Source organism: Balaenoptera borealis (genome assembly GCF_965194805.1).
Source record: "Balaenoptera borealis genome assembly, chromosome: 4".
NCBI classification, from domain to species: Eukaryota; Metazoa; Chordata; class Mammalia; order Artiodactyla; family Balaenopteridae; genus Balaenoptera; species Balaenoptera borealis.
In genome coordinates, this window is record NC_138861.1 from 92,273,566 (window position 1) to 92,345,654 (window position 72,089).

A 72,089-nucleotide genomic window follows, 5' to 3' on the forward strand; every position below is an offset into this window, starting at 1 on the left:
TCTCTTCCCTCTTGCATCTCCCTCCCTCCCACCCTCCCTCTCCCACCCCTCTAGGTGGTCACAAAGCACCGAGCTGATCTCCCTGTGCTATGCGGCTGCTTCCCACTAGCTATCTATTTTACATTTGGTAGTGTATATATGTCCATGACACTCTCTTACCCTGTCACATCTCACCCCACCCCCTCCCCATATCCTCAAGTCCATTCTCTAGTAGGTCTGTGTCTTTATTCCCGTCTTGCCACTAGGTTCTTCATGGCCTTTTTTTTTTTTTTCCTTAGATTCTGTATATATGTGTTAGCATACTGTATTTGTTTTTCTCTTTCTGACTTACTTCACTCTGTATGACAGACTCTAACTCCATCCACCTCATTACAAATACCTCCATTTCATTTCTTTTTATGGCTGAGTAATATTCCATTGTATATATGTACCACGTCTTCTTTATCCATTCATCTGTCGATGGACATTTAGGTTGCTTCCAGGTCCTGGCTATTGTAAATAGAGCTGCAATGAACATTTTGGTACATGACTCTTTTTGAACTATGGTTTTCTCAGGGTATATGCCCAGTAGTGGGACTGCTGGGTCGTATGGTAGTTCTATTTGTAGTTTTTTAAGGAACCTCCATACTGTTCTCCATAGTGGCTGTATCAATTTACATTCCCACCAACAGTGCAAGAGGGTTCCCTTTTCTCCACACCCTCTCCAGCATTTATTGTTTCTAGATTTTTTGATGATGGCCATTCTGACCGGTGTGAGATGATATCTCATTGTAGTTTTGATTTGCATTTCTCTAATGATTAATGATGTTGAGAATTCTTTCATGTGTCTGTAGGCCATCTGTATATCTTCTTTGGAGAAATGTCTATTTAGGTCTTCTGCCCATTTTTGGATTGGGTTGTTCGTTTTTTGTTATTGAGCTGCATGAGCTGCTTGTAAATCTTGGAGATTAATCCTTTGTCAGTTGCTTCATTTGCAAATATTTTCTCCCATTCTGAGGATTCTCTTTTCATCTTGTTTATGGTTTCCTTTGCTGTGCAAAAGCTTTTAAGTTTCATTAGGTCCCATTTGTTTATTTGTGTTCTTATTTCCATTTCTCTGGGAGCTGGGTCAAAAAGAATCTTGCTGTGATGTATGTCATAGAGTGTTCTGCCTATGTTTTCCTCTAAGATTTTGATAGTGTCTGGCCTTACACTTAGGTCTTTAATCCATTTTGAGTTTATTTTTGTGCATGGTGTCAGGGAGTGTTCTAATTTCATACTTTTACATGTATCTGTCCAATTTTCCCAGCACCACTTATTGAAGAGGCTGTCTTTTCTCCACTGTATATGCTTGCCTCCTTTATCAAAGATAAGGTGACCATATGTGTGTGGGTTTATCTCTGGGCTTTCTATCCTGGTCCATTGATCTATATTTCTGTTTTTGTGCCAGTACCAAACTGTCTTGATTACTGTAGCTTTGTAATATAGTCTGAAGTCAGGGAGCCTGATTCCCCCAGCTCCATTTTTCGTTCTCAAGATTGCTTTGGCTATTCGGGGTCTTTTGTGTTTCCATACAAATTGTGAAAATTTTTGTTCTAGTTCTATGAAAAATGCCAGTGGTAGTTTGATAAGGATTGCATTGAATCTGTAGATTGCTTTGTGTAGTAGAGTCATTTTCACAATGTTGATTCTTCCAATCCAGGAACATGGTATATCTCTCCATCTATTTGTATCATCTTTAATTTCTTTCATCAGTGTCTTATAATTTTCTGCATACAGGTCTTTTGTCTCCTTAGGTAGGTTTATTCCTAGATATTTTATTCTTTTTGTTGCAATGGTAAATGGGAGTGTTTTCTTAATTTCACTTTCAGATTTTTCGTCATTAGTGTATAGAAATGCAAGAGATTTCTGTGCATTAATTTTGTATCCTGCTACTTTACCAAATTCATTGATTAGCTCTAGGAGTTTTCTGGTGGCATCTTTAGGATTCTCTATGTATAGTATCATGTCATCTGCAAATAGTGACAGCTTTACTTCTTCTTTTCCGATTTGGATTCCTTTTATTTCTTTGTCTTCTCTGATTGCTGTGGCTAACACTTCCAAAACTATGTTGAATAATAGTGGTGAGAGTGGGCAACCTTGTCTTGTTCCTGATCTTAGTGGAAATGGTTTCAGTTTTTCACCATTGAGGACAATGTTGGCTGTGGGTTTGTCATATATGGCCTTTATTATGTTGAGGAAAGTTCCCTCTATGCCTACTTTCTGCAGAGCTTTTATCATAAATGGGTGTTGAATTTTGTCGAAAGCTTTCTCTGCATCTATTGAGATGATCATTTGGTTTTTCTCCTTCAATTTGTTAATATGGTGTATCACATTGATTGATTTGCGTGTATTGAAGAATCCTTGCATTCCTGGGATAAACCCCACTTGATCATGGTGTATGATCCTTTTAATGTGCTGTTGGATTCTGTTTGCGAGTATTTTGTTGAGGATTTTTGCATCTATGTTCATTAGTGATATTGGCCTGTAGTTTTCTTTCTTTGTGACATCTATGTCTGGTTTTGGTATTAGGGTGATGGTGGCCTCGTAGAATGAGTTTGGGAGTGTTCCTCCCTCTGCAATTTTTTGGAAGAGTTTGAGAAGGATAGGTGTTAGCGCTTCTCTAAATGTTTGATAGAATTCACCTGTGAAGCCATCTGGTCCTGGGCTTTTGTTTGTTGGAAGGTTTTTAATCACAGTTTCAATTTCAGTGCTTGTGATTGGTCTGTTCATATTTTCTATTTCTTCCTGGTTCAGTCTTGGCAGTTTGTGCATTTCTAAGAATCTGTCCATTTCTTCCAGGTTGTCCATTTTATTGGCATAGAGTTGCTTGTAGTAATCTCTCATGATCTTTTGTATTTCTGCAGTGTCACTGGTTACTTCTCCTTTTTCATTTCTAATTCTATTGATTTGAGTCTTCTCCCTTTTTCTCTTGATGAGTCTGGCTAATGGTTTATCAATTTTGTTTATCTTCTCAAAGAACCAGCTTTTAGTTTCATTGATTTTTGCTATTGTTTCCTTCATTTCTTTTTCATTTATTTCTGACCTGATCTTTATGATTTCTTTCCTTCTGCTGGCTTTGGGGTTTTTTGTTCTTCTTTCTCTAATTGCTTTAGGTGCAAGGTTAGGTTGTTTTTTCGAGATGTTTCCTGTTTCTTGAGGTAGGCTTGTATTGCTATAAACTTCCCTCTTAGCACTGCTTTTGCTGCGTCCCATAGGTTTTGGGTCGTCGTATCTCCATTGTCATTTGTTTCTAGGTATTTTTTGATTTCCCCTTTGATTTCTTCAGTGATCACTTCGTTATTAAGTAGTGTATTGTGTAGCCTCCATGTGTTTGTATTTTTTACAGATCTTTTCCTGTAATTGATATCTAGTCTCATAGCGTTGTGGTCGGAAAAGATACTTGATACGATTTCAATTTTCTTAAATTTACCAAGGCTTGATTTGTGACCCAAGATATGATCTATCCTGGAGAATGTTCCATGAGCACTTGAGAAAAATGTGTATTCTGTTGTTTTTGGGTGGAATGTCCTATAAATATCAATTAAGTCCATCTTGTTTAATGTATCATTTAAAGCTTGTGTTTCCTTATTTATTTTCATTTTGGATGATCTGTCCATTGGTGAAAGTGGGGTGTTAAAGTCCCCCACTATGATTGTGTTACTGTCGATTTCCCCTTTTATGGCTGTTAGTATTTGCCTTATGTATTGAGGTGCTCCTATGTTGGGTGCATAAATATTTACAATTGTTATACCTTCCTCTTGGATCGATCCCTTGATCATTATATAGTGTCCTTTGTCTCTTGTAATAGACTTTATTTTAAAGTCTATTTTGTCTGATATGAGAATTGCTACTCCAGCTTTCTTTTGATTTCCATTTGCATGGAATATCTTTTTCCATCCCCTCACTTTCAGTCTGTATGTGTCTCTAGGTCTGAAGTAGGTCTCTTGTAGACAGCATATATATGGGTCTTGTTTTTGTATCCATTCAGCCAGCCTGTGTCTTTTGGTGGGAGCATTTAATCCATTTACATTCAAGGTAATTATCGTTTGTATGTTGTATAGGGTATGTTCCTATTCCCATTTTCTTAAATGTTTTGGGTTTGTTATTGTAGGTGTTTTTCTTCTCTTGTGTTTCTTGCCTAGAGAAGTTCCTTTAGCATTTGTTGTAAAGCTGGTTTGGTGGTGCTGAACTCTCTCAGCTTTTGCTTGTCTGTAAAGGTTTTAATTTCTCCATCGAATCTGAATGAGATCCTTGCTGGGTAGAGTAATCTTGGTTGTAGGTTCTTCTCCTTCATCACTTTAAGTATATCCTGCCACTCCCTTCTGGCTTGCAGAGTTTCTGCTGAAAGATCAGATGTTAACCTTATGGGGATCCCCTTGTGTGTTATTTGTTTTTTTTCCCTTGCTGCCTTTAATATGTTTTCCTTATATTTAATTTTTGACAGTTTGATTAATATGTGTCTTGGCGTGTTTCTCCTTGGGTTTATCCTGTATGGGACTCTCTGTGCTTCCAGGACTTGATTAACTATTTCCTTTCCCATATTAGGGAAGTTTTCAACTATAATCTCTTCAAATATTTTCTCAGTCCCTTTCTTTTTCTCTTCTTCTTCTGGGACCCCTATAATTCGAATGTTGGCGCATTTAATGTTGTCCCAGAGGTCTCTGAGACTGTCCTCAGTTCTTTTCATTCTTTTTTCTTTATTCTGCTCTGCAGTAGTTATTTCCACCATTTTATCTTCCAGGTCACTTATCCTTTCTTCTGCCTCAGTTATTCTGCTATTGATCCCATCTAGAGTATTTTTAATTTCATTTATTGTGTTTTTCATCGTTGCTTGGTTCCTCTTTGGTTCTTCTACGTCCTTGTTAAATGTTTCTTGCATTTTGTCTATTCTATTTCCAAGATTTTGGATCATCCTTACTATCATTATTCTGAATTCTTTTTCAGGTAGACTACCTATTTCCTCTTCATTTGTTAGGTCTGGTGTGTTTTGACCCTGCTCCTTCATCTGCTGTGTGTTTTTCTGTCGTCTCATTTTGCTTATCTTACTGTGTTTGGGGTCTCCTTTTCACAGGCTGCAGGTTCGTAGTTCCCGTTGTTTCTGGTATCTGTCCCCAGTGGCTAAAGTTGGTTCAGTGGGTTGTGTAGGCTTCCTGGTGGAGGGAACTAGTGCCTGAGTTCTGGTGGATGAGGCTGGATCTTGTCTTTCTGGTGGGCACGTCCACGTCTGGCGGTGTATTTTGGGGTGTCTGTGGCCTTATTATGATTTTAGGCAGCCTCTCTGCTAATGGATGAGGCTGTGTTCCTGTCTTGCTAGTTGTTTGGCATAGGGTGTCCAGCACTGTAGCTTGCTGGTCGTTGAGTGAAGCTGGGTCTTGATGTTGAGATGGAGATCTCTGAGAGATTTTTGCTGTTTGGTATTACGTGGAGCTGGGAGGTCTCTTGTGGACCAGTGTCCTGAAGTTGGCTCTCCCACCTCAGAGGCACAGCCCTGATGCCTGGCTGGAGCACCAAGAGCCTTTCGTCCACACGGCTCAGAGTAAAAGGGAGAAAAAATAGAAAGAAAGAAAGAAAGAGGCTATAATAAAGTGAAGTAAAATAAAGCTATTATAAAGCAAAGCTATAAAGACAAAATCTCACCCAGAAGCATATACATATGCACTCACAAAAAAAGGAAAAGGGGAAAAATTAATATATCCTGCTCCCAGAGTCCACCTCCTGAATTTGGGATGATTCGTTGTCTATTCAGGTATTCAACAGATGCAGGCACATCAAGTGGTTTGTGGAGTTTTAATCCGCTGCTTCTGAGGCTGCTGCGAGAGATTTCCCCTTCTCTTCTCTGTTCGCACAGCTCCTGGGGTTCAGCTTTGGATTTGGACCCGCCTCTGCGTGTAGGTCGCCTGAGGGCGTCTGTTCCCCGCCCAGACAGGGCTAGGTTAAAGGAGCAGCTGCTTCGGGGGCTGTGGCTCACCCAGGCCACGGGGAGGGAGGGGTACAGAGGAGGCGGGGCGAGCCTGCGGCGTCAGAGGCCGGCGTGACGTTGCACCAGCCTGAGGTGCGCAGTGCGTTCTCCCGGGGAAGTTGTCCCCGGATCATGGGAGCCTGGCAGTGGCGGGCTGCACAGGCTCCCGGGAGGGGCGGTGTGGAGAGTGTCCTGTGCTCACACACAGGCTTTTTGGAGGCAGCAGCAGCAGCCCCAGCGTCTCACACCCGTCTCTGGGGTCCGCGCTGAGCGCCGCGGCTCGCGCCCGTCTCTGGAGTTCGTTTAGGCGGTGCTCTGAATCCCCTCTCCTTGCACGCGGCGAAACAAAGGGGCAAGAAAAAGTCTCTTGCCTCTTCGGCAGCTGCAGACTTTTTCCCGGTCTCCCTCCCGGCTAGCTGTGGTGCGCTAACCCCTTCAGGCTGTGTTCACGCTGCCAACCCCAGTCCTCTCCCCGCGATCTGACCGAAGCTGAGCCTCAGCTCCCAGCCCCCACCCCGCCCCGGCGGGTGAGCAGACAAGCCTCTCGGGCTGGTGAGCGCTGCTCGGCGCCGAGCCTCTGTGCGGGAGTCTCTCCGGTTTTTCCTCTGTGCCCCTGTTGCTGTGGGGTCCGCGCTGATAGCCGCGGCTCTCACCCGCCTCTGGAGTTCGTTTAGGCGGTGCTCTGAATCCCCTCTCCTCGCACGCCGTGAGACAAAGAGGCAAGAAAAAGTCTCTTGCCTCTTCGGCAGCTGCAGACTTTTTCCCGGACTCCCTCCCGGCTAGCTGTGGTGCACTAACCCCTTCAGGCTGTGTTCACACCGCCAACCCCAGTCCTCTCCCTGCCATCTGACCAAAGCCCTAGCCTCAGCTCCCAGCCCCGCCCGCCCCGGCGGGGGAGCAGACAAGCCTCTCGGGCTGTTGAGTGCTGCTTGGTGCCGAGCCTCTGTGCGGGAATCTCTCCGCTTTGCCCTCTGCACCCCTGTTGCTGCGCTCTCCTCCGTGGCTCCGAAGCTTCCCCCCTCCGCCACCCGCAGTCTCTGCCCGCGAAGGGGCTTCCTAGTGCGCGGAAATCTTTCCTCCTTCACGGCTCCCTTCCACTGGTGCAGGTCCCGTCCCTATTCTTTTGTCTCTGTTATTTCTTTTTTCTTTTGCCCTACCCAGGTACGTGGGGAGTTTCTTGCCTTTTGGGAGGTCTGAGGTCTTCTGCCAGCGTTCAGTGGGTGTTCTGTAGGAGCAGTTCCACGTGTAGATGTATTTCTACTGTATCTGTGGGAAGGAAGGTGATCTCCGCGTCTTACTCTTCCGCCATCTTCTCTCCCCCTCTATAATTTTAAGACATTAAAAAAGTCACTTTTTATTTCAAAAATAACTGAAAGCTTAATAATCTTAAATAAAAATCTTGCTCATATATAATATTTCTTATCCATTACATAGTAATTCCCATAGAAGCCTACTTACACCCATAGAAAAATCAAACCTCAATAAAATGAGCATAAACTAGATGAAACATATGAAGATTTAGACTAAAGTACATAGGAAAATAGTCTGTATATTTAGACCCCAGTTTCTTACGTAATCGATTACATTTGTTAAGCTACTTTCTCTAAAAAAAAAGGGAATTAAAGAGTAAGTTTTACTTTAGGTTCCCTACCTTCTATCTGTGGACTTGAGAAAATCATACAGACAAAAAGTTTATCATTTCCCTAGTCCTCAGAGGACTTAAAATTCCTGCAGTTGAGAACCCAGATTACCTGAATAATGTATGCTTGTACAACCTGGTAAGGAAATATTTCCTTACCAGGTTGGGTAGATTTTTAAATGCCAAGACATTTTATTTCAGATGACTTTTAGACAAAGAAATGGTTAAGAGATCCCTGATTTTAATTTCAACAAGTCTACTGTGATCTAATTAAAACATTAAAAAAAAAAAAGCTAGAAACCACAGTGCATGAAATGTAGTTATTGCTCAGTAAATAAGAGTTGAAAGAATAATTTATGGTTCTCAAGATTAAGCATGATCTGAGCATATTTAGAATATAACAGGGCTATTCATTGTTGAATGTATTAATAAGTAAAAATCTTTTAATTAATAAGCCTTAAAATGAGGTAATTTCAAATAATGGCGCTTGGTTGGAGAAAAGTAATAGAGTTATAAGGTTTTCTGAAATATCATTAAGAATATGAAACTTAAAACAATGAACTACTTTAAGTATATGCTTTTGGCAGTGCAAACAGTGAGTATGAGGCCAAATGAGCTGCCCGTCAGACAGGATTAATTTAGATAACATGTGCATCAGGAGATTAAGTTGAAAGGTAATCAAATTGGACATATAATCTAGCTTAGTTATATCTTGATCCCTAAGGTGCATGTCTTGTCAATTCAATATCCATCTTCCCTAGAGTCCAGAGATAAAAAAGGATGAAAAAATTATACAACCTAGTTGGTTGTAAAAGATCCCTAAGAAAGTCTTTTTCTGAATCAGCTCAGGATGTTCTGCAGAGGAAATATAGTCTGTTGATAATGAACAGATAAAGAGATAGATGTAGAAGATAGAGAGACAGGCAGACAGATGGAGAAACAGATCACATAATCAAGTTATCCCTCATTTAGCATCCTCAACAGATTCAGGACATATCAGATACTGAAAATATAATTTTTGATGATGGTTGTCATACAAACAACATATATTCTCCTTTACAACACAGATAAGCTTAACAAGATTCAAAAGAATCATCAGTCCAATATGAGCAATAAGGAAAACAATTGAAATATATTTTGAGATAAAATTTAATAAAATGGAATCTCAGTCTTATGTTAGTGTTCATATCATTTTAATGTATGAAGTACATACATGTATAACATATTATACATGTATACATCTCCTTATAAGTGATACTTTTAGATCTGAGCAACAATTTAATGGTAAGACTATTTTTATCTGTTTTTATATGCATTTATTCATTAACATTTAAATTCAATTATTCATTTATACACTTTTTTGAGCATTTTTTTAACATAAGGCCACGTTATACATTGTTGTAGGAGGGAAAAATTAATTTAAACAGGCACAAATTATGATCCTCAGGTAGGATGCATATTTATGTTACTGAAGAGAAAACACATAGATTGATCCTGATGAAAAATAGAATAAGATTAAATACAACAAAGAACACAAATAACCATCAGCAACATTTATTTTAATATATTTTTATAATATTAAATTTAGGGAAGCTCTTTATTGCTCATCACAATTATAGTCACATTGCTAAGGGTGTCAGGCAGAATAGGGAGGGACACTGGTCTGAATGGAGAAAGGAAAGGAGAGGGGACACAGAACATAACAAAAGATCTGGAATCCAGGACAGATATGGCATCAGGAATTGTTAACTGGAGAAATCACCTCAACTAAGGAAATAACGAAGGATTATTTCCTAATAATAATCCTTCCTTCTAATAATAAGAAAGCATTCTAGTTTCCATGAATTTCTGACCATTGTCTAGATTACTGAATTTCTAAATATCTTCTTAAAACTTATTAAAATCTATTTAAAACCATTACCACATATTGGCTAAGAGATATTATGCATAAACATTATTTTTATTTAATGTTATTAAAATTTATTTTATTTTTAAGTAAAAACTTGTTTTTTTCTGTAATTGTCAATTGTATGTTAAAAAAATTGATTACTAGATTAGTTCTGTATGTCTCATACACTGCCGAGATTCTAGACGTCTGACAAAGATGTTACTAATTATCTCATCAAAAAGTAGCATTTAACCATTAAATAGAGGGCCTATGTGAATGATGTTTATGATTATACACACACAAAACATTTGAGAGAATAAAAGAACAATTTTAGGCGAGCATCCTGCTGATTATAGTTTAAAAAAACACTATTTACTGTTATCTTTTTCTCTAATTTAATACCAGTTTTAAACAGAATTCCAGACAAAGCCTCTATACATATTTCCTGCTTCCTACACCTTTCCTCTCCCCCAAGATGTTTAAATCACCACAGGCCAAACATAAAAGGCACATGTGCAAGCCAATTTGAAAAATTAAAAGAACAATTACTGCTGTTTAACTGGATTTAAAGAGAATGAATCTGGACATGCAGCATTATCCTAGGATGAACTGAACCTTTGGGGTCCAGCTAAAATGTTTGTGATACAGGCAGTGTTTTTGATGACATTGTAGTAATTAATATTCATTTAAGTTAGATTGCTGTCTTCTTAAGGCAGCAAACTGTTTGTACCAGCTCTTCCAAAAACAGACTACGTGTGTACATTCTTGATTAGTGACACATATTAAGATTTCATTTTATCCTTTTTTTAAAATTGGTCCTCACCAGAGGCAGGCATTTGAGAAAGAATTCTCTAAATGACATTATTCCATCAAAACTGTACATAGAAGAAAAAATAAAATACTTTTTGTAACTGAACAGACTTGAAGATAATCTGTTTTGAAAATTTTACTTTCTTGGAATATGAAAGGGTATATTTCATTTAAATTTAAATGAATTTGTAATTTTTAAACATAGTTTTAGGGATAAACTCAAGATGGTGAAATTAATTTGATGCCTATTTTTGCCCACATCATGAAAATTTTGATATAATAAATAAGCATTCACTATATTGGTTTTCTTGATGTTTTTCAACTTTAATTATATTATTTGCATTTACATGACTCTTTAATACATTTCTATTAGCCCATAAAACCCTGTTTCTTTTAATACAGAACATGCATAAAGATGTTTCTTATAACAGCAATAAAATGATTTTGCATAAGATATTTTCAACTTCAAGAAACCAAATGTTCTTGTGTCTCAACTCTCATCAAGTTTAAAAAGAGCGATGAAGATAACAGTAGATCAAAAATAGAAATGCTAGTAAAAGACAGAGACATTTTCATTTTCTTATCCACACTCTTTCCACCCTCTCATCCTCATAGATATCTGTACTATATAGAATATTTGAAATTACCTAATTCCCAGGAAATATAATTATGTATAGTGTAAGATAACACTACTGCACATTTCATAGGATGCAACATTTTAATATTAAGTGTTGTGTCTTTTAAAAATGGGCACATTAAAATTTTCCAGATGAAAGAAAAAGACCCATAGACCTATCACTGGTAAAACTAATGCATGTTGCACTGGTGTTATTGCTGTACTTAGAAGATGTGTTTGTAATCCAGCATAGAAAAGAAAATAATAGAATTTAAGCTTTTGGGTTTTTTTTAAACTATTAAGATGATTCAGCATTGAAATACATTTCTCAAACCCTATGAAACTTAATGGTTCAAAGCAATTTTAGTAGATGATATCACCTTGTTTACCTACTCACTTTATTCCACTAGAAAATATGCTCCATGAGGCCAGGGATCCTAGCTGTGTTGTTGCTACAGATCCCCTGTGCCTGGAATAGTGCCCAGAAGAGGGTGGAAGTCAATCAGTATATGTTGGATAAAACAGTAAATGAACAATTGAATTAACATGTTTTATTCATCAAAATTTATAATCTGCTATATTCACATGCTATGGTACTATCACTGTGTACTATTTCAGTTCATATTAAGTCCAATTATGCACATAACTTCAATAAAAATAACCTTTGAATGACAATATTAGTGAAATATCAATTTTGCATCTACATCCATGTGATTACCTGTTTTACTTCAAATCTCGTTTCTATTTATTCTTAGCAAGTTATTAGACCATTCTGTACATCCTATGTTTTCTAAGCATTTAGGCAAAATAAAGTTATTCATTTGTTCACTATTCTAATTCTTCAAGACACAACTCAAATCTAGGGTTTTATTTTCATGCTCTAAATATTAACATAATATGTTGTAATTTTGAAAAGAAATATAAATAGCTCATGAAACGAATTTCAAATCTTCTTGGCTCTTTGAATAACTAAATAAGTTAGCATATTCATAATTTTGTGTCTTTCAAAATGAGGTAAAATACTTGTACAATGATGTTAAAAATTAAAACTATGTATATATGAATTTGAAGCATTATAATTGAAAATTGTACATGAATTAGTAATAAATAGTAAGCATAAAATTAAAATAAGTATGAATTAATAATAAATATCAAGCAACAAGAGTTATGAATAAATGGCAAGTAGCCCAGCAAAACATGAATCAAACTCCCCAGCTGAGACAGCTTATATTTACTGATCCCATACTGACCTGGAGATTCATGAGTGAGAACGTGACTGGTGTTTTAAAGCAACGGAGATTTCAGAAATTAGTGCCAGGAGGTGTGTCTTCTTTTTGTTCCCTTTGAGACCAAAGTAGAAATAAACAAACAAAAAAATCATGATTAAAAACAAAATTGGGCTTCCCTGGTGGCGCAGTGGTTGAGAATCTGCCTGCTAATGCAGGGGACACGGGTTCAAGCCCTGGTCTGGGAAGATCCCACATGCCGCGGAGCAACTGGGCCTGTGAGCCACAACTGCTGAACCTGCGCGTCTGGAGCCTGTGCCCCGCAATGGGAGGGGCCGCGATAGTGAGAGGCCCGCGCACCACGATGAAGAGTGGCCCCCGCACCACGATGAAGAGTGGCCCCCGCTTGCCACAACTAGAGAAAGCCCTTGCACGAAACGAAGACCCAACACAGCTAAAAATAAATAAATAAATAAATAAATAAATAGAGTAGCTATTAAAAAACAAAAAACAAAAAACAAACAAAAAAACAAAATTAATGGGCCAAGGAAAATACTCTTCTCTGCAGGTGGGAAGGATGTGATATTTACCAATAATCTAACTGATCATATTTTGCTAATTCAGGAGTATATCTGGTTATTTCTAAGGAATATTTGGATATTCAGTGTCCATGAGAAATTAGGTCAAACTTGTTTTTTTCCAAGAGGTATCAAAGGAGAACAGAGAGGTTGGGGGAAAATAGTAGAGAGTAACTGTAGAGTAGACTGTGGAAAAGTATAAAACAGTGGAGAAAGGCTGTTTCAATATTCAGATATCTACTAATATTTCTTCTCTGAATATGGCAATTCAGTAAGAATAATTAGCTGTATATATATATTTCTCAGATGCAACTGGATGACTGAATGGGAAATAATGCAATGTTATGTTATGGCCAGATATATTATTTACTTAAGTTCATGGGAATACTTTAAGGGGTGTCAATTTTCCTCATCTGCTCATTAATGACTGAAATTACTTTTTTAAAAATGTCATTAGTCCCTGTATTAGTTTGCTAGGATTATTACATGGAGAAAGGTAGGAGAAGATGTCAAAGTCAAGGAAAACTTAGGATATAGTACATGTTCACACTCAGAAAGAAATAGACACGGGGTTAAACAATTAGTGGAAAAGGTCAAAAACTTGAACTTGAGTGAGGCAAAAAAAGAGGTAGGGCAGAGGTCTGGTGGGAGTTAAGAGGTAAAGGGAATTTGTAGTCATGGAGAATTTTTTAAGTAACAAACTCATTGGCATAGAATTCTTTAAAAAAAAGGAAAAAAAAGAAACTCTATAAATAAGTTTTATATTATCTATTTTACTTACAAGAGTACTAAATCTTAGAATAATTAATTTGCAAATATAGAAAAAAATAAGCAGTAAAGGAAGAATTCAAAATTCCGTCTAATTGATGCAAGAATCAACACCACCAAAGTAAATTTCTAGGCAGTAACCACTTCACTAAGGCTCCCTCTATCTTTTAGAACCAGTAAAATCTGACTAATCTGTTAGCAGTGATTTTAAGTAACATTTGAGTAATTTCTGAAAGGTCAAAAATCCTACTGCCTAAGTCTCTGAGCCACACACATTTCTCCAACCTTCTCCAACAGTCAAGATATATGAAGAGGGGAAATCAAAATCAACACATTTTCTGGGTGTTATTTCATAATATAAAACATGGTGATATAAAGTGAATTTTATAACAAAATTTTGGTGTACAGTGCATGTTCTTTTTCAAAATGTATTTTGCCTGTAAGGAGGGAACAGTGGGACTCAGTCATTTGTGGCTTTAAAAATAGTTTTTGGTGGAGTACTGTGGTCTGAGTAATGCTTGTAAATCTCACACAGCAAATGGCCTCATAGTATAAAAATAAACCTCACAGTGTAATTATTAAAAGTGAAACAAGTCTTACATATCATTTCTTGAGCACTGAATGCGTTACTCCACTTCACCTAGCAGTTGCTGAATCCCTTCTACAATGAACTGCAGTGGTGAAATCAGGGTATCATTAAGCAGAGTGTGTTTGTAATTCGTTGCTTTTGTTATATAAATTTGCATTAACAATTAATCCCACACCTAGATATATTGAAATGTAATATATTATTTTGTCTCATGGGTCTTTGTGTAGATTGAATTCAGATAGCTGTTCTTACTTCAAATATCTCATGTAGTTGCTATTAAATGGCAGTTGGGTCTGGAATGATCTGAAATTTGAATTGACTGGACTAAATCAAATGTCTGGAACCTCAGCTGGGAAGGCTGGAACAACTCAGGATTGGTTTATCATCTCTTGCTCTCAATACTTCATCACTTGTGCCATATTCTTTTGGGGTCACAGACACCACCCCCTAGCCCTGATACAAGAGGGTAGAGAAATGTTTCCCACCACTTGATGCAGGAGTAGTAAGTCACACTGCAGAAGAGCATGAGGGATGGGAGATATCATTGTGGCCATTTCTGGCTGGATAAAATCAGTGAAGGAGAAGCACCATAAGAATTACGGACTAAGGAATTTTTTAATGGAATTAGATATTATGTAAGTGTGGTAGGATTCATGGAAATAATGATCCAAAAATAAGAGTTGGAGAAATTAGAAAACAAATGTATAACATTTTCAGGGAAATAGTGAAACTAATTACACCCAGCTTCTAGATATAAAAGTGGCTGGTAGAGGAGTCTATGAAATGTTTTTAGCTCTTTGCTTTTTGTAGCTACATCCTCTCTGGGTTGTGCCCCAAAGCATCTGCAGGTGGGCTTGGGGTTGCCGTTGGCTGCTGTGGCTGAAGTCAGTCAGGAATCTGTGTTGGATGCAGAACAGACAAGAACAGGGACACACTGGAAAACACCTGTACCCTTTGTCTCTCCAAGACAATATGCATATCTCAAGCCTAATGTGTATTTCTTCACTCTGTCTCCCAAGTATTCCCCCATTCTAACTTGAAATTACACAGGAAACAGATTCTTGGGTTGTATACTTCCCAATATAACCAAATAGCCATAAAACAATACAGCATATACATATAGTGACTCTGATCAGGGTTTACAAACATGTCTATAAGAGCCAATTATTTAAAAAATCTTACCTAGTCAGGAAAAATTATTGAATAAGAATTGTTGTTGTTGTTATTTGTCTTTTGGGTTTTTTGTTTTTTTGGTTTTTTTTGAGATGGCTAAGCACATACAAGTAAAGTATCACAATAACTATGTAGATGCATTATGTCTAATTGGGTGTAGGGTCCACTACACTGGTATATTTTTATCAAGTGGCTTTGTGTTGGGTTAGTGTTACTCATCTAACTACCTCTTCATTCATTCTTTCAACACACATTTATTGAGTACTACTGAATGCCAGATATTGTGCACCTCTGATGGCTTTCTTTACAAAGGTGAAATATTTTCCTCCCTTATTTCGGGCAGATTTCATACTGTTGAAAGCTATTTTAAATCAGGAATTCATATATTTGCATTGAATCATAATTTGGGGAAAGACTGTGAAAGGTTATTCAGGCAAAACTACTCCTAAATCACTGGGTCTGCCCATATTTTCCTGGTGTAGCCTGCACAGTCAGTACCAGCACAGTGAACTGACCTGAATGATGACATGCCAACTCCCAATAATAGCTGAATTAATAAACAAAGGTTCTGGGGAGTGTCTACATTCATCCTGGAAGTGGAGTCAAATATGTTAGAAAGTTGTTTCCCATTTTGATCTGAGTTTTTTTTAAGTATATGATTTAACATTTTGTAGATGCATTAGCACTGTGAACAGTACCGAGAAAAAAAAGCACATTTGTAAAGATTTCCTTGCCTTACTTTGTCTTGATGTGTAAGTTGAAATTATTTTAGCTTTTAGGAACATAAATGGTTTGAAATTTTTGCTGTTTTTTTTTTACTTTTAATTTCCCACTAGGAACACCCCTCCGCGATCAAGATGAAAAGACCATGCCATCATCCTGTATAAATAATTTCAGCAATTATTTGGGCGCTTGCTTGGGAACCATATTAAGTCCTTCTTCTTCCATATCCTTGATGCTCCATAACACCCTCAATCAGACAACAGCCTATTTTAACTCAACACAAAAGAACTAATTTGAGTTAAAGAGTGAAACTGAAAGCAAGAGTGACAGAGAGAAAAAGGTTAAGAATACGTTTTTTTCAATAATTATCTGCCAATTAGACATTAAATTATTGGAATCTTAGATTTGATCTCAAAAGGTTGTCTTTTCCAGTTACTTTCTGAGTACAGTAGAGGCGACATTCTAAATTTGTGGTGTTTTTTTTGATACCTAGACAATAGATCAATGAAGAAAATACATATGCATTTGCTTTTTAATCTCAAAAATGCAATTTTTGAATTTTTTAAGCTATAGTATGACCATAAAATTAAATAAATTTCAGTTTTTGGGTAAGCAATTCTGACTTGATATAAACATGTCCTTAAATGCCTGTATTTTCAGGCCAACTTATTCCAAAACCTGCCTTACAGCCATTGAAATATTAACAAACTCTCTTTCTCATGAAGTATTTTCCTTATTTCTTGTTTGCAAATGATCAATGGGCCCAAACTCTTCTTTCCTTTAACCTTGTCATACTTTTTTATTCAAAAATTCAAAATTTGATCCCCCAAAATGACAGATACTATTTTGACTGTACACCTCACCAGCATTACTTCTTAATTTTCTTGTATTACCAGCTGATACATTTGAAAACTTCATTTCAGTCTACATATATCACACAACCTATATCACTTATACTTTGCCTCTTTTCTCCATGCCCCATGTCACAAAAATGTCCACTCTCTTAGTTTCGTTCATGAATTTTGTAATGTACATGATTTTCACATCAACCTCTTAACTGGTCTCATCACCAGTCTCTTTTAAGTTCAACTTTTCTAAGCACTTTAAGTACATTATCTTTCCTAACACACACACACACACACACACACACACACACACACACACACACACACACACACGTTCCAGATCATTTGGCAGGCATGTAGCAGAACTTGGACCTGGATCCAGGTCTTTTTGATTCCAGAGTCTACCTATTCTGTTAAACAGTGTGCTTTCCTCTTCCTCATTTTTGTCTTCCCACAAGACTGGATTTTTTGAGGAAAAGAACTATATCTTATCTACCTTCAAATTCCCAGGGCTTACCCTGGAACAAAAACAGAGCTGTAACTCAGTAAATATTTAATAAATAAATATACTTAAATAAGAAAATTATATTGGGTTTTTCTTGCCAGATTGAGAGTAATAAAATACTAGACTATTTAGTATTTGAGTATATTACACAAATGCATTTAGCAGTACAAGAGTGCTTTATTTAGTATTCCCAGGTGATATTAAGAATAAAACTACATATAGAATATTTGAGTAACTGTGGGAAATAGTCTGATGGTCAGAACTGTCCATGTTGACAGTGAATTCTTCATTAATGAAGTTATTTGAGCAAAATGTGACCTGATCACTGGACCTGACAAACAAACAAGAATGGAAAGAATTAGTAGACTATATACTAATTAAGGCCATCTCAACCTCAAATATTTTTTTCTATTTTGTTCTATAACTGAGTCTGTAAAATAAGTTCACGTCCTACTAGTTTTCTACAGAGAGAGGTGACAGCACAGGACATGTTTATTAGAGTGTACATCACAAATTCTTTCCCTTTCAAGCATTATTTTATATCCTTTTAAAACTGATTTTTAAAAAATGTTTAAAATGTTCAAGTGCAAATGACAAAACAGCAAACCTCTGGGGATGACTATGTATATTTGTGCCACAGCTGCCAATGTTAAGAAGTCCTGAAACATGGTCCAATAACATAACAAATCAAAAGTGACACAGTTAATTTAAGGAAAGGGGACAACATACACTAAGTAATCCCTTTTTTTGCTGACTTGCACAAGAGCAAACATCAGTATGTAATGATGCATTATGACACAAAATAGCAGGGGTTAGGGGCAAGCACAGACTGAAATCTTTTCTGCAGCATTTATGAAAGATTCAGAGCCACTTACTGCCCTTTTTTGCTGGTCTAAGCATGAATCAGTTTAACAGCTCAATTTACAATGTTATTGCTCATGGAGGGAATAAAAAATACACATCAGATGTTCTAAGAAATCTATGTAGTGAGAAATTAGTAATTTTCAATTGTGCACAGTGAGAATGTTTGTTTTTTCAAAAGCAGTTTGGTATCTGTAGAGAAAATGAATAAAACTTTATTCCTCACTAATAGGACAGAAGCACTAGTACGTGAATGTGTTTCAACATAAAAATGAGGTCATTTCTCATCGTCCTGAATTAGCTCCTGCAGAGATAGAGTCATTTTAGGCTTATTTTCCTTTTTGTAACAGAAAACTGCTTCTTTTTAATCTACTAGTTCAATGTGTTTTACATATATTTGGGCATTTTGAAACAATGAAATTGATGTCAAGTGGCAATAATTAAATATCAATTGCTTTAGTGGATAAGACTGAAATCAACTCAATTTTAGCCTGGTAAAAACAATAAGACTTCTATAATAATCAGGTTACTTTAACTGAGAAGTACACAAACACTCAGGTCCTACTTCAGTACTCCAGTTTAAATTCCCAAGTTAGAAACAAGCAAAATTTGGTTCATTATTATAAGGAGTGTTACAGCTTAATTAAATAGAGCAGATATCTTCAAACTTATACAAATATACAAAGAGATGGGTAAAATAACTCTTCAGTTTTAGGAGTACTCATAACGCAGTGGAAAAAACACAGAGGTAAGTGCTGGGAGACCTGGGTTTTTATTCTGGTTCTGATACTAATTAGCTCTGTGACTAGATTGAGAACTACTGTGAGGGAGTTATTTCTCCTCAGGGAGATTCAGCTTCCAATTTTCTCATATGTAAATGTAGAGTTTCAGAGCCACTGATCTCCGAGGTCTCTTTCAAATAGAACATTCTGGAATTTTGTGATACTACTTTTAGATACAGTATTATTCCGAAGATAGCAAACAACATTCATATTCCAGGTCATAGCCTCAAAATATGTGGAGGAAGAGACCAGGAGTTTTACATTCTGAGTCTGCAAACTCAAGATTTAAAACTTTAAGTAGAATGAAACAAAAGCCATGATGCTTCCTGTGTGAATTTTCACAAATTCAAGTCACTTGGAAAACATCTTAAAAATGCAGATATAGCAGGCAACAATTTACCTCTTATTAAGAGTAGAACTGGCAAGTTGGCACAGAAAGGACTGCTGAGTTAAGGTCTCTGTGGTTGGAAGGATAGTTTGGGTTCTAAAGTGGCCATTGGTCAGCTGGGTGACAGTGGACAAGCTACTTACATTTGGGGGGGGGCTTTATTTGCCTCATTTTAAAAGTAGAGATACTTGCATTTAACTTACACAGTCATTCTCAGATTTATAGAAATAGAAACTGGTAAGTGCCTGGCACTAAAAGATGGTGTCCAATGTTAATTCATTTTCCCTTTTGGGCAGTCTTTACGTAAGCCACTGCAGTCCTTTTCTCTTTGTTTGTTTTTGGATTTTTTGACCCATGTATTTAGGAACAGTTTGATGATACATTTCAATGTCCTAGAAATTAAAACAGCTTTTTCTCACTTCAACTCACCAGGATATTTAGTTCAAACTAGACTCAAACAAGCCTGCATTTAAAAACTGAAAGGTGAGTGCACTGTATACAGTACAGTATTTTGCAGAAAAAAAGAACATCTTCTCCTTCAGAGAGCTCCTAAAGCAATGCTTTAGTGCCTTCAGTGGAACTCAACTACGCATTGTTAGTATAAACAGTAAATATTAATCATACTGAGAATTTTTCTACATTGGAACAATAATGCATAATTTTGGAAGCTAGAGGCAGTTAATTCTGCTGCTCCTGTCAGGTATCATTACTAGAAAAACTGTAGAACTATTTTTTTCCTAGGCAGAGTAGAAAATAATGGTTACAGTTAAATAAACTGTATATTTTTATATAATTTTTAGTAAGTGCTAGTGTTCATATCGATGCATTGAAAAATGCTTCTGCCAAGATTTTCAACTTCTTTATCCCATCTTCCATTTCTATATTGAGTTTCTATTCTTCATTTCAAAGAATAGAAGAAATCTAATATACATCAAAGATACATGAGGGCATTAAAATACTTAATTACATAGAGAGCATTTATAACTTTATATGTTAAGTAATGTAATTTACTTTTTGCATCATTTTTTATATTTTTACATTTGATACTTTTGTTTATACATTTTGCATTTTACTTTTGATTTAACTTTCATCTGACAAAATGATTAGCCAGTTATGTTTATGGCTAAACAGTGTTCTGAAAGGAACATAGCTCAGCATTTTCATGGGATTGAAGCGAGCAAAGACAGTGATGAACCAAGGTCAGCATTATGATCATCTTAATTTGTGTCATGCTGCTATCTTCTATTCATTTGAGAGGACGTGTGTCAACACTGTTAAAAAAAATAAACTAAGAACAAAATAATCAATTAATCATAGGCCTTGTACACTCTCTAAAATGGTGGTTCTGTTGTGACCAGCTCTGTTAGCCCAACATCAACCTGAAAACACTGTCTCTGACCTCAAGAAAGTTTCTCTGTAGACATATATGACTTAACTAGAGAACATTCGAGAAAGCACAAAATAATAGACAATCAATTATTCTCAAGTGCCGAAGGAATGAAGAATTATGATATATGACAAATTGTAATGAGAAATCTACAGACTGAATTACAGTCCCTTAGTAGTGAATCAATACAGGAAGCAAAGTCAGGCAAAAAAATGCAGGCTGCTATGATCCACACTTTATTCAGATGACCAAGTTCAAAGTTATATATCATCTAAGGACTCAAGAGCAACATTTATAGGGTAGTTTCAGGCAGATGGCACCGAACACTGTTTCTATTAGGGACTTTTATGGAGAATGCAGCAGTGTCATCTAAAATTTTGATTCTAGAATGATTCTGCCCAGCACAGTCTGTTTCATGTTTTAAAGAGTGGCATTACATAATATACATATGGTCAACATTTTAAAATTTTATCTACATTAGCATTTAAAGGTCTATCCTCCCTCTAAATAATCAGCTGTTAATTTTTGCTTTTTGTTTTATTTGTATGCTTTGTATTTTTAATACAAAGATAATAAGGAAGGCTGATTGATAGTTGGGGAGGGGTGAGGAAAAACATAATATTCAGGAAGGAATGACAAAAAACAGCATAAATAATTTTTCAGAATACACCTCTGGAAAAAGTGATGCAAACACATGTTTACCTCGTTTATAAGCAGAAAGCAGGGAAACCTCACCACTTATCAAACCAGAGGCCTAACACAACTGGTTAATGGAAAAAGAACCATTGCATGACAAAGCTGCAGTCTGGAAGCTGAAGAAAAAGCTGTTCTCATGGATCTGCTTTGTGGGAAAGACTTGAGCAACAATGGGAATGACTATAGTAAATGACTATGACAATGGCTAATGTGCATTAAACTCTCCCTATATGGCCAGGTCTATGCTAAGTTTCCAGACACCAACTCAGATCATCCTCTCACAGCATCTCTAAGGTTTACATGCTATTATTATTGGCTTATTTTAGAGATGAGGAAACAAAGACATTGAGTGACAGTCAATGCATCTCAGTCTTGGAAACACATGAGAAATACCTGAAGATGTTTTAGAAATACTTCCAGGTCTGAGCTTAGACTCTCTGGGAGGTGAGGGCAGGCACTGGTATTTTTTAAAGCCAGATGATTCTAATATGAAATCTAAGTTGAGAAGCACTGAATTAAGTAATTTTTCCAAGGTAACACAATGAATGTGGTGTCAGGATTGGCAACTAGTAGGGTAGACTCTTAATGATACACTCAGCTGTCCTGTAACATACATGTGGGGAAGCAATGGCAGGCTGGAATTAATAGTGCAGTTCATACCTGCTCCCAAATTATGACAGCACCTTATGGCAGGTCCACAGCACCCTGTTCTTGGACACTGCTTGCTTTAAAAGCCTCCTGTGACGTCTCATTGCTCCTACTGTAAAGAAAAATTTATTTTACTTGGTCTACAAAGACAAAAGTCCTTAGAACCTGGCCTTGTCCTGGCCCTCTGGTTGTATCTCCCTTGGAGATGCTCATCAAGCAGTGGCTTTCCCCACCTACTCTGTCCCTGGGTTTTCCCAGGGACTGTGGTCTCTGCTTGGATTACGCTTTCTTGCCTTCTTCCCCAAATTAATCCCTACTCTACCTTCAAATTTATATTTCAAGTGTCACTTCTCAGGGGAAACATGATTTTCATGACTAAGTCCAAACCTCTCCACTCCCTCACTCTCCCAACCCACCTTATGGATTCTCCAAGCTTTGTATTCTTTTCATCCACTTTTACAGATTCATTTCTTATATATACAGGAGATTGCTGAGTCTAAGTCTCACTTCCATCACTCTCCCTGGCCCTAAAGCATTTACGTACTTTGGTGGGCATCTTTATTTCATTTTCTTTATGCTATCTGAAACTCTAGCTGTCTTATAGCAAAATTTATCTTCCTGCTTTAAAAGGTAGTTCTCCTTAAGTTTTATTTGCATTAAGAACATTACATTCTCATTACCAGGATCTAAGTTGTCAGGACTACTCATGAGTCCTTGTTCATGCAGTATTTACACTTAGTTGGTCAAACTTGATAGTTGAACACTAAACATATCTCCTTAGTTTATTGTCTTCATTTCCACTGCCACTCCCAAGTTCGAGTCCTCATCACTTCTAATTTAGACTACTAAAACATTGCCAAACATGTGTATGGCAACACGCATTAGATTCATGTGTAGAGTTTATTGCAATGATGTCTATGTCCTATCGCAGATCCAGTGAATCTGAATTTCTGTGGCTGAAGCCTAATATCTGCATCTTAGGAAGTTTCCACATCATTCATCTGCATGCCGAAGTCTGAGAATCTTGAAACTCAAATAACTTTGTAAGCATTGTCCAAATCCCAATTCTTCCTTGCTTCAATTAAACGTAAATGCTCATTCTGCATGAATATTCCAAAGAATTGTTCTAGTAGCAAAATACTCAAACTAAAACAAATGAATTCTGAAACTCCGTTGTGGGGTTATAGAATTAAGAATACATTTAAAGTTTAAGAAGAATGTTTTACTTCCTTTATGTAGTGCAAACTTATTTTTCTATATATATTCCATTTTCTACATACAAATTGCAAGACATACTTCTGAAGATTTTGCTCTGCATCAGGTTAACACATTTACACTCTTGTAGAAATCAGCTTGCTTTTCTTCCACCTAAAATACGCTCACTCTAACATATGCTTTGAATTATGAACTTCTGTGTTCACCTCAAATGAAACATTTTAATTACTCTTTGGTGAGCTCTTGAGTGGTGACAGCCAAAAATTTTATTAGGCATCCAAAAATATTAATGACAGTTATTCCATGGTTTGCTCCAACCCAGTGCCATCATATGTTTTCAAAATATAGGAAGAACTCCTGAAGTGACTCTCATCTCTCCTTTTAACTCATGTATCCCATGCTTCTCAGTTTTAAATGCTAGGTAAGTCTCCACAGATGAGCCACATCCTCCAATATTTTAACAGGAATAAAGGAACATCCTGGATAAAATGTACGTCTGTGAAAATGGGCCAGATAGTGTCATCTCTTTGATCAAAACCCTCCATTCTCTCCCTATTTCACTCAGAATACAAGCCAAAGTGCACACAATGGTCTCACAGTCCTTTGCAAGATGGTGCACCAAGACCTGTCCATTCTAAGTGCCTTCTGCCTACCCCCAATTCACTTTCCTGCCACCATTCTGGCCTTCTTATTTGTCTGCAAACGTATAAAACCTTTATTTGACCTGTTCCTCTACCTGGGATCCTCTTCCTCTGTATAACTCCCTCAAGCCCTTCAAATCTTTGCTGATGCCTGACCTTCTCAATAAGGCTATCCTGAAAACTTATGACCCTGTTTAAAATTGCAACCTAGTCTCCTCCCACTTTACCAAGTCAGCTTCTCTGTTCTACTCTTTACATTTTTTACATTACCATCTCCAAATACACTATTCACTTAATTATTTACTTTGTACATTCTTCATTAACTCATTCTCCCAACTGAAATTTACATTAGAGTAGCAGTTTTTGTGTCTTTTGTCCCATGATATATCCCAAGCACAAAGAAAAGCCCCTGGCATGTCGTAGGCACTCAATCAGTATAGGAGGAAGTCAGCCTGGAATATAAAGACAGAAATCATGATACTAGTTCCCTTTGCTGATGGCTCTGGAGTATGAGACAAAATAAATGGTAGTCATTTCAAAATTACAATTTATTTTCCCATTTTGGGCTAACTGAGTGCTTTGCTGCTCAATATGTTTATAGCTTAACCAATGTACACTGTCACTCAGTTTTCTAAAAATTAAATCAAATTGTTTAAACAATGACTAGTATTACAAGTCATTTCAATGTGACAGTTTTGTGTATGTGAAATTGCCAATATATTTGCTGTAATTAACTCTATATATTTATATGCCACAGAATAAATTATTTAAGCTTATAAACTCTCTTTGCTGACTACTGTTATTTTTAATTTCCAACAAGAACAAAATAGACACAGTGCACAATAAAGTGAGGCTAGCATATGCTATTATCACTTGCTGCTGATGTAAAATATTTTCCCTGAGAAAAGAATTAATAACATATGAATAAGAGAATATCAACAATACTTTGTAAATAACATTTTTTATGCAAATAGCAAATATATATAACATGTTTATTTATTCATAAATATTTTAGAATATATATGTGATGAGATAATGGTAAGAAGGTTATGCTATATTTTATATTTAAGGTATTGTTTAATATAAAACTGAAGACTCTATAGTTATCTTCAATAATCTTTTACATCTTAATTCATGCTCTGAAGTGCAATAATGGGATTGCTTTCTTTTCACATACTTTGCATGAGTATTATATTAATAGAATATTTAGATAAATATTTGGGTGTTCTCTCACAGAACACTGAAATAAATTGACTTTGAGTCTTAGCATTGTGTGCTTATTTAATAAGCCCAGCATCTTTAATACCTAAGAAGTATCCATAACGATGAAAAAAAATAAAAGTTTAGGTTATTATTCAGGTACAAATATAAAAGGTTTCACTATCATTGATTCTGTTATTCTTATCAGAACATTCATTGGTAATTCTTTTATTCATTCAACAAATTATTATTAAGCACCTTCAATGTGATTGGTCTGTGTTTATCATTATACTTACTATATCATACTGAATATTTCTTAACAGATTTTAAATTCTTTAAAGTTAGGGGCTATGCTTTATTTCAATTTTTATTGTACCTGGAAGCTAGTATGCTTTCAAAAAAAATAATGTTCAAGTTAACTGAAAGAAGTGTTGAATATAGAAGTGAGCATACATTCCCTGCCCCCAAAGAGATTAGCAACTAGTGGGATGGACATCTCAAGTGAATTAATAATAATGACAATGTTACATGAAAATGTTACTGCGAAGTTGTGCATAAACTGTGTTCAGGGAAGAGACACCTCACATATCCTGCATCCAGAGCAACAGGTTGCTTAGGAAATGCTTCCAAAATGATGGCACATTGAGTTGTGAGGTAATAGATTCCCAGAGAGATATGTATTATTAGAACATTTCATACAAAAGAGAATTAGGAATGCCAGAGTACTAAAGCAAGGCAGAATATGTTTGTGCCTCATTTTTATGTTTAGAGAAAGCAGTTAGTCAAAATACTTAATGTATATTTTTGTCTAGAGATGCAGATATATATATACATAAACATTTTTAAAAATTCCTCAAAATATGAGACTATATGTGACATATGAATTAATCATCTGTAAGATAAATCCTATAAACTTACCAAACATTTGTCAAAGTTTTAATAAATTTTGCATGGGTAATATAGGTATTCCAAGTCAACAAAATAGTCTGAAAACTTTTGGATAAGACATAGTCTTTCACAGAGTGTTTCGATATGTTAATGTGTTAATTGTAAATTAACGCTAGGACTGCAATTATAATCTATTCATGAGCAATAAAGGACAGACAGAAGGGAAGAAGAGAGGGAAGAACTGAGGGAGGGAAAGGGAGAAGGAGAGAGAGAAAGAGAGAAAGAAAGGAAGAAAGAGATAAAAAGTGGGTGAAAGAAAGGAAGAGTGGGGGAGGGGGGAGGGAGGGAGGGAGAAAGGAAAGAAGGAAGGATTTGCAGATTTGTCTCTGACTACATGCTTAATAGCGGGATAATGTGTTACTGCTACATATCCAAAATTGAATTCCTAGTATTTTCTCCCATAGTCTTCCAAATATCAGTATATGTCAACTTTTTCCTTTTAGTTTATTAGACAAAATATCTTAGAGTTATTTTCAATTTATCCACTAAATCTTTTTGGGACTTTTTACTTACATAAAAGATACGTGTGTTTGACAGAAGTTTGTCATTGCAACTATTATTATTGTTGGAAAGTACAAGTATGGGCAAAGGACTGTTGCAGATGAAGAATCAAAAGTGAGGGTTATTGTACATTTGGTGGATCTGTCTGCAGCATCCATTCAACTCTCTTGTACTCTACTTACCTGTGATGCATAAGCTAGAAATTTAAGCCACATTGACCCAACTCTTTTGTGTGTAGTTTTGCATAGAAATAAGAGACTGTTTAGTGGATGGGCTTACTGAGATTTGAGAGTTTGATGTCAGAGAGAGTATCATTCTATTGCCAATCTCAATGCTGGAGATATTAGATTGTCTACTGCAGTGTTCAGGTGTCCATTCACTAACTTCATGGATGACAGGCAGCTGTTATAGCATCTGTAGTTTCCAGATCCTTGGTTCACAACTACAGTGGTGTGTTTTTGAATTCAACAGTCCTTTTTGATTCTTCCCATTGTTGAGAATCACTGCACACTGCAAATATAGAAGCTCCTATGTTGGTCCAGTCCATAGTGTTGTTTAGCAGTCATTCCTTGAGTAGAAGGCAAAACTCCGTGTCTTTAGCCATTTCAAGGGTTTTTCGATTACCCAATTACTTGTAACAAAAAATTTTGTATTTGAAACAGCTGGAGTAACTTCTGCTTACTTCCTCTGATCTAGGATTTATTGTTGCATACTGTAAGAATTCTCAAATCCTCCTTTCAACTGTATTATGCATATATAGTGCCTTTGGCCTACATGCTAGTTTCTTCTGCATTAAAACTAAATTAAAATATTTTGCCCAGCAAAGGAAACCATAAACGAGATGAAAAGACAATCCTCAGAATGGGAGAAAATATTTGCAAATGAAGCAACTGACAAAGGATTAATCTCCAAAATATACAAGCAGCTCATGCAGCTCAATATCAAAAAAACAAACAACCCAATCAAAAAATGGGTGGAAGACCTAAACAGACATTTCTCCAAAGAAGACATACAGATGGCCAACAAAAACATGAAAAGATGCTCAACATCACAAATTATTAGAGAAATGCAAATCAAAACTGCAATGAGGTATCACCTCACACTGGTAAGAATGGCCATCATCAAAAAGTCTACAAACAATAAATGCTGGAGAGGGTGTGGAGAAAAGGGAACCCTCTTGCACTGTTGGTGGGAATGTAAATTGATACAGCCACTATGGAGAACAGTATGGAGGTTCCTTAAAAAACTAAAACTAGAATTACCATGCAATCCCACTGCTGGGCACATACCCAGAGAGAACCATAGTTCAAAAAAACACATGCACCCCAATGTTCATTGCAGCACTATTTATAATAGCCAGGACATGGAAGCAAGCTAAATGTCCATCAACAGAGGAATGGATAAAGAAGATGTGGTACATATATACAATGGAATGTTAGCCATGAAAAGGAACAAAATTGGGTCATTTGTAGCAATGTGGATGGACCTAGAGACTGTAATACAGAGCGAAGTAAGTCAGAAAGAGAAAAACAAATATCGTATATTAATGCATATATGTGGAATCTACAAAAATGGTATAGATGATCTTACATGCAAAGCAGAAATAGAGACACAGATGGAGAGAACAAACGTATGGATACCAAGGGGGAAGTGGGGGGTGGTGCGATAAATTGGGAGGTTGGGATTGACATATATACACTATTGATACTATGTATAAAATAGAGAACTAATGAGAACCTACTGTATAGCACAGGGAACTCTACTCAATGCTCTGGGGTGACCTAAATGGGAAGGAAATCCAAAAAGAGGGGATATATGTATACGTATAGCTGATTCACTTTTTTGTACAGTAGAAACTAACACAACATTGTAAAGTGACTATACTCCAGTAAAAATTTTTTTAATAAACCTAAATCATTTCACTTGGATCCTTATAAAGGTTCTTTATTGTTCTGAATTATAGTGGATGCATAGTAAGCATTTATTTCCATAAATGGATTCCCATATTCTTACTATAACTGTATTTAGAAATAAATATTTACTAGACACCTTCTGTATTCTGGGTACTATTCCAAGAGCAGAAGTAAGGAAGCAGACTTGATTTCTTTTCTGTGGGCCATATAGATTAGTGAGATTAGTGGAAGGATTCCAAGTAGTAATGCATAGCATAAAAATGACTTTACTTGTTCTTGCTAACACAGGGCTACCTTAATTTTACTCTATAGCAATACATTTTATAGCTTTTTTTTTCTTTGAGTAGCTAGACTCATCTCTTCCTTTAAATTGTTTTCATGACATTCTTTTAAAGATGGTGATGATGTTGGTAAATTCCCATGTCTAGAATATTTTTTTCTCAATCTCAAAAAAACATGCAAGACCATACGTGAATACATAAATATCTGTTTTTTCACTCTCTGTTTTAAGTATCCAAGGATTTGTAAACATTAAGTAAGTAAACATTAATGTCTTTTAATATTAGAAAAAATTCACAGAGTAATGATTAATACTACTCCATATTTTAAAGAATGCTATTGAAAATTGGAGGATTTTGTTTAAAGATGTAATCAAAAGTTTTGTCTCATCTCTAGCATTCTGCCACTGTATTTCTTTATATTAAAAAAAATCAAACTTGAAAGCATTTTATTGCTTTCATTATGCATCTTTACTATGATACTTTAAAAAAGCCTTCCCTGCTGTTTGCAGACAATTGAATATATCCTATATGGTCTAATAAGATCCAAATTCACATGGTTTATAAGATTTGCCTCTAAGTCTTCCAACTGCGTGGGCTGGCCCTTCCCCATCACTGCATTAACATTCCTATGAAAAGATGACATAAAACCCAAATCAAAAAATATGGCTAGATACAGCTGGGACTGATGTATTTTATGGACAGTTTTTATGTGTTATGATTGAAGAAACTGATCAGTTTTTCTATTTCATCTAAACAGTGGTTATGGTTTATATTAATTTATCTTAATTGAAACCAATTAGATTTTCAAAAGTATTGTGGTTGAAATTATAACCACACTGTAATCTACAAATTGAAGAACCAAGTTCACTAGTATCTTTCATAGCATAGAATTAGAAAGTTTATAGTACATAAAGGCTGGATTTATAGCTTCTTCCCAAAGAATTCATATGGAAGAGAGTTTGATTTTTTTCCTTTAAAAAAGTGTTTCTATTTAAAGGATGCTTTAATAGCAATATTTTTGAACTATTCAAAACTCTTTCTTTGTAGCAACAAAAACTGAACGCAAACTGCAAATTTACAGGTTCTTTGAAAAGGAAAACTTAGAGTTTCAGTTTCAGGAATGACAGGCTCCAGGAGCTCAAATTTGTCTTTAGGAACCTGCATTTTCTCAAATCTTAATGTTACTTTTCCCTATATTGGTTTCACCCTCAAGAAGGCAGAGAGCCTCCTCTATTCAAATTTGGCTAGTTAATCCTTATATCTCCAAATTTCTGTCCTATTATCTTCATTATCCCAAATATAGCTGTTTTTCCCAAAATTGCAGAAAATATTTTGAAACTGAATCTTACTGGGTCACCTGCCTACCTTTGAACCATGAGGATGAGATAAGGTATTGTGGCTCTGGAAAAGGAAATGGGAGTGCTTCCAATAGAAAAAATAGTGCATGTATGCTGAGCAGGCAAAACTTAATATGCATCCAGTATTGTGGTTAGCAAAAAGTAACATGTCTACTACAGTGGTGAATCTATATATTGAATGATGGAAATGGTTATTTATATGCAAATCAATGCATCTGCTGGAGAGAAGAAATTCAACTTAAAGTAGAAAGGCTAATTTTTTAGGTGGTATTTAATAGTACAGCTCATTCATGACAGGATTTTTTTTTTTAACATCTTTATTGGAGTATAATTGCTTTACAATGGTGTGTTAGTTTCTGCTTTATAACAAAGTGAATCAGTTATACATATACATATGTCCCTGTATCTCTTCCCTCTTGCGTCTCCCTCCCTCCCACCCTCCCTATCCCACCCCTCTAGGTGGTCACAAAGCACTGAGCTGATCTCCCTGTGCTATGCGGCTGCTTCCCACTAGCTATCTATTTTACATTTGGTAGTGTATATGTGTCCATGCCACTCTCAGTCCATGACAGGATTTTTAAACTACTTTTTAAATTACTGGACATACATACTCATCCTTTAAGTTCAGCGTATACATGTAGACAGAAATATAACAAAGTGTCTCAGTTGATACAAAGCAAGTGTTTCTTTTAAAAGAATTCATGAATACTTTTAAAAGCTTTTCTAAAACTGGAATAGAATATTTCACACAGGTTATAATTTAGCTCAATTTTTCTTTATGATAGAAGTTATAAAACAGATATTAGTGATTATTCCTTGTATTCTATACAATATTTAATATCAAAATTTATTTATATTGTGACTTTATTTTGTATATAACAATGTAATTATTAAAGCAATTATAAAATTTACATAGCCTAGGAATATACTTCTGACAAATTAATGACAGATTTTAAGTTTGTAACATGGTTATCAAAAATATATCAAAATAAAACTGTGTTCTGTCATTTTTCTGATTGGTTATATAAAATTCAAGTATTCCTAATTAACTTAAGATATGCTTGTAGAGAGAGCATCGTAGTTACTTAATATATATACCATATCATAATATATAGTTGTCAGAGTAATTACTTTCTACTATATAACTTGGAATTTTTCAAATGGTAGTTTTTAGCACTATATTTCCATAGTAAGTCAAACTTAATCTATGGCAAGTATAGAACCTACTTGGCTGTAAGATTCTGTGTGAGCTTAAATTTCATAGCTCTGCCTTTAAATGAATATGTTGTCTTCATCTTTAACAAATGAAAACGGGATGGAAATAAATTTATTGCGGTCAGAACAAGCACTTCATATGTGTGTGTATGTGTAGTTATCTGTTTATTCTGTTTTAAAGTATTGTTCCTTCTTCCATTAATATATCAACCTTTTTATGACTGGAGAAAATAAGACAGATAATACAATAGTTAAAAAATAAGCATTAAACTCTGTAGTAATATTTTTCAAGAATATTTTGTTTCATTGATATGAAGTTGAGATGAGAAATGACACAGAATTACAGATTTTAGAGTCTTGGTTTAAATATGAATGTACTTCATAAGATCAATATAAAAATCTTTAAATGCAGTAAATATCATACATCTCATTTATGAGAACTTCTTGCAATTTAGAACTGTTACCCAACAAGAAAAAAATGGAATTTTGTTGCTGATGTGGGTTACAGTTATATTTCTTCATTAATATCCTAGGTAACTTTGATCAAATTACCTAAATTATCTGAACCTCATTATCTTACTTTTTATAAAGGGAATAGTATTTTGCAGGGTTTCTGAAACCACTAAACGATGTAATGAATGAGAAATGCATTGTAAAGTTCAAAAGCTATATACATTTTTGACTTGTTGAACTTACTAAACTTTTACTGTAAATGTTATAATTTTAATTTAATAAGAGCCATGTATTTAAGTAGAAATATTTAAAATATCCTCTAGGTATTAGAATTATTGTGATCATTTTACATTAGATATTAATGTAAGATATTTTATTAAAATTTCCTGTAACACACCAGGTACCATTCTACCTCAGGACCTTTGCATTAACAGTTTTCCATGTCTGAAGAGCACTCTCCCTTATCCATGTGGCTTGTTCCTCACCTCCTTTAGTCTTTGGTCAAATGTTTCTTCTTTGAGGAGTCCTTTTCTGAACACTCTATTTAAAATTATAGCATTCCCTCCCACACTTCCACTACTTGTCCCTTCTTTCTCTTAATTTTCTTCCTGTATTATTTAACATTCATGACCACCTAGCATACTACATAGGTATTTTATCTTCTATATCCCTGCAACTCCCCCCCACCCCACACACACTGAAATATAATCTCAAAAAGAGGAAGAAATTTTGGTTGTTTTGTATATTATTTTGTCAAGACAATTGTCTGGAGTATTTTAGGCATCCTATCTTTATCTATCTATCATCTATCTATCTATCTATCTATCTATCATCATCTATCTATCTATCTATCTATCTATCTATCTATCTATCTATCTATCTATCTATCTATCACCTGTCTATCTGTATCTTTCCACTTACTGTCTTTCTATCTACCTATCTATATTTAGTTATTGAATAAAAGGATATATATTTTTTAATCTAAATTAACTATATGGCAAATTGTACATGGGTCAGCATGTACTGTTTTGGTGAGTTACATCATTTTTTATGGTCAGTATATCTGAATGCATTCTTTGCACCAAACAACACAATTGTATTTTCCTGCCAGAATTATGATACTAAAAATGAAACAAAAATAATAGACGATACATACAATACTTTGTATTTGCTGGATACTATTTAAATGCTCTACTTGTAACTCCTTTACTCCTAACAACAACCACTTGAGATAGATACCATTATATTACTTCCATTTTAATAAATATTAAAACTGAGGTATAAAAAACAAACAAACATAGGGCTTCCCTGGTGGCGCAGTGGTTGAGAGTCTGCCTGCCAATGCAGGGGACACGGGTTCAAGCCCTGGTCTGGGAAGATCCCACATGCCACGGAGCAACTGGGCCCGTGAGCCACAATTACTGAGCCTGCGCATCTGGAGCCTGTGCTCCGCAACAAGAGAGGCCGCGATAGTGAGAGGCCCGCGCACCGTGATGAAGAGTGGCCCCCGCTCGCTGCAACTAGAGAAAACCCTCGCACAGAAACGAAGACCCAACACAGCCAAAATTAAATAAATAAATTTAAAAACAAACAAACAAACAAACAAACAAACAAAAACCAAAAAAACTGAGGTATAGATGGCCCATAGTCAAACTACATAATTGATTATTTCTTTGATTCTTTAATTTACTTTTGGTGAAATCTGTAATGGTTGGTATAATGTTGCAGTTTTGCAACATCTAAAAAAACCCACATTTTCCCCAAATCATTATTAACTGTAAACACTTCACAAATGCTTCCTTGGGCTCCATAACTTATTTGGAACTATTGTACACAATACAACCACTGGTTAGAACAATTTTGCCACTTAGATTAGCAAACAAAACATTTTCTTATACTTGAAAATATTGGTGTTACAGTTACGAAAATGACTTTCAAATAAATTTTGAACAAAAGGTTGTGCTAAACAAGCAAGAAAGAGAAAAATAGTCAGCATTCATTCTAAAGAAATAACACAAGTTTCTATTAAGTATTTTCAGCTAGATTGCAAATGCTTCTTATGAGAAAATCTTATTCAGAGCATACATTGAAAAATGTAAGCATAGAACTTCAAATACATGGAGAGTTATTGATGTTCTGTATGCTTCATAAAGTTTATTTCTCATAACTGTTCTGCTATTAATATAAAAGAATTATACATTAAAAATATGGAGAGGGTTTTTATATCATTTAAAATCCATTAAAAGCTGAGATAGTCTTATAATTAATTTTCTGCTGAGATGAGAATTCAGAACCTTGAAATAACTTGCAGATGGTCATTGTCATAGTGAAGAGAACCTTTGTCCTCTTCCAAGAATTATTTTACTCCTTAGTAAGAATTCAAGGTACATTTATGTCTCCCTGTTTTTTTCTATTACTCAAGTGAGATTGGTGGGCTGGTTCTTGGAAGCAAGAATGGGTTGCTCCCAATGTGATTTAATTTCAATTGTGTTTATTGAACTTAAAATGTCTTTCTCGTGTTTGATTCTTTTTAAATGGAAATACCCCTTGGAAAGTAGGTAATTGTCAATTCTGTTTTTTGTACCTTAGTTCATTTTCTGATCCTTAACATAGTGACTGAGGGCGAGGCAATTTACTCTGTCATAATAACAATTAGGAAAAAAAGTTTTATCCTGGCACATCATGATGAATGTTGTCAATAGCATACATTTTTCATTAAAACCATGTATTAGTTATTTATTGTTATGAAACAAATTACCCCCAAAATTACAGGCATAAAATAACACACAATTATTTACATCACAGTTTCTATGAGCCAAGAATCTGTGCCTACTTCGCTTCAGTCATCGCAAGGCTAGATTAGGTACCCCGCCCCCCAAGCCCGTTTACACACCTGACTGTTGGCAGGATTTAGCTCCTCCCATGTTTTTGAACTGAGTCCTCAGTTCCTCACAAGCTCCTATCTGGAAGCCTCTCTCAGTTCCTTGCCACATGGGTCTCTTCATAAAGCAGTTTACAACATGGTAACTTCCTGCATCATAGTATGCAAGAGGGCAAGAGAGAGAAGGCTAGGAAGCAGAAACAGCCCTTTGTAACCTAATTACGGAAGTGATATCATGTGATATATGGTGTATTCTATTCATTAGAAACAAGTCACTAGGTCCAATACACACTAACAAGGCTAAGAATACAGGGAGGCAAATTCATTATTAGGAGTTATCTAAGGAGGTGCCTACCACAGTCTTGCATATTTTCTGTCCCAATATATAGCTTGTGAGAATTTCTTCAAACATAACACATACACTGTCTTTGACAAAAATAATACATACTGCCAGAAATAAGTTTATTACCAAATGTTGATTTTAGTGCTACTGCCAAGCACACTAGTTGTAAAATTATACACATTCTACTAACTACTATTTTGAGACCATATTATTGGAAACAGATGCTTACTAAAGGTGTTGTGTTTCCAGCACACTATTTACTCAGTATTTGATAAGTGTTACTGATACCTATTTGGAACAGGAACATTGAAGACAGGTATGAGATATTTGGCCAAGACTTTGTGATTACATGTGAAATATTTTGACAGGAGCTATCTATAGGGAGAAAGCTATAGAGACAAATATCAGGATTTTCTAGTCAGAAGCTAATGTGATAAGTCAAGCTAATTTTTTCTTTAAACAGCTAAATAATCTGAATATATTTTCAGGTTCTGGTAAGCATCTTGATCTCTATTAACCCTGAGAACATCACTTCGGGTACTGAAATAGTAATTTCCAAATAATATAGAAGTTGTTTTTGAATTTCTTTACATGAAACAATTTTCATACACACAGCATTTTATCAGTATTTTCTGGTAACATATAACACACTATCCTTTGTATTATAATTTTGCTGCTATTATTTTTAATACATGTCTTATTTTCTTCTACTATAACAAGGAACCAGGATTTTGAGATTATGACCTTCATCTTGTAACTAATTCTCTGGTCTTCAGTTTCCTGGTCTCTGAATGTGGATGTTGGATTGAACGCTGTTTAACATTCCCTACAGATGTATCTACTCTATTATATTCTGAGCATCAGTTCCTTCAAAGAAAAATCTGTATCATTCTTGTGTTTATTCTCCAAAGGGATTTAGTATGTAGTAGGTACCTAACAAATATCTGGAGAAGAATTAAAATAATATGTACTAACATTATTTTGATATTGGATACATTGTTTTAGAAATTTAATTAACCATATTTCACTTAGAGAGGATTCCTACTACATAAATTTTGTGTTCTCTATCATTTTGGCTTGTATCTATTTCATTTAGGTCATTTTAAGCTAGGGATATATTTTTATTTTTTGATAACTTTTATTCTCTGATTTAGCTTTTTTTCTGTTTTTTTAGAAAGCAAAACCAAAAAAGAAACCTTATTTTAGCATGGTTTTATATTCTACTTCAGGAAGTTAGTATTTGTTTTTGCTAAAACTGACTTTTCACTGTTGGTAGCTAATTACCATTTCTTTAGGACTAAGGTTGTGATAGATGCCAGCAACTAGAGAGGTTTCGATTCACATTCCCATAACATATTCCTAATCAATCAGTAAAATAACAGATGCACGGAACATGTTCCTACACAAGCATATGGTATCACAGTTTTCTTAATCTCATGTTAAAAAAAGTTTTAAAAATAAAAAACAATTAAAAACAAATTTACCTGCTGTTTAATTCTTGCTCATCAAATATTTAATTAAAAATTACTGCTAAGGCAATGTGGCAAACCATAATCTCTCTTTTCAAATATATAGAGTGGAGCAACATTAACCAGTGAAAAGTTGAAAATATAATTTAGACCTCCAGTTTCAGCTCCAACATATAAAGAACCTGGAAGTCATCATTCTCGTGCTTACAATTTTGAGAACTCCTGGTCAAAAACAAGAAAACAAGGAAAGTCTAAGAAATTGTCACAGCCAAGAGGAGCCTAAGGGGACATCAGTACTAAAAGTAATGTGGTACTCTGGGTGGGATCCTGGAAGAGAAAAAAGACATTAGGTATAAAGTGAGTTAATCTGAATAAACTAGATACTTTAATAATAGTGTATTCATGTTTGTTCATTAATTGTGACAAATGTACCATGTTTTATAATATGTTAATAATGGAGGAGACTGGGCGAGGGTATATGGGAACTCTCTATAATTAGCTTCTCATTTTTTCTATAAATCAAAAGTATTCTAAAAATTAAAGTTTACTGCAAAGCAAACAAAAATTTTTTTTATTTTATCCATTTAGTTATGAAAGCTGCCCTTTGCTTAAGCTTTATTTTCCAGATAATTCTTAAAATGTTATCAATTAATTTGTCCTGAGGACTTGTTAGGAAATATTTAAAGAATAGAAAATTAACTACTTTCCTTTTTTTTTTTTTAATAATATGCACATCTGGGAGGTATGAGTTCATCCTATAAAACTTCAGTCTTTTTTTTTTTAACTTTGCCTCAGCTAGAGAACAAAAGTTGAAAAACAAACCTGTTCTTGCTTATTTCTCCACATCAGCACATTTTTTTTACTTGAACTTACAGATAAGTCACTATTGTAAAACATCAAATGATATAAAAGGCAAATCAGCAATCAAGACAAATCCTTCCTCCCCACAAAAACGAACATAAGTGTCACTTTATAGAACTGCCTTAAGAATTCAGGGTCAAAATATGGTGTCTTTAATTGTTAAGGGCTTTCAAATATGGTTAAATAAAAATTATAAAAACATACTTCAGATACAAACAAGATAACCTCCCCAGAGCATATTGATTTACCAAGTGACCTCAGTTTTTCTGAAAAGAAAGAAGCAGTGATTTACACTATTTGCACAAATTTTTTCCAATTTTTAGTCATATTATATTTGGGCAAATCTCACCCAGTTCAGTTCTTTTCTTTCAAGAATCAAATCTCCTCTAGTCTGGGGCTGCAGCTCTAAAGTTATCCTAATGATATCATGAATACTCTATGTCCGATAACATTTACATGCATATTATTTATAATAATAGCTACTAACATTGCATGAGCACTTACAAGATATGAGTATATTTCTAAGTTATTTGCAAACATTCTTAGCAATAAAGGATGCAATGCTATTATCCCTATTTTATGTATTGTGCAAAGACAAGATAAAAACAGGGCACAGACACAGTGAAATAACAAAGAACAACATTATATGGTGTCCCAGGTAAGGCGCAGGAGTAAATCTGAGAATACAGCTGGTCTGATAATAAGGAGGAAGATCCCCTACTGAAAGAACTAGGTCATAACTAGAATATCATGTCAAGTGTCCAGGCATACGAGAGTAACATGGAGACCATGTTATTAGAAACTTAGTGTAAGTAAGGGCCTGGTTGGTTGATCATGGCTGATGTACAATTGCTAGAATTACGGGACTAGGTGAAAATAGAAATTCAGTAGTTTTTGAAAATTTTGAATCCACAAATAGTAGCGAGATTCAACAGTCAGAGGTTGAGTTGCCCTAAGTGAGAAAACAGAAGGGGTGCAGAGGCAGTAAGCTAGATAGTTTATTTCTTGAAATAAACCATTTTCATGAAAAAAGATACATTTGGATAGATACAAAATCAATTTCAAATAGTTAAATATAAATCTTGATATTTTGACTGGAAGCAGGAAGGAGTTAAATGACCCTAGTTAGTTACAAATTAAATCTGTTTATTAGTGAAAGTTATAACACTTTTATCAATGAAGAAAAATTAGAGCATGTAATGTATATGTCTAAGTACAAGATGATAAAACACCAGTAATCAAAGACATGATTAAATAGAATAAATGGTTAAAACACCTTGTTAAGTAAAATGGAAACAAAAAATAAATAAATCTGTAACGCAGTGTAAAGCTTGTTTGTGGATTATTAAGCAATCTAATTTTTTAAAAATGAGAGTCATTAAACACTGGATACGATAAAAATAATTTAGTAAACTTGCTCCTAAACCTCAGCTGAAATTAATCAACTTCAAAAGTTATAGGGAGTATGTAGTAAGTAGACTTAATGTCTAGAGTCCTGTAATAAGGCATGCGTTCATATAAAATAACTACTATGTAGGTAGATGTTCTGTTAAACTGTGCAATTTTAAATTATGCTACATATTTAATTGTATTTATAAACAGACGCATAGGACAGGTAAGACAAAAATATATTTTTTCAGAGAACTGAATACATTAAAAGGATATTAAAATATATACAAATGGTTATACTGGTTATATTTATAGAATATATATATTTCTAATATGCATGCTATATATATAGTATTCTATGTTATTCAGTGTCACATTCAAAGGAAATACATATAATTTCCAAAAGACTTCAAACATAATCAGTTAAGTGCTTGGTAACTCTGCCAAACTATATCCATCTCACAGCAAAGTTTCTAGAAAGATATGGTCATATCCCATATTTGCAGTTTACTTTTCCCTCTTCCATCCTAAACCAACTCCAACAGGACTCTCTTACACATAGTTTTACTGAAACAGGTTGCTGGTGGCCATCCACATGCTTAAGCCAATAGCCAATGTCTTGTGTTCATTTTTTTTAAAAAATAGGGTATTTTTTAGAGTCAGTTTAGATTCACAGCAACATTGAGCAGAAGGTACAAAAATTTCCTACACACCCTCGGCTCCATGCACGCATAGCCTCCCCGATTATCCACATCCTCCCCCGGAGTAATGCATTTGTTACAACTGATGAACCTACACTGACACATCACTATCACCCATAGTTTACACTACAGTTCATTCTTTGTGTTGTGCAATCTATGGGTTTGGACAAATGTAAAATGACATGAAACAACCACTGTAGACACACAGTGCCCTAAAAAGCTCGCTCCCATGCTTCCCTCCAGAAACACTGTTCTCTTTGTCTTTTGTGATACTACATAGCTTGATTTTTTCCCCCCCTATCTCACTATCCTCCTTCAGTTTTCTTTGCTGGCATTCACTTCTTTAATAGTCACCAAATTTCTGCCTCCGTTTTCTTTTCATGTTTATCACTAATAAATATCTTCAAATTGCCATATCCAAAAGGTACTATTGATTTCTATTTAAAAATCTTCCATCAAAATACAGTCTACCCATGTCTTCTCCAGCTCATTAAATGTAACCTCTATCTATTCAGTTGTATGACTAAATCCTGACATCATCTTTGATTCCTCTATATCCTCTATATTTTCTCTAACTTCAAAATACACCTCTAATCTGACCAGTTCCCACCGCTAATATTCAACATATTCTGGTTCCAGCCTACCATCCAAATGCATCTCCTTCTAAACTAACCCTAGTATTGTGTGTATCACAGTCACCGTGAATTTTTGTTTGTTTCTTGAATACACCAAGTATTTCTTTTTTCTTCTCTGGTAATTCATACTTGATGGTTCTTTCTTCTAGGAATGCTCTGTCTACAAAATTAAATGGTTTAGTTTCTTATTTTCAGGTCTCATATCAAGTGTCTTCTTAGAGAAAATGCTTTCAGACTACTAACTTACATAGCTCTACAGCTACTGTCGTTCATGCTATATATGTTATCCTCCTCACAACAATTCTCAAAGCCAGAGTATTATGTTATTTTCTTTTTTTTCCAGACAAGTGTTACTTATCTGACCTATCTGGAGTATAAGATCATTGAGAAGTCGTATCATCACTCTCTTTATCTTTTAATTCACTATACCAGGAATAGTGTCTGACACATAACAGGTGTTTGATATATATTTGCTGACTGACAAAAATGAGTGAGCAATGGATTTGGGTGCAATGTTGATGGAAATGTTTGATTGCGAGCAACTTTCTTCTTGAAACCAATTATTTCTAAATCAAATATTTATTTTGAAAACATTTGGCAATAACATCTTATTACCTTAGAGAATAATGAGGAAAGCATTTGTCTAAATAAAGTTGGACTTAAAAGATCCAGACCCAGTGCCTGGCCAAATAGATGCTGAATAAATGTTGGCTTTGTTTTTCTCCTCAGATGCTGTCTACCTCCCCAGGTACACACCTGGAAGCTGAATTACTTCTCTTTTTACCTTCTACTAGACTACATATTATTAATCAGTTCATTTTTCCTATCTCTTCAAATTTTCTCTCTTCTTACTTCCTTCCATCTACACTTTCAAAAGTCTCTCATGCTAAAAACAGAATGATAATCTGCCTTCTCTTTGAATATACCCTTCGTTATTCTGCTGCTCTTCTTCACTATGCTTCTTCGAAGAAGAAAATATGCTATTTCCATTTTTTATCATTTATACTCAGTTCTTACATAGTCAAAATCTCTCTGATTTCACCTGTTTAAATACTGTTTAAATTTCATTGTCAAAAACAGTTTGTTCTCTGTGGCCATCCTACTTCTAACTCTGCAATATTTCACACCATGGACTCCTCTCTATCCGCATGCATTTTTTTTTTTTAATTAATTAATTTATTTATGGTTGTGTTGGGTCTTCGTTTCTGTGCGAGGGCTTTCTCTAGTTGAGGCAAGCGGGGGCCACTCTTCATCGCGGTGCGCGGGCCTTTCACTGTGGGGGCCTCTCTTGTTGCGGGGCACAGGCTCCAGATGCGCAGGCTCAGTAGTTGTGGCACACGGGCTTAGTTGCTCCGCGGCATGTGGGATCTTCCCAGACCAGGGCTCAAACCCGTGTCCCCTGCGTTGGCAGGCAGATTCTCAACCACTGCGCCACCAGGGAAGCCCCCGCATACATCTTGTTTCCAAACTGAGGTTTTAAAAATCTCTCTTCTCTTGGCTTCCTTTTATACTCATTTTCTTATTACCCCTTTTTGTCGCTAAATCAGCAAACTTTATAGCTTGGTTTTGCTCTGCCTGTACATTGTGAGGATCCCCTAATTAATCTTTTGCCTGTTTTCTTCTTTTCTTAGCTCATATGGCATATACTTCCATGGAAGAAATTAATATATACAGGCCTAAACTCTCAGCCTTAAATCTTTGTTTCCCATCTCAGTAAGATACTGCATATGCGAACGCCCAAATCCCAAGAGGATATCTTTTCTTGGATGGAAAAAGATCAGATTAGACATTCAAAATGTCACTACTCAATTTTCTGTGGCTCCACTTTTTTATATATATTAATTTTCTTTTGGAATCCTTAAAAGAAGCCTTCAATACTTACTTCCTCAGCTTATATTCAATAAAATTTTATTATAATATCTACTTGCAAATTACATATGATGTGAGCATTAACCACACCCATGACTAAGAAGGCTGTAAGAAATTTGCAGATACTGAAGACTTTATTTCAACCCCAATTAGTTTTCAACATCATAGCTTGCCATAAGCCACCAGGGAGTGAATTTCCTGAAGTGGAACATTTCTAATTATTTTTACTATAACCTCAACATCCATTAAATTTTGCCACAATGAAGTCTATGATTTCTATACAATTTAAGGATTTTAGAATAATCTGGCCTAAGATAATATCAATAGAATCCTCTAATGATTTGGACCAGGAAAAAGGAGACATGACTTAATGTCACAGCAAAGTGATATCCCAAATTTATACAACATTAGAGTTTTTACAAGTGTTTTCATGATAATGTATTTCAGGTCTGAATTGTTAATGAAATCAAGATCTCAAAGCATTCTCTTGCATTCTGAATCATGATCAGCAATCTATCTGATTTTAAAGTACTGTTTTTAAAATGTAATTATGTGGAAAATTTGTTCTATCTATAGCGTGGGTTACTCTTCACTAGGGTAGTACAGAAAACATATTAGTGGGTTAATTTATAATGGATAAATGTGTGTAAGAGAAAAAAAACCCTGTATAACTATTGCCACATGCTTTCACCTTTTCTGCTCTTCCATAATGTGCCTTATATTTACCTGCAGAGATAACTCAGATGTGCTTTGGATAATAGTAAACATGCCACTGGGATCAGGTTAAAAATCAGTCACATACCAGGGAAAAGAAAGGCATTTTTTGGAAGTAGAGTTCATTTCTTCACATCGTTGACATGGTAATGAGACTTTTCGGTGGTAATATTTGGGGTTATTTTGCTTTACAAGTTCAGTAAGCTCTGGTCTCCTTGCCCTTCTTTAGGACGTTTTTACACTAATAACATTCAGACAAAAAGCCAGTTATTTTTTCATTCAAAAGTAAATGAAAGAAGTTGCATTATATGTTAAGCATTAAAGATATGCCTCAAAATATTCATGTGCAGGAATCAGTCTGTCAATAATTGACCGACGACTACCTCAGGGCTGAAACATAACTTCCTTCAAGAAGTATGTGATTACTTATACATTTATCACTTTTTATTACTTACTGGGGATGCTCATTGATTTTGCCCCTAGGTAAATACACAGAAAGAAACTCAGCTTTAATCACCCCTCTACCTGATTGATCCTTTTATGTCATTAAGACAAAAGACTGAATAAAAAGGATGACTTTATGCTTTGATTCATAGGTCAAGGCTTACATTCTTATGTCTCTGGAAAGCAGTTTCAGAACTATGAAGTCATCAGTAGAAACAACTCTACCTCCCTATAGTACATACTAGAAGTTGTTTGTTTCTTTCTTTTTTTAGTAGTAAAAATATTCTTGATTCTATCAGAAGAATTTTATTTTGAGATGACAGGGGATCAGAAGGTGCAGGGAATCAGGAGAGGGTGATACTATTGATACTAAATAACACCCCCCCCACCAACAATAATAATAGTAATAAAGTAAAACAATTACCACTACTTATTGAAGGATTTACTATGTGCAAAATACTCCTCTAAGTTATTTTTCAAGCTTAAATAGTTTAATCTTCATGGCAACCTTATGAACCACTGGTATTCTCATTTTATAAATAAGGAAACTGAGGCACAGAAAGGCCATGCAATTTTTCCAGCATTGCTTCACTAATAAAGTGAAAAACTGGGATTGGTACCCACATAGCTTCCAGATCTTATAATAATCAATAGCAAATTTTAGTTTTAAATGTCCATTAGGTGTGCTAGGGTACTTTGAATGCCCTGTATGGAACCTAGAGTCAGTGCCTGTAACTTAGTCTATTTGCTTTCTATCCTTGATTATTATTGGGTTCAGTCTTTGACTTTAGTGTCTTTCTTTGAATCCAGAAGAGTATTCTAACATCTTAAATCAAGGGTCATTTGCATTAAATTTCATTTTTCTTCAACTTGCCCTGATAGAGAAAATTACATGAATTTTATCAGGGATTATTCAAGCAACCATTGCCTTGGTTATGTTCATGTTACAATATAAACTTCCTGAATTATCATAAGAAAAAATAATACTTGTGTTTAACTATCAATTGAACAAGTTTTTTTCTCATTATTCTCATGAAGACTTATGAGTGCAGAAGTGTTAAAAAATTGAAAGAATATTTTAATTTTCAAATATTATAGGGTATATTTGAAAGCTTTAATTTCATTGGATATAAAATTAAGATAGATCTCCTTCACTTTCAAATTTGGAGAAGTTTCTGATTTCAAAATAGGAAATTTAATGATATTTATAGTTAATATATCAATTATGCTTTAAACTACAATATGTATGTTAGTTTTAGGATGTGAGGAATGAATAAAATTTCAAAAACTATATATAAAGTTTATAAACCTTAATTACATTTTAAATACATTTATAAACCACAAATACATTTATTAATCAAGTACATTTATTTCCTAAATGTTGAAGATGAATGCTGAGTAATAGTTTCTAAATTTAGGTTTAGCTGAATATCACAAAACTTTCATTTGTTTTAATAGATATTTAGTTTCTTTATTTTGCCTGATGGCTCTGGCTAGAACTTCCAGTATTATGTTGAATAAGAGTGGTGAGATTGAGCACCTTTGTCTTGTTCAGGATCTTAGAAAAAAAGCTTTCAACCTTTTACTGAGGAGTATAATGTTAGCTCTAAGTTTGTCATACAGTCTTTAATTAGGTTGAGTTATGTTCATTCTATTCCCAATTTGTTGAGGGTTGTTATCATGAAAATGTGTTGTATTTTGTCAAGTGCTTTTTTTTGCATCTACTGAGATGATCATATGATTTTTATCTTTCATTCTATTAATCAGGTATGCCATATTTATTGATTTGTGTATGTTGAAACATTCTTACCTCCTAGGGAAAAATCCCACTTGATCATGGTGTATGATCCTTTTTAATATGTGATAAAAAGCACCGAAATTAGAAAGGAAGAAGTAAAATTTTCTTTATTTGCAGATTATATGATCTAACACATAGAAAATCCAAAATATTCCACCAGAAAAAACTGTTTGAACCAATCAGCAAGTTCACTTTGCAGGAATTAACTAAGTTGCAGGATATAAACTCAATATACAGAAATCAGCAGCTTTCCTTTTTTTTTTTTTTATAAATTTATTTATTTATTTATTAGTTTTGTCTGCGTTGGGTCTAGTTGTGGTGAGTTGGGGCTACTCTTCATTGCAGTGTGTGGGCTTCTCATTGTGGTGGCTTCTCTTATTGTGGAGCATGGGCTCTAGGTGTGCGGGCTGCAGGCTCTAGAGCACAGGCTCAGTAGTTGTGGCACACGGGCTTAGTTGCTCCACAGCATGTGGGATCTTCCTTGAGCAGGACTCAAACTCATGTCCCCTACATTGGCAGGCAGATTCTTAACCAGTACACCACCAGGGAAGTCCTCAGTGGCATTTCTGTGCACTAAAACCAAAATATCTAAAAAAGAAATAAAGAAAACAATTCCATTCATGATAGCATTAAATACCATAAAATAATTAGAAATAAATTTAACCAAAGAAGTGAATGCTCTTTACAACAAAAGCTTCAAGATTTTGAGGAAATAAATTGAGGAAGATACAAACAAATAGAAAGATAACCTGTGTTCATGGATTGGAAGAATTAATATTGTAAACTATCTGTACTATCCAAACCCTTCTATAGATTCAATGTAATCCTTATCAAAATTCTAATGGCATTTTTCTCAGAAATAGAAAAAGCAATCCTAAAACTTTTATGGAACCACAAAAGATCCAGAGCAGTCCTGAGAAAGAAGAACAAAGTTAGATGTATCACACTTCCTGATTTCAAACTATACTACAAAGATATAGTAATCAAAACAGTATGGTGCTGGCATACAAATAGACAAATAGACCAATGGAACAGAAAAGAGATTCCTGAAATAAACTACTGTATATATGGTCACTAATATTTGACAAGGTACCCAGAAATACCCCTGGGGAAAGAATACTATTTTCAGTAAATGGTGTTGGATAACCACATGCAGAAAAACAAAATTGGACCTCCATCTTACACTACTCACAACAACGGACTCTAAATGGATTAAAGACTTAAACATAAGACATGGTACCATAAAAATCCTAGAAGTAAACATAGGGAAGAAGCTCCTTGATACTGGTTTTGGCAATAATATTTTGGCTATGACACCAAAAGCATGAGCAATAAAAGCAATAATAAACAATTGGGACAACATCAAACTAAAAAACATCTGCACAGCAAAAGAAGCAATCAACAAAATAAAATTGCAACTTACAAAATGGGGAACATATTTTTAAACATTATATTGAATAAGGGATTAATATCCACAATATATAAAGAACTCATATAACTCAATAACAGAATAGAAACAATTGATTAAAAACTGGGCAGAGAAGTTGAATAGACATTTTTCCAAATAAGACATCCTAATGGCTGACAAGTACATGAAAAGATGCTTAATACCACTAATCAACAGGGAAATACAAATCAAAACCATAGTAAGTTATCACTTCACACCTGTTAGACTAGCTGTCATCAAGAAGACAAGAGCTAAATGTTGGCAAGTGTGTGGAGCAAAGGGAATCCTTGTGCAGTGTTTGTGGGAATGTAATTTGGTTGAGCCACTATAAAACAGTATGGAGTTTCCTCAAAAAAATTTTAAAAATAGAACCACTCTATGACCCATCTATCCCACTTCTGGGTATATATCTAAAAGAAATGAAGACAGGATATTGAAAAGATATCAGCACTTCCATGTTTACTGCAGCATTACTCATAATAGGCAAGATATAAAAACCACCTAAGTATCTATCAACAGATGAACGAATAAAGAAGGTATGGTGTATATCTATCTCTATATATATATAGATATAGATATAGATATATATACATACATACACACACATATATATATGCAGTGGGATATTATCCAGCCACAAGAAAGAAGGAAATCCTGCCATTTGCAGTAAGCAATGGGCAATATGCTAAGCAAAATAAATCAGAGAAAGGCAAATACTGCATGGTTTCACTTATATTTGAATCTAAAAAAGCTGAATTCATGGAAAAAAAGAGAAGAGTTGTAGTTACCAGGGGTTGTGGGGTAGGGAAATTGGTGAGATGTTTGTTAAAGTGTATAAATTAGCAGTTAGAAGATGAATAAGTTCTGGAGATCTAATACACAGCATTGTGATTATAGTCAACAATATTGTATTATACACTTCAAAGTTTCTAGATGACTAGAACATATATGTTCTCACCCCCCAATAAAAAACAAAAAAAGATAATTATATGATGTAATGTAATGGAAGTATTAGCTAACACTATGGTGGTAATCTTATTGCAATATATAAATGTATACAGTCAACATATTAGACACCTTAAACTTACACAATAATATATGTCAATTACATTTCAATAAAAAATAGATATGTAGTTGATATTAGTCTACCCAAATATAATACACATATGTGTGAAAACATTTGTAAATCAGAAGAAATCACAAACATTATTTAATTACTATTAATCAATGTAAATTTGACATTTGTTATTAGATTTTACATCTTCTTTCAATATAAAGGCTACATATTCTATGTAATTCCAACATTACTTTAGCAATCACCAACAGACTTTATGTTAACAAAGTAACTAAAATTTCCAGGTTAGTATTAAAAATAAAATTTCCAATAACTCCAGTTCTCTCTGACTTAACAGTACACAAAATAACAAGTCTTTAAATTTGTAACTCTTAAATTGGAGTGCAGTTATACTTTTAAACTACATGTCCTTTCTATGTCTCTCCCATCCCCTGACCCTCCCTTTATTCCAATAGATAATCCACATTAGATGTCTGAAATTTCTAATGAGATTATTGTATTAAAATTTCTCGATTGATATTTATATCTCCTGTCCCCACCTTGCAAATTGCTGCTTTACAAATTTATTACATTTTAAAACAAAATTTGGAGACTCTTCTTTAATGTATTTGGTATGAGAATCTAGGAATTGACATCACAGGATGGTGTTCTATTAAAATGGAATTTAAAAAATTATACATATATACATACATATATTAGACTTTATTAAAAATATCTAGGCTTAGATAACTAAGTGAATAAATAAATAATAATCTCTAGGCTTTTGCTTTCTTTTTAAAACTTACTTGCTTGCACAAGATGAAAACAGACTCATAGATGCAAAGAGCAAACTGGTGGTCACCAGAGGAGAGGGGTTTTGGGGGGTTGGTTGAAATAGATGAAGGGCATTAAGACATACAAACTATAAGTCATGGGGTTGTAATGTACTGCATAGGGAATATAGTTAATAATATTGTAATAACTTTGTATGATGACAGTTACTAGACTCATTATGGTGATCAATTTATAATGTATATAAGTGTTGCGTCACTACGTTGTACACCTGAAACTAATATAATATTGTATGTCAACTATAATTCAATAAGAAAAATAAAAGGAGAGGGGGAAAATGCTTTCACAGTCCTGGGCATAATAAGTACCCTGTACAAAATTTGCTATCATCAATATTCTACCAAAATATAATGTTTAAACACTAGACAATGTGATGTTTTCTCACTGAATTCAGCTATTTGTATATATTTTTTTGTTTTGTTTTGGAAACTTTATACTCCAAGAACCAGGAACTTTACACACCAATCATTTGGCTTCATATTTTAGAAAAAATGGAAGCTATATCAATCACTTATGACACTCAGCTTCAGAGAGATGAACAACTCAGTGAGTTCCCACGAAGTTATACAATAAGCAATACATGGAGATTAACACTGTGAATCAATGTTGACATGAAAGAATCATAGACAGAAGATGACAGAATACAGAGGATACACAAAGCCATAGGGGACTGTATCCGTGTAAAATTTTTTAAAAACCACTGAAACAAGAGTGATTCTGTTATGAAATTCCAGTTTTTGTCTTATTTCTTTCTCTGACATTAAGCTCCACTAACAAATTACACTCCAACTTTATCCACACACTAATCCAGTTCAACGTTTTTCATTCTTGTTCATGGCCTTACATTTCAATATAGTAAAGCCCTACCAATCTCTGATCCCAGACAACTCTGAATTATTTAGCCATTTTTTTAAAAAAAAATTAAGACAAATTTTAGAGTAGTTTTAGTTTTACAGCAATATTGAGGGGAAGGTACAGATACTTCCCATATATCTACTCCTTGCCTCCACACATGCATAATCTCTCCATTAACAACATCCTCCACCAGAGCAGTATACTTGCACAATTGATGAGCTTATTTTGGAACATCATAATCATCCAAAGTCCATAGTTTACATTACAGTTTACTCTTGGTGTTGTACATTCTAGGGATTTGAAAAAATGTATAATGACATGTATCCAATCTTATGGTATTATACAGAATATTTTCACTGTCCTAACAATCCTCCGTGCTCTGCCTATTCATCCTTCCACCACCCCTAATCTTTGACAACCACTGATCTTTTTACTGTCTCCATAGTTTTTTCTTTTCCAGAATGTCATATAGTTGGAATCACACAGTACATGGAATTTTCAAATTGGCTTCTTTCACATAGAAATACTTATCTAAGTTTCCTCCATGACTTCTTGTGGCTTGATAACTCATGTCTTTTATTGCTGAATAATATGCCATTGTCTGGATGTACCATACTTTTATTTATCTAGTCACCAACTGAAGGACAACTTGGTTACTTCCAAGTTTTGGCAATTATGAATAAAGTTGATGTAAATATGAGTGTGCAGGTTTTTGCATGGACAAAATTTTCAATTCCTTTTGGAAATATCAATGATTGCATTTGCTAGATTGTATGGATATAATATGTTAAGTTTTGCAAAAACTGCCAGACTGACTTTTAAAGTGGCTGTACCATTTTGCTTTCCCCTCAGCAATGACTGAAAGTTCTTGTTGCTTCACATCTTCACAATATTTGCTGGCATAACTGTTTTAGATTTTGGCCATCTAATAAGTGTGTAGTATCATCTTATTGTTGTTTTAATTGGCATTTCCCTGATGACATATTATGTGGAGCATCTTTATATGTTCATTTGCCATCTATATATCTTGTTTGTTGAGGTATCTGTTAAAGTCTTTGGCCCATATTTTAATCAGGTGGGTTTTTTTTACTGTTGAATTTTAAGTGTTCTTTGTATATTTTGGATAACTGTCCTTTATTGTCTTTTGCCAGTATTTTCTCCCAGTCTGTGGCTTGTCTTTTCATTCTCTTGACAATGTCTTTCATAAAGCAAAATTTTTTAATTTTAGTGAAATCCAGCTTATCAATTATTTCTTTCATGGATTATGCCTTTGGTTTTTTATCAAAAAGTCATTGCCATACCTGTCGTCATCTAGGATTTCTCCTATGTTATCTTCTAGGAGTTTTATAGTTTTGCATTTTACGTTTAGGCCTACGATCCCTTTTGAGTTTCTGTTTTCTTAAGGTATACGGTTTGTGTCCAAAATTATTATTTTGCATATGGATATCCAGTTGTTCTAATACTATGTGTTGAAGAGACTGTCTTTACACCGTTGTATTGCCTTCGCTCCTTTGTTGAAGATCAGTTGACTATGTTTAAGGGGTTTTATTTCTTGTCTCTCTGTTCTACATTGAAATATTTGCCTATTCTTTCACTATCACCCTCTTGATTACTGTAGCTTTATAGTAAATCTTGAAGTTAGGTAGTGTAAGTGCTCTGATTTGTTCTTCAATATTGTGTTGACTATTCTTGGTCTTTTGTTTTTCCATATAACCTTTAGAATTAGTTTTTTAATATCACAAAATAATTTGCTGGTGTTTTGATTGGGATTGCATTGAATCTATCAATCAAGTTGGGAATAACTGACATCTTGACAATGGACAACATTGTTGGACAACATAGACATATAGACAACATCCATGGACAACATAGAATATATCTTACTTTATTTAATTTTTCTTTGATTTCATTGATCAGAGTTTTGTATTTTTTCTCATATATATCCTGTAAATATTTTGTTAAATTTATTCCTAAGTATTTATTTTTTGTGTACTAATGTAAATGAAATTTTGTTTTTAATTTCAAATTCCATTTATTTATTGCTGGAATATAAGAACATAATTAACTTTTGTAATGTATTAACTTTAGAGTCTTCAACGTTGCTATAATTGCTTATTAGTTCCAGGAATTTTTTTGTCTTTTCTTTAGGATTTTCTACATAGGTGATCACATCATCTGCAAGCAAAGACATTTCTTTCTTCCCAATCTATATGTCTTTTATTTCTTTCTCTTGTCTTATTACATTAGCTAAATCTTCCAGTACAATGTTGAAAAGAAGTGGTGGGAGGGGACATCCTTGTCTTGTACCTGATCTTTGTGGGAAAGCTTTGACTTTCTCACTATTAATTATGATATTAGCTTCAGGTGTTTTGTAAATATTCTTTATCAAGTTGAGGAAGTTGTCATCTTTTTCTAGTTAACTGAGAGATTTTTGCCATGAGTGGGTGCTGGATTTTATCATACGCTTTCTCTACTTCTATTGATATGATCATGTAATTTTTCTTTTTTAGCCTATTAATGTGATGAATTACATTAATTGATTTTCAAATGTTGAACCAGCCATGTATATCAGAGAAAATCCCATCTGACCATGGAATATAATCCTTTATCTACCAGGCTCAGAACTCATATGAGCCTGGTCCTTTCTGTTTTGTAAGGTTATTAATTATTGGTTCATTTTTTAAAATAAATATAGGCCTATTCAGATTGCTTATTCCTTCTTGTATGAGTTTTGGCAGATTATGTCAGTCAAGAAATTTACCCATTTCATCTAGGTTATCAAATTTGTGGCACAGAGTGGCTTATAATATTTCTTTATTGTCCTTTTAATGTCCAAAAGATTTGTAGTGGTGTTCCCTCTTTCATTCTTATATTAGTAATTTGTATCCTCTTTCTTCTTTTCTTAGTTAACCTGGCTAGAGACATTGATTTTATTGATCTTTTCAAAGAAACAGCTTTTGGTTTGGTTGATTTTCTCTACTGACATCCTATTCTCAATTTCATTGATTTCTAGCCTAATTCTTATTATTTCTTTTCTTCTGTTTTGGATTTAATTTGCTCTTTTTTTTTGCTGCTTTCCTATGGTGAAAACTTCGATGATTGATTTTAGATCTTTCCTCTTTTCTAATATATGCTTTCAATGCTATAAATTTCCCTTTAACCACTACTTTCATTGAAATCTCACAAACTTTGATAACTTATGTTTTCATTTCCCTTTAGTTCAAAATATTTTAAACTTGTGATTTATTCTCATGTGTTATTTGGAAGTTTGTTGTTTAATCTCTGAGTATTTTGGAAATTTCCAGCTTTACTTCTTTTATTAATTTCTAGTTTAAATCCATTGTTATCTGAAAGCTGACATTGTATTAATTCTATTCTTTTAAATTTGTTAAGGGGTGTTTTATGGCCCAGAGTGTGGTTTATCTTGCTAAATATTCCATGGGACCTTGAGAAGAATGTATAGTCTGATGTTGTTGGATGAAATAATCTTTGGATGTCAATTGTACTCCATTGATTGGTAGTGCTGTATTCTACTGCTGTTGGTTGAAATAGTGTGTAGATGTCAATTATATGCAGTTGATTGATGGTGTTGTGGAGTTCAACTATATCCTTACCAATTTACTGCCTGCTGGATCTCTCCATCTCTAATAGAGAGGTTTAGAAGTCTCCACCTATGATAGTGGGTTAATCTATTTCTCTTTGTAATTCTATTAGTTTTTGCCTCACATAATTTGATGCTCTGTTGTTAAGTACATACACATTAATGATTGTTATGTGTCATTGGAGAATTGACCTCTTTTTCATTATGTGATGCCCATCATTATCCTTGATATTTTTCCTTGCTTTGAAGTCTGCTGTCTGAAATTAATATAACTACTCCTGCTTTCTTTTGATTAATTTTAGCATGGTGTATTTTATTCATCTACTTACTTTTAATCTATGTCTTTATATTTAAAGTGGGTTTCTTGTAGACAACTTACAGTTGGCTCTTATTTTCTGATCTACTCTGACCATCTCTGTCTTTAATTAGTGCATTTAGACAAATGATATTGTTGGATTAATATTTGCTACCATATTTGCTACTGTTTTCTAATGTTGCCCTTGTTCTTTGTTCCTTTTTTGTCTTTCACATTTTTCCTGCCTTTTGTGGTTTAAATTGAGCATTGTATATGACTTCATTTTCTCTCCTTTCTTAGCAATATACATTTAGAGCTAATCCAAATCTAATTTCAAACAATATTATACCACTTCATGGACAGTGTGACTATCTTATAATAATAAAATAATTCTAATTTCTCCCTCCGATATCTTGTATTATTGCTGCCATTCATTTCACTTCCATGTAAGCATACATAAGCCTATATATATTTATATAAATAGAGGTTTCTGACGTATATTATTTTCCTTCTCTCTAAAGAATTTCTTTTAACATTCTTGCAAGGCAGACCTATGGGCAACAAATTTCCTCAATTTTTGTTTGTCTGAGAAAGCCTTTATTTCTACCTCACTTTTGAAGGATAGTCTCTCAGATTACAGAATTCTACTTTGGTGAGGGTTTTCCCTCAACACTTTAAATGTTTCACTTCAGTCTCTTCTAGCTTGCACAATTTCTGAGAAGTCAGATGTGATTTTAATCTTTGTTCCTTTATAGGTAAGATGTTTTTCCTTTGAGGCCTTTTTAGAATTCTTTTGAATGTTTGATTTTCTGTGATTTGAAAATGATGTGTTGGTGTAGGCATTTATTTTTTATTTTTTGCATTAATCCTGCTTAATGTTTTCTGAGCTTCCCATGTCTGGTTTGGTGTCTGACATTGATCTGGGGAAATTCTCAGTTATTATTGTTTCAAATATTTTTTTCTGTTCCTTTCTCTCTTTTTTCTCCTTCTGGTATTCCTATTATATGTATGTTATACATTTTGTAGTTGTCCCACAATTCTTGGATAATCTATTCCGTTGTTTGTTTGTTTTTTTTTAGTTGTTTTTCTCTTTGTTTTTCAGTTTTGGAAGTTTCTATTGTCATATAGCTTTGAGATTCTTTCCTCAGCCATATCCAGTCTACCAATGAGCCCATCAAAGACATTCTTCATTTCTGTTATGATCTCTAGTATTTATTTTTGTTTTTTTCTTAGAATTTTTATCTCTGTTCTCACTCTGCCCATTTGTTCTTGCATGCTGTCTACTTTATCCCTTAGTGCCCTTAAAATATTAATCATACTTGTTTTAAATTCTCAGTCTGATAATTCCAACATCCCTGCCATATGTGGTTCTGATGCTTGCTCTGTATCTTCAAATTGTATTTTTTGCCTTTTGGTATGCCTTCTAATCTTTTCTTAATAGCTGGATATGATGTACCTGGTAAAAGGAACTTATGTAAATAGGCCTTTAGTAATATGATAAAGGAGGAGGGGAAGTGTTTTATAAGTTCTATGATTAGATCTCTGTCTTTCAGTGAGTCATGCCTCTAGATTGTGAATTTTGCTAATATTTCTCAGTGTTTTTCTGCCCCCTTAAGTGAGACAGAATGAGCAGAGTGGGCTGGAGTCTGTTATTTCCCTTCCCCCAGGTCATTTAGGCCCTCATAATACCCAGTTCGTTAGGTTCTGATTAACTAGTTTCCCTTGAGGGCAGGCCTTGTTAAGAAGAACAGAGTGCTGTGATGGTTTATTTTCCCCTCCTCCTGCTGGAAGGATAAGGGAATTTTTCTTCACTACTTACTGTGGGAACTTGGTCAAGGTCCTTTAGATAAATCTCTAATATTGTGGGAGCTCCCCTAAGACTGGGTCCCCCTAGAGTTTTTAACTGTCAAAGTTGTTTACAATAATTCTCCAGCAATTCATCAATTATGGTTTAAATTTTCCTATCCTGGCACTGGCTCCTATTGTGTTTCCCTTCTTGAGTTTCTGCTCCAGTAAGCCATGACTCCCTGTATTTACCTATCTTTCTCTCCAATCTTGGGAACAACGGTCTGCCCTGTGTTCTCCCCTCTCTTACAGATATAAGAAGATTTGTTAATTTTTTAGTATGTCCAGTTTTTAAATTGTCTTTAGAACAGAGTGGTGACTTCCAAGCTATTTACATGTGGGACCAGAAACCATAAGTTTTCCCAATTTTTTATTAATAAACAAGCTTTGAGTCATAGAAGTTAAGTAACTTCCTCTATATCACCAAACTGAGAGAACTTAGAAAGAAATTCTTTAAAAAAGACTTTTCAGAAAAAAAGCAAAGAGAAATGCATAGAGAAAGCTTCCTGAGCAGGAGACTACTTTTGAACTAGGTTCTGAGAGATATAGAGGACTTTGATCAGTAGATAATTGATAGATTTTTGGCAAAGGAACTGAAATATATTATAAAATATCCCATAGTTTCTCAGCATATATATGAAAGATAGAAATGAAGGAAGGGTTTTTAAACCCTTGCATGCAGAACTGGAAACCAGAGTTTCTGAACTTTGACTATTTCAATGCAGACCTTTTGATACTTTGACACTGTGCTGGTTTCATTCCCATTTGTGTTTACCTTGTTATTAATTCTGTTAATATTGACTAGATGCTAAGTATAATTCTGCTGATATTTGTATAGGCTATGCACTTGTATAGGCTATGCACCTATCTTGTTTGACCAGCCCTAGTTCTGATACCATGAATAGTCTTTCCACCATGTTATGTCCAGTCCTCAATTCTGGGTCTAATTATAGCAACTTTGCTTTTTAACTCAAAAAAATATTCCTCATTTTTTTATATGCTATTTTTTCCATTATCAAGACACTGACTGTGAATCTAAAACTTATTGAGAGCTATTTAAGGTTTGACATTAAACATCTTTTCTAGTTTAGCTTTAAAATATTCCCCTGCTACTTGTATTAAATGCTGATCATTTGTTTCTTTGCCTTTAATTCATCTCTCATTAAATAGCTATTCCTATGGAAACTCTCAAAACCAGTTTCCTTTGAGTCATTTATTCTTTGATCTTCATTCTTCCAGGTCAAATATGAAATAGAAGAATGTCAGGATACTTTTTTTTCTTTCCCATGTCATTTAATACATTTGTCTAATTTAGAGTTAGATAGACTCTAAAGTTGTGTGGCCTTGGGTAAGTTAGTTATCACCTATTTCCTTATTTGTAAAGATGACACAAAGATATCTGACTATATTGTTGAAAGACAATGGACATAAAATGCCTAGCAACCTGATGCACATTAGCTAGGGGTGATATCTCAAATGCAAAATTTTAGAGTTCAAGAAACTCTATTATTAAGAATTTTTAAATTGGAACTCAAAAACGGTAGTATGGAAACAATATATGTAGGAAAATGTTTCTTAAAAATGGTCTCAAGGGCAAACTGTCCCTTATATTTTATTCCTTTGGTTTCAAGATTATTTTCCACTTAGATGAATGTAATTTTAAGAAAGGATCATATAAGAGGAACACACTGTCTTTCAACTCACACTTTCACAGTTAGGAATTTTTCAATGTCACCATATTATTTCTAGAATAAACCTTATGCTAGAGTCCCATTAATCCTTTCTAATGTTACATTCCACTAGTGCGTCTTCACACACTTTATTTTTTCTCTCCCCTGCCAATCAGGACCTCTGTGATGGTTAATTTTATTTATCAATTGACTAAGCCACAGATAGCTCACATATATGGTCAAATATTTTTCTGGTTTGACCAGAAAAACATTTGGTCAAACACATTCAAATTTCATAGGAATTTAGACATAGTGAGGTTAATGAGTTGACATCAATAATAATACTAGTTATCACTTTGTAGCACCAATTAGAGAAACTTAAAATATTTCATAAATATTCATAAATTCTCATTATGAATGACATTATCAACCTAATTTAATAGATCAGGAAGAACTCAGAGGAATTCAGTAATTGTTACAAATCTTAGAGACAAAAAGAGACAAGGAAGGAATTTGAACACTGGGCTCTATCACTAAGCAGCATATATTATTTGTATAACACTGTTAATAAATTATGGCTAAATTTCACAATTAAGTAGAATATAAAGCCTGGATATTTCCTAGTTTGAACATCACATTAAATGCTGGTGCAAATATTCAGACACTGGATATGTCTAGATTTTTGCCCCAATTTTTGTTTAAATGTTTTGTTTTCCTTTTACTTTTATACATACGTTTGCTTTCAGTCAAATTTTGAAAAGATTTCAATTGGAAAAAAAAAAAAACCAAATATTCATACACTGAAGAAGAATGTTTAAGAAGGAAAAATCTATCAAATTATTAACTAACAACAAAATTACACATGTTAATAATGTATTACGGAATTTATTTTCCCTAGTAGAGAAAACATGATTCTTCTTCTGATAAGTATACATTAGCTAGAACATTTCAATTATAAATTCCAAGTTAAAAGCTTATTAAATGTGGGTAACCCTCTTACACTGTTGGTGAGAATGTAAATAGGTGTAGCCACTATAAAGAACAGAATGGGGGTTCCTCAAAAAACTAAAAATAGAGTTGCCATATGATCCAGCAATCCCACTCCTGGGTATATATCCAGACAAAACTATAAATCAAAAAGATACATGCACCCCTATCTTCGTAGCAGCACTATTTACAATATACAAGACATGGAAACATCTAAATGTCCATTGACAGATGAATGGATAAAGAAGATGTGATATACATATACACAATGAAATATTACTCAGACGTAAAAAGAATGAAATAATGCCATTTGCAGCAACATGGAGATTATCATACTAAGTGAAGTAATTCAGAAAGAGAAAGACGAATACCATATGTTATCACTTATATGTGGAATCTAAAATATAACACAAATGAACTTATCTATGAAACAGAAACAGACTCACAGATATAGAGAACAGACTTGTGGTTGCCAAGGGGGAAAAGGGGTTGGGGGACGGATGGATTGGGAGTTTGGGATTAGCAGATGCCAACTGTGATATATAGGATGGATAAACAACAATGTCTTACTATATAGCACAGGGAACTATATTCAGTATCCTGTGATAAACCATAATGGAAAAGAATATGAAAAAGAATATGTGTATATATATATATATATATATATATATATATATATATATATATATGTGTATAACTGAGTCACTTTGCTGTACAGCAGAAATTAATACAACACTGTAAATCAACTATATTTCAATAAAATTTTTTAAAATGACAAAAAATGTGAGTAATAGAATATGATGCACAAAGAATTCAATATTCATGTTTTTACCTGCACATCTTATAATTGAGCAAGACGCTGTGGGGCCTTACCGGGACAGACACCCCAACCCAAGTCCTCTGCCTGCCTCTTGTTTGTGGAAAAACTTTAGCCTCCAAGGCCTTCCCCAACTTCCAAAGAATAAATTTAATCAGAGAAGTGAGCAAATGCAGAAACAAAGGAAAACAATCAAGCAAGAAAAAATAATAATAGTTTAACCATTAAACAAAGTCAAAGACCTTTAGTTCCTCCTCAAGAGCTATAGATTATGTTCTGAAACATACCTTTTGAGCAGTTTTGCAGCTACTGAAACCCCCACCAGGTGGAAGAAGTTAACAAAGACACCAGACCAGTTGGAACCAGAAGTTTGATGATATTGACTCCCAACTACCTCACCACCAACCAATCAGAAGAATGTCCATCAGTTGATCGTGCACCCCACAACCGCCTTCCCTCACCCTGTCTAAAAATCTTTCCCTGAAAGCCATGGAGGAATTTGGGCCTTTTGAGCAGTAGTGCCTGGACTCATTGCTTGGCACTTACCGTAAATTCCACACTTTCCTTCACCACAGCCTGATGTCAGTAGACTGGCTTTACTGCGGGTGGGTGAGAGGACACAAGTTTGGTTCAGCAACACTGAATAATAAAGTCACAGAACTTAGAGAATCTAGAACAACTACAGTATATTAAATAAAGCATACTCTATGCAATTAGATGGCATGCAACCAATTTAAATAGATCAAAATTTACTTCAGTAACATGAAAAAAAATATTTTAAGAAGGTAGTTTCTTGTGACCTGTAACACAGACTCCCCCCACGCCCTTTGTTTCTGCTGCTTAACTCCTTCAAGTCTTTGATAACCAGCAGCTATGTTTTAGAAATTTATTCTAAACTAAACGAATGCATTGAATAAGACAGGATATTGCTTAAAGGACCTTGTAGCTTTTATGGTGCACAATAAACGTAGCTTGGGTTGTGTTTTTCCCTCTGCAACTCCCTGAAAATTTAATATTTCTATATATGAAGAGATTTAAAAGGAAAAAAAAAAAACAAAAGCAACTCTCTTTCTCTTCATGTTCTCTCCCAGGAGAGGACAGTATTTTTCAAAACCACAGTTTTAAAGGCTCTTAATGATCACCAAAGTCTTGATAATCACTGTAAAAAGTAGACCCCTCCCCCAAATTGTGTATGACTGCTCTGAATCCCAGAATGCTCTGCAGATAACTGTGGCAAAATTTTATGAAATATTTGGCCCAGTGGAAGGCAGGACCATGAATAAGTTGATATTCAATAAACGTAATTTGATTTTTATTTGCTACTTTAGCAAATTTTTTGGTCATTCCGGTTAATGATGGCTTCTGCTTGTTTTCCATGCCAAGTCAGCACTCCTCCACATTCTTTATAGCTGTTATAGGAAATTAAACCTAAATTAATAATTTGTAAATTTTCCGTGTGTTCTTTTGGCTATAACTGGTACATTTCCAATAAAGTTTCCAAACCTGTCAATAATATCCTATGTTACTAAGATATAACATTCATTTTAGTTCTGACTTTTGCTCCTTTGTGAAAGTTTGCATTTAATCCTAGATTTTGCCATGCTTTTTTAGATTTAATCTTACAAATAATGTAGGTCATTCATTCATTCAAAATATATTTTCCAGACAGAGATGTTTTACCAGATTACCAATTTGAACATAATTTAGATTGTTTCCTTTTGATAGATACATGATTCCTTTTGAGAGATACATAATTATCTGGGTGATGAAATAAAACATTCTGTAGTGGAAATAGACTCTAGCTTGAAGAAATTTTGCATGCAATCTATACATGTAAAATAATTTAACATCAAGTGCTTGTCAACAAAAGAGATTCAACATCTTTTTATTCTTCTCATATGCGCCATGATATCACTGAGAAAGTCTCTAAATATATGCTAATTTTGGTGCCTGATAGCTGAACTCAAATGACGCCATTGAGATTAATCATAATCTATTGTTACAATTCCAAAGCAAATGGCTTTATGAAATAAAAATTGAACATGTGTGTACGTGTGTGTGTGAGAAGCCTATACACAAACATACACAAGTAAAAATAATGACTCTAGAACTACAATTTATTTAGAGAAAAAAGATTTAGGATTTGCCTTTTCATTACATATCTTGCTAATCATTCTATTCATCTCTTCCTAGGTTACAGGTTTTATGTTGTATGTATATAAGCATCTGCAACCACTGACTGAAAAACCATATCACTTATGACTATGTGGTTGCGATGTCCATTGACATCCCCTTGTGGAGGTTAACTAGTCAGTTGAATGTCAAACCTTACCAATTATCAGCCCTAAGAATACGTATAATGACATATCAGTACATAGCCTTTTCATCACAACTGACACAATGATTTGAATTGCTCCAAGGTACACCTTATTTTTTAAAATGTGCTGTATATTTTTTAAAGAAGTTGCCAGGATAAATCCCCATGGCATTTCCTTTGGCAACAAACCAAAAAACAACTTTATGTGCTGAAATACTGAGAGATGTTGACAGGGTCACTTCAAAGAAGCTCAAGAGATTTTAAAAAATGATATGGTAACTTTTCTTCTAGGTTCTGAAAGTATGCTAAAAATAAAAGGCACTGGCCTGTTTTGTAATGCTTATTTTGTAGATAGAACACAACACAAAGTAAGGAGAATTAAATAACTTCACATGACTCATTGCATGATGTAGAATAAGTTAAACATTAATTCCCAGGACTTTTGTAAGAGTGTTTTAATAGGAAATCAAACTTATAAGGAAATGTTTTCTAAGTAAATCTTGCATATATTCTACAATTATTAATGAGTACTTCACAAACATTGTTTAGATTCTGGAAAGATGACAACATAATGTGTTTCTCACTCTCATGGAACTTATAGAACTAGTAGAGAGACATATTAAAAAAAAGTGTACAGCCAAATATTATATTACAAACTGTGGAAAGTGGGACTGAGGAAACTGTGGAAGTAAAGAATACTGAGTGGGGTGTTTCTTAAGTGAGATGAATTGTTAAGGTTTGTTTAGGGAAATGAAAGTTAGGCTGAGGCTTTACAAACAAAAATGATGAGCCAGAGCAAATGTGAGGTGAGAGCATTTGTATGGGATAGGGATGCTGTATCTCCAGGCAGAAGGAAGAGCTTAGCTAAGCCTAAAGTAGGAAATTCTTGGTGTTTTTGAACAGGTGAATATAGGATAATATGTATGCAAAGTATAGTGAATAAGAATGGCAGGATACTGCTATTACTTTTGTTAAACAGCCAATTATCTTTAAAAAATATTTTAAAAAATTTACCCACATATTTACCATTTCCAGTGCTCTCTATCTTCTTACGTAGATTCAGAATCATTTTCCTTCTTCCTGAAAAACTTCCTTTAACAATAGCACAAGAGCTAGAAGAAGAAAAGTGGAAATATAGTGCTATCAGGTTCTTACATTTTACCTAAAGTGGTATAATATTACTTAAAGGAAGATGGTAATAAGTGAATGACGTGTACTATAAAATCTAAGTTAATTATAAATTTATAACACAAAGTAGAGCTAATAATCAAACAAGGAGATGCAATGGAATTATAAAATTACTCAGTTAATTTGAAAGAAGATATAATAAGAGGGACAAAATATCAGGTAATTGAAATGAGCAGATAAATAATGCAAGGAATTAGCCTTGTTAATAATTCGGGATTTATTTTAGGTGAGATAGGAAGGTCCTGAATGGTTTTCAGCAGAGAGGTAATAAAATATGATTTACTCTACCAAAAATAATACAGAAAGAAAGAAGAAGAAATGAAGGGGAAACAAAAGTGTTTGGTGGCTGCCTGAAAGCACAGAATGGTTTTGGTGGCCCCAGAGCCTGGATTATTAGAGGAGGCAATTTGAATTGGAAGCTATGTTAGCAGGCTGCTGTTGTATATAATAAATAGATGAGGGTAAAATGTCTCCACTAACAGCTCAGCTAACATAATAAATGTAACAGGGCCTTGTGTCTGCACATTTTCTAACAAAATTAAAGGATAATTTGATTCAGAGTATTCTCAGATTAGTAGAGCTGCCCCAGGGCATTTACAGACTCTATCCTATAGATCTGAGTTTAGAACACTTACTTTCACACAAATTGCAGTGAAAATTCCTTCCCTATCTATTAGGTATCTGAGGCTGAAGACCTTCTTCCCTCAGTTAAAAGAATCAGTTCCTTTAGTACATAGAATATTTTCATTTTAATTAATTAATGGAAAATAAAAAGTGACAGAAAACTTTAGTAAACCGTTGTCTTAAGTTCACTTTCAACATCATTTCATAACAAATTTAAATTTGATCACAGTTTCAGATTTCCTTTTCAAGCCATGGTGAAGTAACGAGGACTGGATCTAGTCTCCTGTTTTGAACATATCAACAAATGGACAAGATACATGAAAAAAATAGATTCAGACATTGGATAATAGACAACACAGAACAATGACTGTGAAAAACACAAACAAACAAGGTGAGCCCTACAATTTCTTGTTTATTGCCTTGAGAGAGCCTCCAAGCCACAGAACTTAGGAGGGGTAATCCAAACAGAACCCAAAAGTCTCACTGAATTAAGGACATTGAAGTGAGATTTTCAGGTGACCAGGCATTTGGAGTTTACAGGGCAGATCCCTGTGAACTGTGAGAAGAGAGAACTGCATGGAGAGCAAGCTCAGGAGCTCTACAGAGCATTCCCTTCTAGACTTCAGTTGCATATTGATCAACATATATCTATGAATATGCATGCTGAAGGCAGGGGAGGGAATATTGAGAGGATACACCAGAAAGAAGAGGTTGAAACAATCACCAGAGCTCACAGGGCTGGAAACAGCCTGTGTTCCTACTAGCAAGGATAGAAAAAACTTGAAATAAATACATGGGACATCAGAGTACTCAGAAAGCCATTGCCACATTAGTGGACAGAAAATTAACCCCAGTCTAAAGATTTCTCTTGCCTACTTACCCAAGGATTAAAAATAAGCCTTGAAAGGATTATATTGCTTCCAAGTAACTAACCTGTGTTCCAAAACAAAGGCCAAATGTACTTAAAAGAATACAAAAATATCTAGCATTCGAAACTGTAAGTTTTAGAACCTATTTGACATTTTAAAAATATATTTTAAAATATATATGCTTCTCCTGTGAAATAATGTTATATGTTCTTTTCATGTTTCCTTAATTTGTCAATAAAACTCACACTCTGTCTCAACTGAACAAGCATAATGTATCCCTCTAACGTAAAACTTCTTTGTTTGCTTTGTTTTGTTTGGAAACTTTCCAAAATTTATTGACTTTTCCCCTAAAATTTTCTAGCTATAGATTTAGCTTCCAGGGTAATGGATTAAACTCCTACTAGACCAAACCTCTCATTGATAACTACAATAAGCTCTGAACAAATTACAGAAAAAAGGGGAAAAAAAATCACCTGGAGGCATTGGAGACTGAACAAAAGAAGACAGTTGGCAGAAATGAGATGGCTAAATCTCTGATAGAAAATCGCCATTATATAGACACTGGAAAGTAGGTGAGGATCTTGGAAATATGAAAGCAAAAGACATGAAGCCTAATTTCTGTGTATAAACTTTGCCTAGATCTCCAGTTGTCTCTGAGCCATGCAAGTGTAGGACAGGTACTAGCTAAAGCAAAATAAAATTGATCTAAGATTGAAAATGTCACTCAAGAGGGAGGGCATGCAGCAAACACATAACTTGTCTGCTTCTCAACAAGACGGTTAGCACTCTTTTGAGGAATATAACAGAATCTACCATGTAACATTCATAATGATCAAGATACAATACAAAAGTACTCAGCATATTACGAATCAGGAAAATGTAACCAATTCTGACAAGAAAAGCCAATCGATGGGGAAACAAACAAATGATATGACCCAGACATTGATACTAGCAGAAAAAGATTTTTAAAGCAGCTGTTATAACTATTCTCAGTGCAGTAAAGTAAAAAAGAGATAAATCTCAGCAGAGAAACGGAAGCTGTTATGACATCCAAATTGAAATATCTCGGACCAAAATATAAAATCTCTGAAATTTCTGTGTTGTAGATTAATGAAGAACTGTGAAATCAAATATTGAATCAGCCTGTTTTATGTCTATAGGTTACTTATACCTTGAGATGTATTAAAGGAAACTAGATACAAAGTTATTTTTAAATAATCCTTCTTTTAACAGAAAAAGATACAAGAGATTATATGCTATAGAAGTTCCTTAGCAAGCTAGAAGAATTTTCATTACAAATACTTCACTTTGTGAAACATGTCTGTTATTTGGCAGTAATAAACACTGTTTCTTTCTATATTATGCCAGATGATTGCTTGCTTAGATATGATGGGATGAAATCATTTCCATCTTCCCAGGAGTGATATATACAGTAATATTTATATGGGAATCACTCAATAAATGATAAATGAATGAATGAATGAGTGAGTGAGTGACTTGATAATTCTGTCTGTTACTAAGAGGTGTATAAAATGTGAAAATAAGATCTATGATTTTATCAAATATTCTAGTATATTAAAAAAATGAATCACAAATTTGATAAAAGGAACATATAAGGATAAAAATTGAAAACAGAGCTTTGATTGACAGCATTGATTTTTTTGGTCACTCTACTGAGAAACAGAAATTGTACCAATGAAATAACTAGTTAAATATGTTATTGAAAAAATGAAAAGGAGAATCATAAAGCTTCAATGTGCAGTGCACTAATAAATATTATTTTATAATGCCAAAAGTAAGGTGCTTCAAAGTGCCAAATAAAATACTGTAAAATCATCTTCTATCTACCCTGCAGGAAAATATTTGCAGACTTAGGTATAGAATGATATTAAATTACACCTGAAATTAATGAAAATGTTCCCATTTGAAAAAATTCATATGTAAGGACATTAATAATAGTAATCTCTATAGTGACAATACTAAAAATGATTGAAATTAATTTTTAAATCACAGGAAAATAGAATCTAAACTCAGTAAAATGTACGTGTTTATTTATTTAAAATTTTTATATTTTTTGTTAGCCTAAGAGGCATTAATTACTAAAAAACTCAATAATTTGTTGCAAATTGCCACAGACACAAACCCAACTAATTTGGGCTTTGGTTAGTTAAACTGCAATAACTAACAAAATGTCAATCCCAAAGCTTTCATCAGGCCAATTTCTGTGTAGCTCCCTGATTTGAAAAATTGGCATAGTAATGCCTCACCATAGGGAAAAATTATATAACTAAGATTAAAGATTTTAACTGTTACATTTTGGACTTAATCTTTTTACATAGTACTTTTTTTTTAAATTGATGGACACATTTATATTTGCCAAAAAATTATTTGGTAACTATGTGTTGGGCATTGTTCTAGCGGCAAGATGAAAAAAAACAGTCTTTGACCTCGAGTACCAAATGCTGTAATAAAAGAAGAGGACAGTTAAGAGCAAGCCTGTGTTTGTTCTTTTTTTTTTTTTTTTTTTTAACATCTTTACTGGAGTGTAATTGCTTTACAATGGTGTGTTAGTTTCTGCTTTATAACAAAGTGAATCAGTTATACATATACATATGTCCCCATATCTCTTCCCTCTTACATCTCCCTCCCTCCCACCCTCCCTATCCCACCCCTCTAGGTGGTCACAAAGCACCGAGCTGATCTCCCTGTGCTATGCGGCTGCTTCCCACTAGCTATCTATTTTATGTTTGGTAGTGTATATATGTCCATGCCACTCTCTCACTTTGTCACAGCTTACCCTTCCCCCTCCCCAAATCCTCAAGTCCATTCTCTAGTAGGTCTGTGTCTTTATTCCCATCTTACCCCTAGGTTCTTCATGACCTTTTTTTTTTTTTCTTTTCTTAGATTCCATATATATGTGTTAGCATACGGTATTTGTTTTTCTCTTTCTGACTTACTTCACTCTGTATGACCGACTCTAGGTCCATCCACCTCACTACAAATAACTCAATTTCGTTTCTTTCTATGGCTGAGTAATATTCCATTGTATACATGTGCCACATCTTTTTATCCATTCATCTGTCGATGGACACTTAGGTTGCTTCCATGTCCTGGCTATTGTAAATAGAGCTGCAATGAACATTTTGGTACACGACTCTTTTTGAATTATGGTTTTCTCAGGGTATATGCCCAGTAGTGGGATTGCTGGGTCGTATGATAGTTCTATTTTTAGTTTTTTAAGGAACCTCCATACTGTTCTCCATAGTGGCTATATCAATTTACATTCCCACCAACAGTGCAAGAGGGTTCCCTTTTCTCCACACCCTCTCCAGCATTTATTGTTTGTAGATTTTTTGAAGATGGCCATTCTGACCGGTGTGAAATGATATCTCATTGTAGTTTTGATTTGCATTTCTCTAATGATTAATGATGTTGAGCATTCTTTCATGTGTTTGTTGGCAATCTGTATATCTTCTTTGGGGAAATGTCTATTTAGGTCTTCTACCCATTTTTGGATTGGATTGTTTGTTTTTTTGATATTGAGGTGCATCAGCTGCTTGTAAATTTTGGAGATTAATCTTTTGTCAGTTGCTTCATTTGCAAATATTTTCTCCCATTCTGAGGGCTGTCTTTTCATCTTGTTTATGGTTTCCTTTGCTGTGCAAAAGCTTTTAAGTTTCATTAGTCCTATTTGTTTATTTTTGTTTTTATTTCCATTTCTCTAGGAGGTGGGTCAAAATGGATCTTGCTGTGATTTATGTCATAGAGTGTTCTGCCTATGTTTTCCTCTATAAGCTTGACAGTGTCTGGCCTTACACTTAGGTCTTTAATCCATTTTGAGTTTATTTTTGTGTATGGTGTTAGGGAGTGTTCTAATTTCTTTCTTTTACATGTAGCTGTCCAGTTTTCCCAGCACCACTTATTGAAGAGGCTGTCTTTTCTCCACTGTATATTCTTGCCTCCTTTATCAAAGATAAGGTGACCATATGTGCATGGATTTATCTCTGGGCTTTCTATCCTGTTCCGTTGATCTATATTTCTCTTTTTGTGCCAGTACCATATTGTCTTGATTACAGTAGTTTTGTAGTATAATCTTAAGTCAGGGAGCCTGATTCCTCCAGCTCCGTTTTTCTTTCTCAAATTGCTTTGGCTATTCAGGGTCTTTTGTGTTTCCATACAAATTGTGAAATTATTTGTGCTAGTTCTGTGAAAAATGCCAGTGGTAGTTTGATAGGGATTGCATTGAATCTGTAGATTGCTTTGGATAGTATAGTCATTTTCACAATGTTGATTCTTCCAATCCAAGAACACGGTATATCGCTCCATCTATTTGTATCATCTTTAATTTATTTCATCAATGTTTTATAATGATGATTAGTGATGTAGATGGCTGTTGGCCATCTGTACGCTTCTTTAGAAAAATGTCTATTCAGATCCTCTGCCCATTTTTTAATTGTATTGTTCATTTTTCATTGATCAGACAATAAGAAAAAAATAAAAGGAATCCAAAATGGAAAGGAAGAAGTAAAACAATCACTGTTTGCAGGTGACATGATACTACACATAGAAAACCCTCAGAACACCACCAAAAAACTCTGGAGCTCATCAATGAATTAAGTAAAGTTGCAGGATAAAGATTAACATACAGAAATCTGTTGCATTTCTAACAATGAACTATCAGAAAGAGAAATTAAGAAAACAATCCTATTTACAATCACATCAAAAGGAAAATGCCTAGGAATAAATCTAAGGAGGTAAAAGACCTGTACTTGGAAAACTATGAGACACTGATGAAAGAATTTAAAGATGGCACAAACGGATGGAAGGATATAACATGTTCATGGATTGGAAGAATTAATATTGTTAAAATGACATAATACCCAAGTAATCTACAGATTCAGTGAAATCCCTATCAAAATACCAATGGCATTTTTCACATAACTAGAACAAATAATTCTAAAATTTGTATGGAAGCACAAAAGAACCAGAATAGCCAAAACAATCTTGAGAAAGAGGATCAAAGCTGAAGGTATCATGTTCCCTGTTTTCAAACTATGCTACAAAGCTACAATTATTAAAACAGTATGGTACTGGCACAAAAACAGACACAAAGATCAATTTACAGAATAGAGAGCCCAGAAATGAACCCATACTTATATGGGCAATTAATCTAGGAAAAACGAGGTAAGAATATACAATGAGGGAAAGACAGTCTCTTCAATAAATGGTGTTGGGAAAACTGGACAGCTACATTAAAAAGAAACAAACTAGACTACTCTCTCACAACATGCACAAAAGTAAATTCAAAATGGATTAAAGATTTAAATGTAAGACCTGAAATCATGAAACTTCTAGAAGAAAACATAGGCAGGACTCTCTTTGACATCCATCTTAGTAATATATTTTTTTTGGTTATGTCCCCTCAGGCAAGGGAAAGAAAAGCAAAAATAAACAAATGAGACCACATCAAACTAAAAATCTTTTGCACAGCAAAGGAAACTGTCAACAAAACGAAAAGACAATCTACTGAATGGTAAAGATATTTGCAAATGATGCAGCTTATAAGGGGTTAATATCTAAAATATATAAAGAACGCTTACAACTCAACATCAAAAAAATGCAAGCAATCCCTGAATTATAAACACGATCCCAGTTTCCATGACTTTAATACCTGGGCTCATGAAGCATCATGGGAATATAAGATTTCTATAAACAATAGATGCATTTGTTTTCACTACTGCACATTAATGTTTCGCAAATATTTGAGCAGACCTAAGTCTGTGGATATATTTGGCTGTCAAACGTGCTTTTTCAAATTCAGTTAATGACAACTTCAACTTTCCAGTTGCTCAGGCAAAAAAAATGTACACTTAATTTGTTCTTTATTTTTACCACCCACATCCATTTCATCAGGAATTTCTCTTGACACTACCCTCAGTTGCATCCAGTACCTAATCACTTCTCATCTCCTATACTGCTATGACTGTGGTACTAGACACCATCATTTCTCACCTGGGTCATTCCAACAGTCTCCAGACTCCTAATTGGACTCCTTGTTTCAGATCTTGCTCATATTTGTTCTATTCCTAAAATAGCCACTAGAGTTATCCTTTTAAAAGATAAGTCAAATCATATCTCTCCTCACTTCATTCCCTCTATATCTTCCCATCTCACATAGAACAAAAAACACAAAATCTTAGCATAGCCTACAAAGACCCACATAAGCTGCATCACCCTCCCACATACACATGCAAACAGATAGACACTCGTTCACACATTTCTGTCAAATCCCACCTTCTTCTTTAACCTTCTGCTCCAGTCACTAAGGCCTCCTTGTTTTTTTCTCATCTCAACCAGAAGCATATTTCTGTATCAGGATCTTCATATTTATTACTCCTTTTACATGGAACTTTTCAACTGCATGCATAGCTGGCCCCTTCATCACCTTCAAGTCTCTGAAATTACCAACTTGTCAGTGTGGTTTCTTTTTTCTTAATACCCTATTTAACACTGAAATCTATTATTTATCTTGGGTCTTCTAAAATATTACTTCATGAATTATCTACATTGAATGACCAACTCTTTTAAATTCCCAACCCTTTGCAGAATGATACATTTGTAAAATAAAATAGAAATTTCATGGAAATGTAAAATTGCTATAAAAGTTTCTAAGCACTTACTCTCATTTTCTGTACTTATTTCATGGTGGACTAGTGACACAAAGTACTGTGTCTCACAAACCTGTAGGTATTAATACATAATGGCTGGGGATCATATAGAAGTGCAGATTCTATTTTAGTAGGCATATGGCAAGGCCAGAGATTCTGCATTTCTACAAGTTCTTAGGCTGATGCTGTTCCTTATTAATATTTGGAGTAGGAATTCTTGCAAAGCAGAGTCTGCAGAGATGATTAAAGTGTCAGCACTTAATTTGGAAGCTCTAAGCCTAGGGGAGTTTCAGAAATAGCAGGAAATGAAGGCAGCAAGGAACAAAAAAGAAGCAATGAGATATGATTCTTTACCATATTCACTGCAGGGTGTTAACATAGTCAACAAGTTGCTCTGAAGTGTATTCACAAGGCACCCACGTTTTCAAGAAAGATTGCAAGGAGAAAATTAAGAAAGAGAAAGGAGGAGGAATTATATTCAAAGCTGGTAATTCTCACCACATAGACAGCTGTCTCATTCATGTTTTTCAAGATCATCATCTGGCCTCTTAGTGGCCTCTCAGAAATCCGGATCCTTCACCTCATAGTAGGATATTTCTGCCAAGCCCAAAATTGGAGAGGACTGCCTAAAAATGGTAAGAAGTTAACTAACAAAAAGAAAAGGAATGCTGTCTAAGAAGGCACAGAAGTCTATACTCAGTACATATCCATCAACAAATAATTTATTTAGTCCCCTTCCAAACTTTATTTTTCTCTATAATATGTGTAGAAGAACACAGCAAGGAGGCAGCTGTCTGCAAGTTAGGAAGGGTGGTCTCGCTAGAGACCAATCAGCCGGCATCTTGATCTTGAACTTCCCAGCCTTCAGAACTTCTCAACTGGCCCAGAAAGCTGTTTTCTCAGTTTTCAGCAAGCTCATCAACCATAGGATCCAATCCATTGCCAGCACAGGCTGTTACAACTCCAAGCTGAGTCCAGAGATGGGCTTTGGACTGTGCAGGCATAAAGGATAATAGTTTAAAAAAACAAATACACCAGAGGGCTGACAGCAGAAGCAACAAGAACTACAATCCTGCAGCCTGTGGAACAAAAACCACATTCACAGAAAGATAGACAAGATGAAAAGGCAGAGAGCTATGTACCAGATGAAGGAACAACATAAAACTCCAGAAAAACAACTAAATGAAGTGGAGATAGGCAACCTTCCAGAAAAAGAATTAAGAATAATGATAGTGAAGATGATCCAGGACCTCAGAAAAGGAACAGACTAAAGAAAAAAGACTGAAAACAAATGAAGACAGCCTAAGAGACCTCTGGGACAACATTAAACACAACAACATTCGCATTATAGGGGTGCCAGAAGAAGAAGAAGAGAGAAAGGACCCGAGAAAATCTTTGAGAGATTATAGTCAAAAACTTCCCTAACATGGGAAAGGAAATAGCCACCCAAGTCCAGGAAGCACAGAAAGTCCCATACAGGATAAACCCAAGGAGAAACCCACCCAGACACATAGTAATCAAATTGGAAAAAATTAAAGGCAAAGAAAAATTATTGAAAGCAGCAAGGGAAAAATGACAAATAACATACAAGGGAACTCCCATAAGGTTAACAGCTGATTTCTCAGCAGAAACTCTACAAGCCAGAAGGGAGTGGCATGATATACTTAAAGTGATGAAAGGGGAAAACCCACAACCAAGATTACTCTACCCAGCAAGGATCTCATTCAGATCTGATGGAGAAATTAAAACCTTTACAGAGAAGCAAAAGCTAAGAGAATTCAGCACCACCAAACCAGCTTTACATCAAATGCTAAAGGAACTTCTCTAGGCAGGAAACACAAAAGAAGGAAAAGACCTACAATAAAAAACAAAAACAATAAAGAAAATGGTAATAGGAACATACATATCGATAACTACCTTAAATCTAAATGGATTAAATGCTCCAACCAAAAGACATAGACTGGCTGAATGGATACAAAAACAAGACCCGAATATATGCTGTCTACAAGAGACCCACTTCAGACCTAGAGACACATACAGACTGAAAGTGAGGGGATGGAATAAGATAT

General features: G+C 34.6%; 1 long non-coding RNA gene across 1 annotated transcript; it reads right to left on the bottom strand.

Annotated features, from left to right (window-relative positions):
• Positions 1-13,025: 13,025 nt before the first annotated feature.
• LOC309627411 lies at positions 13,026-26,334 on the bottom strand. The gene is made up of 2 exons (XR_014243734.1): positions 17,139-26,334; positions 13,026-17,106 (listed from the first exon to the last, which is right to left on the bottom strand). It is a non-coding gene; the product is annotated as an uncharacterized lncRNA (long non-coding RNA).
• Positions 26,335-72,089: the final 45,755 nt, after the last annotated feature.